The sequence below is a fragment of the Macrotis lagotis genome, chromosome 1 (genome assembly GCF_037893015.1).
Source record: "Macrotis lagotis isolate mMagLag1 chromosome 1, bilby.v1.9.chrom.fasta, whole genome shotgun sequence".
Lineage (NCBI taxonomy): Eukaryota > Metazoa > Chordata > Mammalia > Peramelemorphia > Peramelidae > Macrotis > Macrotis lagotis.
The window spans coordinates 246,899,048-246,953,251 of record NC_133658.1 but is presented as its reverse complement, the minus strand read 5'-3'; the positions used below and the strand labels follow the sequence as shown (position 1 = coordinate 246,953,251).

At 41.8% G+C, this 54,204-nt stretch overlaps 4 protein-coding genes across 6 annotated transcripts; 2 read left to right on the top strand and 2 right to left on the bottom strand.

The window, feature by feature from the left end:
* The first annotated feature begins 13,627 nt into the window (after positions 1 to 13,627).
* On the top strand, positions 13,628 to 43,075 carry SYS1 (SYS1 golgi trafficking protein). 2 transcript variants are annotated; one of them, XM_074210110.1, is made up of 4 exons: positions 13,628 to 13,825; positions 14,140 to 14,409; positions 16,007 to 16,074; positions 42,993 to 43,075. In XM_074210110.1, coding segments are annotated over exons 2-4 (231 nt in total). In that variant the 5' UTR covers positions 13,628 to 13,825; positions 14,140 to 14,247; the 3' UTR covers positions 42,994 to 43,075. The 2 variants fall into 2 exon arrangements, with proteins under 2 accessions (XP_074066211.1, XP_074066210.1); XM_074210109.1 differs by lacking the exon at positions 42,993 to 43,075 and adding an exon at positions 16,872 to 30,145 and having other exon boundaries at positions 13,638 to 13,825.
* On the bottom strand, positions 18,932 to 27,979 carry LOC141504808 (neuritin-like). 2 transcript variants are annotated; one of them, XM_074210112.1, is made up of 4 exons: positions 26,338 to 27,979; positions 25,421 to 25,725; positions 24,585 to 24,708; positions 18,932 to 20,156 (listed from the first exon to the last, which is right to left on the bottom strand). In XM_074210112.1, exons 2-4 carry the CDS (start codon positions 25,464 to 25,466, stop codon positions 19,937 to 19,939), a joined length of 390 nt encoding a protein of 129 aa, XP_074066213.1. In that variant the 5' UTR covers positions 25,467 to 25,725; positions 26,338 to 27,979; the 3' UTR covers positions 18,932 to 19,936. The 2 variants fall into 2 exon arrangements, with proteins under 2 accessions (XP_074066213.1, XP_074066212.1); XM_074210111.1 differs by having other exon boundaries at positions 26,342 to 27,979.
* TP53TG5 (TP53 target 5) lies at positions 28,045 to 31,288 on the bottom strand. Its single transcript, XM_074210107.1, has 4 exons — positions 31,138 to 31,288; positions 30,598 to 30,669; positions 29,828 to 29,958; positions 28,045 to 28,467 (listed from the first exon to the last, which is right to left on the bottom strand). Exons 1-4 carry the CDS (start codon positions 31,159 to 31,161, stop codon positions 28,077 to 28,079), a joined length of 618 nt encoding a protein of 205 aa, XP_074066208.1. The 5' UTR covers positions 31,162 to 31,288; the 3' UTR covers positions 28,045 to 28,076.
* On the top strand, positions 43,003 to 52,809 carry DBNDD2 (dysbindin domain containing 2). The gene is made up of 3 exons (XM_074210108.1): positions 43,003 to 43,141; positions 46,021 to 46,167; positions 48,834 to 52,809. Exons 1-3 carry the CDS (start codon positions 43,003 to 43,005, stop codon positions 49,019 to 49,021), a joined length of 474 nt encoding a protein of 157 aa, XP_074066209.1. The 3' UTR covers positions 49,022 to 52,809.
* Positions 52,810 to 54,204: the final 1,395 nt, after the last annotated feature.

Sequence of the window (54,204 nt, the reverse complement as noted above, 5' to 3'; positions counted from 1 at the left end):
GGGAATATGGGGGCGACTAGGTGGCGCAGTAGATAGAGCACCTACCCTGGAGTCAGAAGTACTTGAGTTCAAATGTGGCCTCAGACACTTAATAATGACCTAGCTGTGTGGCCTTGGGCAAGTCACTTAACCCCATTGCCTTGCAAAAAAAATTATAAAAAAATTATAAACTATAAAATGGGAATAAAATTCCTACTTCAAAGGGTGTGCTTAATACAGTGTCTGATATATAGTAAGTACTATATAATGTTTATTCCCTTCTTCTCTACCAATCTGAAGATATTTCTTGTCAAGTCTAGTTAAAATACTGGAGCTGCCCAAGCTCCCAGTATATTTTCCCACATGATAAAGACTTCAGGGCTAAGTTGGATAGGGTGACTTGGACACCTACAATTATATTAATAAACTTCATAACAGAGGGAAAAGGTGGGAAGGGGTGGTTCAAATCCTAATTTGCTATTATGTGAACTTGCCTGCTCTGCCTCAGTTGCTTCATTGTAAAATGAGGGCAGTTGAATTATATGATTTCTAAGAACCCTTAACAGCTCTAGAAGAATATTAATTCATGAAATTTATATATTTAGATTTCACAAAGTATTTTCCTCACAATATCCCTGTGAGATTATAGTGAAAGCATTTTGATTCTCATTTTTAAAGATGGGGAAATTGAGGTCCAAAAAATGGAAATTATTTGCTCAAGATCATAGTAAGTAGCGATCTCATTTCTTCTGACTCCTGGTTTTCTGTTCCATCTGCATCTCATTGACAGTCTATTCATCCAACTGCACAGACACAATAATACTTTAAACTTTTGGAGGGCATAGGGAGAGTGCTCACACGGTGTCATTTACTCCAACCCTCCAGCAGGATCCTGACTTAACTTGTGAGTTTTTCTGAAGAAGACATAAGTCTCACTAGAGACTAGATAGCAGAATCCCTAAGAAAAGGTCCAGTGCTTCCATTCATCTTATTATTGGGTATTGGCAGAACCCTGGATGGTTAAAAAATAAAAATAACATTTTTACATAGCATGTTAAGGTCTGTGCTTTCCTCAGGACATTGTTGTAGGGTAGGGGCTATAGTTATTATCCTCCCCTGATTGTTGAGGAAAAGTCTCAGAAAAGGTTAGGTGACTTGGCCATCATCAAAAAACTATTAAGTATTTAAGGCAAAATTCAAACCCAGTTGTCCTGAATACCAGCTCAGTAATTTCTCTGTCATGCCATCACAACAAAAGGAAATCAAACAGGTAGTTCTTACAGGATTCACTTTCTATTAGTGAAGTTTTTCTATTGGTCCACAATGAATGCCCAGCTATGGATGTTAATGTAACCTCCTTCTCCACTAAACTGTCTCCTTGATTTCTTCACAGAGTCCAGTCTGGGAAAGAAATGAAGATGAAGGTTCCCTAAATGCAAGCAGTTTGTGGTATTGGAGAGAGCTTTCTTGTTGTTCTTGTTCAGTAGTGTCCAATTCTTTTTGACTACATTTGGGGTTTTCTTGGCAAAGCTATTAGAATGGTTTGCCAGCTCCTACTCTAGCTCATTTTATAGAAAAGAAAACAGAGGAAAACAGAAGTAAGTGACTAGTCCGGGGCCACACAACTACTTAGTGTCTGAGACTGAATTTGAATGCAAGAAAATGAATCTTCCTGATTCCTACCTAGCCTGGCACTCTAACCATTTCATTACCCAGACTCCCCAAATGTAGAGAGAATGCTTTCTCCATGTGCAGGTCACTTCCCTTTGCTGGCCCTCTGTAAAGTACGGGACTGATGAGACTATCTGGAAGGTTCCTTCCAGCTTTAATTCCCTGACACATGTTCTATATCACTTATAATGGCACTTAGTCACTACATGCTTTCTGATTGCTCAGCTTGATTCTCAACTTTGCAAGGGCAGGCACAAAATCCTCGACCTTTGTGTCCCCTTTAGTATTTAAATACTTGCAAAACTGAATTTTCATTACTGTTCTCAGAATCCCTTACAATCTAATCCAACAGTTTACCCTTCACATTCTCCTTTTCCCCTTTCCTCTTACCCTCTTTACCCTTACCTCTATTTCATAACTCCCCTTTCTCTTTTACTGGACCTGGTTTAGGACCAGGCAGCAAGCTGTTGAAACACAGGTTAGACTCAAAAGAAATCTTTGAAGACATCTTAACCAATCCCTTCATAGAAATAAGCAGTCCATTAAGCACTAGAGCTGAAACTAGAACCCAGATGTCCCCATGCTCTCTTCAGAATTCCAAATACTATAAAAAGGAGGTCTCTGCAAAAAATCTGAAGATATCTAAAGAACTCTTGTGAATATCTCCCAGGATTCCAGAAACATCTATCCTACCTAAATTAAAGTTAAATAAGTTGTCTCTAGAGCAAGTTTGCTGTCACTGAAGGTGTTAGAGCAGAGACTAATTATTAGCCTATTGGGGATGCTTTAGATAAATTTCCTACTTCAGGAAGAAGACAAAAGAGATGGATTTAGTAGTCTCCTTAAGTTTTATATGACTTAGAGTACAAGTAGTTTATCCCCAGCTTTGGATAGCACTAGGGAAACTGATGCAGAAGCGACTCAGAGATGTTGATTTAGGTATGGGATTCCCCACTATTGAGAATCATGCTATTTCCTTCCTAGACCTACTTCAATGCAAATCTCCCTTCAGGTAATGAACCCAAACTTGACATGGGCCACAGCCACAGTGTCTAGCCACAGCCTTTTTCAATGTTATCCATTTGTCACTATGTTCTTGTTTCCCCTAGAGATACTATAAATTACTCACAGCATGGACTTTTAGGAGATCCATCCCCCCACCCCCACCCCAGTGGCATAAATTGGTCCCAAGCAGATTTCTCCATCAAAAATTACATAATTCTAGGGGTGGCTAGGTGGCATAGTGGATAAAGTACCAGCCTTGGAGTCAGGAGTACCTGGGTTTAAATCCCATCTCAGACACTTAATAATTACCTAGCTGTGTTAAGTGGGCAAGCCACTTAACCCCATTTGCCTTGCAAAAACCTAAAAATAAAAAAAATTACATAATTCTGAAGTTTCTTCAAGCACTAAGATTTTAAATTTACCATAGAATCTTCTTTGTCCTGCCCATCAAGACACTTTTGAGTCTCTCTTCCCCAAAGCAAACATGGAGGAAATGTCACAGAAAGTGGGAATAGGGCGATCAGACATCTTTAGGAAGTTGTTTTTACATCCTAATCAGACTATGCCCTCCTTGAGTGCAGGGACATTGTCTTTTTTCATCTTATCTCCCCTATAAAGCACTCTGAAGAGAGTAAACATTTAATAAGTATTTATTGAAATGAGTCAAATGAAATTGGTTCTCCACTAGAAAGAGTCAATAGCTAGTTAGTTATCTTAGCTGTTCCTTCTTATAGTGTCCAAGTCTGATAAGATGGAGTAAGTAGAAAAACCTTCTACCAAGTAGAGTATCAAAGGATTTAAAACTGAAAAAGGACCCTGGAAATCATATATCCTGTCCTTTTATAGAAAATGAGACCCAGAGAATTGAAATGGCTTGTCTGTAGCAGTTGAGAGTCAATGTCTGGTCCTAGATTCCAAATCTAGTATTCTGTCTACTACATAATAATTTCTATCCTCAGAAAAACAGACCACCAAGCAGGTATTTGTTTAAGTGTATTGGAAGTAGTGATGGGGTAAAGGAGAATAATAATGAGGCTCCCGCTGCTTTCTAAAAAGAATATCAGGGTAAATTCCAATCATCCCTACCAGTCACTGGGGTCTCACATTTCCCAAGGATCTGCCTAAGAAGGAAAAGATGTTTTTCAAGGGATAGCTACCTAAGTAACAGGAACTAGAGGAAAAGAGTCTGTCCCACCTCTGGGACAATGTGGTTTTGAGTTCCTCTTTCATACTGTGATGAAATCTCTGGCTGGTGCCCAATTCAGTCAGATACTTAACTCCCTAATGGGTTTTCCAAATTTGTGAGTACATAGTTGCATAACCTGCCCCAATAACATGCTTCCCTTGGGGAAGGTGTTTTTTGAAAATATTCCCTACAATAGGAGCATGTGTAGAGTGCTATGTGCTAGCTGGAATAAGGATAAAATAGTGGGGGTCCTTCTGAAAATGTCCATCTTTTTCCATCTACAAGGAGAAACTGCTCATTTTCTGGGACACTAGGACTCATGAAGGATCTCCTGGGAGTAGGGGTCCTACAGGGCATTTTAGTACCATCTTTGTATTTGAACTGAGAATGGCATCTTAGGACACTGTCTCCCATCTCTTCTGTGGGGTTGATTTGATCTGGGGCTTCTGTTCTCATTCAGTTCCTGATCAAAGGCAGATTAAAAATGACTTTTGCCATAATGACTGGGTCATCCTCTTTCTGTGGAGTTTATGGGTTCCATCCTTAGACTAGTTATGTACTTTGGGAATCCCACTAAGTTTTCAGATATTCTAGCTGGATTCTTACCATTAGTTCATAGATTGAGAGACTGGAAAAATATTCAAGCTGGAAGAGACCATTTAGTCAAACCTCTACGTTTTATAGAGAAGTTAACTGAGCCCCAGAGAGGGAAAATAAGTGATCTAAAGTCACACAAGGAATTAGTGGCTAAGTAGGAGCTGTATCCCAGGCCTCCTGATTCCTAGACTCTTTTCACTGCAGCATTGCCCAGGTTTTCTCCTAAACAACCCCACAACACAGGCTCTCGTCGTTTTTCTTTTGCTCTCTTTTGATCTACTTCTTGGATCCCAATTTTCTTTTGATCATCACTCAGAATCTTTGAAATTTCTCTCTCTCTAGGTCTGGGCCAAAAGGGGCCAACTATATGATGTCTATCTCTTTTCCTGGATCAACAGGCTAGTCTCAGTGAGTCCTGTGTCGTAGTGTGGTGCAATGGAGAGAACAATGAATTTGCTTGGTCAGCTGTGTGACCCCAGGCAAGTCACTTAATCTCTCTAGGTCACTTAATTTGTCTAACTTTCCACATTTTCTTTACTTGTAAAAGTGGTTTCTAAGACATTCTCAAAGTGTAATACAAGGACATTTTCTGAGACTCTAACAGGGTATCCATGAGGTCAAAACTATTTTTTTATAATAACACTAAGAGATTTTCATTTCTAATGTAAATATCAACAGTAATTCATTTAAACAAAAGCTCTTGGGTGGGGAGTGGGGACAAGGGTTTTTCATAATTTTTGAGAATAAAGGGGATTCGGGGCAGCTAGGTGGTGCAGTGGATAGAGCACTGGCCCTGAAGTCAGGAGTACCTGAGTTCAAATCCAGCCTCAGACACTTAATAATAATTACCTAGCTCCATTTGCCTAGCAAAAAAAAAAAAAAACCTAAAAAAAAAGAGTAAAGGGGACTCGAAAGCAAAAGGTTTAAGTACTTCACAGTCCTAAATCTATGACTCAAATATAAGTTAGGGGTTGAAGGGGCCTAGAGAGAGATCAAAGGACTCTAGGAAGACCAGGGGAGGTGGAAAGCCCTAATAACTAGAGGATAATATATATGGGTGTGTGTCTGTGGCGGGGGGGATCTCTAACTTTCCTTCCATCTCTAAATCTCTCTGAGAGTCTCTCTGAGAGTCTCTCCAAGGTGTCAAACTAGAGAGGCTGGTAAAAATCAATCCCCAAAAGGGGGAGTGGGAGAAGGGAACTGGTTTCCAGAGATGGGGAAAGCTGAGAAATGAAACTCTAAATGGGAAGGGAAAGAGCACCTTGCTCAGGTGGGGATGGGGGGGGGGGGGTAGCTGCCTACTGAAAGGGTGCTTTCCCAAGGGTTGCAGGAGCATACACAACTCAGGGAATTACATCAGAAACCAGCTATTCAGCCCAGGCAAGCAGCCAGCCCATCCCAGCTCAGCCCGCCCTAGCCACCTCAGAGTTCCATTTCGGGAAAAGGGGGCAGGGCCAGGACACTCCCAGCAAGGAAAATTGGGGGATGGGCCCCACACCACAAAGTTTGAATGAGAGTAGGTGTGTGTGGGTGGGTGGACAGTCTAGAAAACTGTACCTTGAATTCCAGCCTCATCCTGGGAAGATACTATAAAATTCTCCAAATGAGTAATAAAAATAACCATATTTCCACATTATGTAGTGGTTTGCAAATTGATTTCCTTACAATTCTTTCATGAGATACGGAAGGCATTATATTATTCTTCCCATTTTACAGATGAGGAAAAAGGAACAGTTCATTCAATAAAGGACCAGTGATTGTCCTTATGCTGGATATAACTTCACTGTTTTTCCAACAGCCCAGCTCACTTTCAAATGGGGAATGTGGAAATATTCCCCTTTTTTTCTTTCCTACAGGAAGTTGGCTCCTCAGCTGCATTCCTCCATAGCAACTGACACCCTCACCTCTAGGCTGATGGGGGTTTTTTTATTTCTTTTTCCTTTTTTTTTTTAATCAGAAATCTTGGGGGTGGAGGAAATAGCTGGTTGCTGGGTGAGAAGAATTATTCATAGACTCAATGAATATCTGGGTAGGAAAGTTGTTTGAAAGGTGGAATGCCAAAGCTGAAAACACATTTAGAACAAAGAAACTCCTTTGGGAAGGATTCTGGAAGGTCATCTAGTCTAAATCTTTCCTTTTTACTGGGGGGCAAACAGTTGCCAAAGCAAAGTAATGCCTGCCCCAAGTGATACAGGATGTGCCAAAAAACCTGGAATTGGTACATGTTTCCTAAATCCGAGAAGAAGGTTCTTTACCCTTCCTATCTCCCCTTCAATCCCATTCTATATAGGGAAAATTTAGGATGTTTAGTGAAGCAGAGTTGAACTTTAGTCTGCTTAGGCTAGGAGGGAAATAATCACTTCAATCTTCTTGTTTCCTTTCACCATTAAATCAATTCAATAGCTATCTCTTCTCTTACATGCTGCATGTCCAGATCCAAGTTAGGAGGAAACTAAACATAAGTTTCAAAAGTATTTTGCTTATGTCAGCTTATCTCATTTCATGCTTGTGAGGGAAAGGGAATCTTATCTCTCTTTATACTAGTCTCACCCCCATCAACTTAGATATTTTGATAAAGCTGTTCTTTTATCCAAGTGACTTCTCCGTCTGATGGAAATGGTGAGATTACATCCCATTTATGCCTTCTCATCCTTTGCCATTCTTGGTGTATAGACTGGGTCACATTCAGGGAACTGAGGGCTTTCTTCTGGACTGTGGTATATCACTGGCAATTAGGGGCTATGCATGAATTATCCCTATCTCTGGCTTCTTGGAAGGTCATTGTTTTTTCCCAGTTACCCATCTCTCATATGAGGTTCCCTTACAGAGTTCTGTATCATAATTCTTAACGGATGACATATGTTTCAATCTTCTCATGTTCATCTTGGGTGTCATCTGGCTTAATTAGGTGTTCTTTTGGTTAGGTTTCTGTGCTCTCTCTCTCTCTCTCTCTCTCTCTCTCTCTCTCTCTCTGGAAGACAGTGTGGTTAAATAGGAAAATGAGTTATCAAAGCCTGAATTTGTTACCAATTCACCCTTAGTGAATACTAGTACTTTGGGCTAGGCACTACTTCCCTTTGGCAACTGCCTCCCATCTAGGACTACTGACAGTTGTCCTGATTCATGTCTGGCCACTGAACTCAGATGGCTCTGAAGGAGAAAGTGAGTCTGGTGACTTAGCATACAATATCATCACTCAAATCTAATTCACCTGCATATCTTGGCATCACTTCCCTTATGTTATGGTCTTCTTCAAAAAGGAAGGACAAACATCCTTATCGTAAGTGACCTCTGAAGTACTTCTCATTCTGAGATTTCATGTGATTCTGGGACTTAGGAGAAGTTACTTCCCATCTCTGAGTCTTCCTATTCTTCATATGTGAAGAGTATATAAGAATCCTTACACATCAACTATAAAACATTTGTGTTCATTATTGTGGGTACTTCCTCCAGTGACTGAAACCTCTCTATGGTTTTCAGGACTTATGTGCTCCTCTGATATGGCATTAAGAACCCTCAGTCAAATGTAATGTTTGTTTTAGCTATACATGTTTGTGTCACCACCCAGTTAGACTATGAGTCCAATGAGGCCAGGGACCATGTTAACTCAAGTTGAAAGGTTAATTTTTATTTGAATAATTGGAGAGGGCTGTATGTAGACAAAGGGCTTACATTCTAAATGAAGGAAAGGAAATAATTGTCCTTGAGAATCTTTATTATCAGGGTATTAGAGAGAGTTAATTTCTAAAGTTATTAAGAAAACAAAAGGGAACATAAAAGAAGGAATATATTGTAGTGTAGAAAGAAGGAAGAGGTAGATAGGACTTATTATTTCTCATAGTTGGGGTGAGGAAAATACAAAAAAATGAAGAAAGTAAGAGGATATGTATCAGGTAAACTTTCCTGAATTAGACAAAGGCAGGTGGAACATATATAGTTTGATGTAGAAATATATTTTTAAAAACCCAATGCGAGGGGCAGACAGGTGGTGTAGTGGATAGAGCACCAGCTCTGGAGTCAGGAGAACCTGAATTCAAATCTAGCTTCAGACACTTAATAATTGTCTAGCTGTGTGACCTGCAAGTCACTCTTAATCCCATTGCCTTAAATTAAAAAAAAAAAATTCAACATGAGTAGAAAGCAGGGTGGAAATAAAGAGGGAGGCTAATACTAGGGAGATGTCTGTCCTGTCTGGCTCTTTGTAAATCCATTTGAGCATTTCTTAGCAGACACCAGAGTGATTTGCCATTTTCTTCTCTAGCTCATTTGACAAATGAGGAAACTGAGAAACTAGGTGAAGTGACCTGGCTGAACATTTAGTGTCACTTTTGAACTCAGGAATTTGAATCTTCTTGACCCCAGTCCCCACCCACTCACCCACCCCTCAAACATAATTCACTCTGCCATCTAGCTGCTCAGATGGAGTGATAGTGTTAAATGAAGTCAAGAAGAATGAAGCTTAGGAAAGCATTTGAAAATTTGTTGGTAGATAGAGAAATGCAGTTTTAGTTGAGTTGTAGGAATAAAAGTCAGATATTCAATAGTAAGTAGCCTGAAGGAAGGGCAGGGTTGACTATTTTACTGATTAGAGAGATTCGAGTTTATTTGTAGCCAGCTGGGGAAGATCTAGTTATGATAAGGGATTGAAGATGAGTAGAAGGAGATCTGATTGAAAAGATCACAAAAAAAAAAAATAGGAATAGGATCAGGAGCTGAAAAAGGGGAAAAATTGATCTGACTTCCTCTATTTTACTTCACTTGGTCATCTCATCTACAAGATGATAATTCTTAAATTACTTATCTAGCTTCAACCTCTCTGATGACCTCCAGACTTGTATCTCCCAACTGTCTTTCAGATATCTCAAACTAGATATCCAGTATAGCTTGATTAAGCATATACAAAATGGAACTCATTACCTTTCCCTCAAAGCCTCTCTCTTTCCAAGTTTCTCTATTACCAAGGCACCACCATTCTTTCAGTCCTCCAGGTTCCCAACCTGGTATCATCATCTACTTACTCACTCTCACTACCATCACCACCACCCCCACATACTCATATCTAATCTGTTATCCAAAGATTTCACTTTTTGCAATCTCTCCAATATACTCTTTCTCTCCTCTGCAGGAAGGTGGCACAAGTGGGTAAAGTGCCAGGTCTGAAGTAAAGAAGACTCATCTTCCTGAGTTCAAATCTGTCTTCAGACATTTACTTGCTGTATGTATGGGCAAGTCATTTAAGTCACTTTAGTTTGTTTATTTCAATTTCCTCATCAGAAATATGAGTTGTAGAAGGAAATGGTAAACCACTGCAGTATCTCTGCCAAAAAAACCCCAAAGTGGGGTCTCAGAGAGTCCCTCTCCTCTCCCCCCCTCCCCTCCTCTCTTTCTGTCTTGTCTTCCAATGCCCACCTACTAACTCTAGAATAAAAAACAAAATCCTTGGTTTCAGTTCCAAAGAACTTTCTGACTACTCCCTTCCACCTTCCTACTCTTCTTATACCCTAGACTTTTCCCCACCATGTACTCTTTGATCCAGTGATCCTAGCCTCTTTGCTCTTAACCAGCAAGATACTCTGTCTTTCAGCTCTAAACATTTTCTCTGCCTGTCTCTCATGCAAGGAATACTATCCTTCTTTGTGTCAGACCCCTGACTTCCCTGAGTCTTTCAAATCCCAGCTAAAATCCAACCTTTTAGAGGAAACCTTACTCAATCCCTCTTAATTCTGATGCCTTCCCCTAGGATTATTTCTGATGTATCCTAAACATTGTAATTCATGTTGAACTTCCCCCATTAGATTGTAAAAGAGACTAACTTGGGGATTGCTAGGTGGCATAGTGGATAAAACACTGGCCTTGGAGTCAGAAGTACCTGGGTTCAAATCCGGTCTCAGACATCTCAGACACTTAATAATTACCTAGCTGTGTGGCCTTGGGTAAGCCACTTAACCCCATGTGCCTTGCAAAAACCTAAAACAACAAAAAAAGAGACTAACTACCTCTTGCTTTTTTGTATCCATAGTGCCTATCACAGTGCCTTTCATAAGGTGGATCCTCCATAATTGTTTATTGACTGACTGACCTTGGTGAGGAAAAGGACTACCTCTTTTTCAAAGACCAGAAAAACACAATAGGGAATAGGCAGCATCGAAGAGTGGAATAAAGGAGAAAAGGGACCATAGAATGAATAATCTTGGTTTTCTTAGTAGAATAAAGGATGAGATCTTGTGCCAAGAAGGGGCAGAAGTTGGTATAAACATCTTGAGAAAGGACAGGAAAGGTTTATAACTCTCACCATAAGTGGTATGACAGAATCAGTTGAGGAAGAATACAAGGATTTTTGAGTAGCAATGAGTACTCATTTCATCAGGGTGTGCAAAAGGGCTTTTAATCAATAGTGCAGGTCTATTTGAGATTAGATAACATAAATATGTCACAAACTCAGTCTGCATGGTTGCATGACTTCTTTTAATGGCATTCAGAACCATCTAAATAGGAGCAAAGAGGGAGGCTAGTAGAGTTAATTAGGGGTTGAAGTTTGACAAGATATAGTACTAGGAGAAGGGGCAAGAGAATTGCCAACTGAACTGCACAACTATGTGGTTCAAATTATGATGGGAGGAAAGTGAAGTCACAGTAAGAATGCTATACTACATGTTACAAGAAAAATCAATTAGGAAGTATGAAGCAAAGGGAGGATGAAAGGATGAGGTCAGGATCATATGAGATAATGTAAAGTACTTTGTAATATTAAATCATAATATAACTACAAGCTGTTGTAAAGGATAGAGATGTAGCCTCAGAGTCATTCATTCAGGAAGACCTAGGTTTAAGTCTTATCTCTGACACATAACTGGGTATGTGATTTTTCATGAATAGCTTTTGATTCATACTGGTAGAGGGTATTACCTATAAAAAGATCATAAATCTAGTCTGTATTCCTTATTAAATTTTTTATTATTATTATTATTATTATTATTATTATTATTATTATTATTATTATCTTAAGGAAGCAGTTACTGATTTGGTGAGACCCTAGATATGATCCTCCCTGGGTGTGGCTGAGATGAAATGAAGATTCAGGTCATGGGAGTTTGTTATAAATTAAGAGATTGGAGTGTTTTAGGGGACATCAGTGACCCTAAATATAAAGGCATAGATCGGGATTGAGAAGATTGGAATTAGTTATAATTAATAGTGTATAGTATATAATATGAATATTATATATATACTAAATACAGTATATGTAACTTTAGGAATTTGAAAACACTTTTTAAATATCATCTCATTTTATCCATGGGGATAAAGGTGTCATTATTACCTTTATTTTACAGATGAGGAAACTGAATTAGAAGAGGTTAAGTCATTTGCCCAGAGTCACACAGCTAGTGTTTGAGTTCAAATTTGAACTCATCTTCCTGACTTTAAGCCTATCTCTCTTTCCATTCTGCCCTCTAGAAAATAAGGAGAATGACTTGGATGTCAGTAAGAACATCAATAAAGATTGGGATTGAGTGACAAAAACCAAGGAAGTGAACCTTAAAGATGCCTATTTTTCTTCCCATATGAGGGAATGAGCAACCAGTTACTAGAGATGGTGGCAATGTGATCAAAAGGGAGCCTGAACCAGATGTCTTTTTTGGGAAAGAAGGAAAGAATGTGGGATGTGAGATCTGAGTAGATGAGAGTGTCTAGGTTGAGAGGGAACATGTTAAGAATAGGGTATGAAAAGAAAAAAAGAATAAGGTTTGGTTTCTATAGGCCACTATGGAAAGGAAAGTTTGAAGGAAGATAGGGACTGTGGAAGAGTAGGATTTAGGCAGATGAGGATGATGTGCAGAGGGGCAGATAGCATGGAGAAAGTAATTTTTGCCAAATCAATCTTAGAGATAAAGTATGGTAAAAGTGAAGGTAGAAATTTAATAGCTATCTGAAATGGGGGGGGTTGTTAAAGAGAATGTAACTAGAATTAGGAGGACCTGAGTTCAAATTCAGCCTCTTAACACTTATTAGTTGTGCCACTCTGGGAAAGTCACTTAAAATGTTTGACTTTGTTTCCTATGGAACTGTAAAATTGGAATAGTAGCCACCTAGTAATAGGGTTGTTGTGAGAATTCCCTTTCTCACATACTTATATATGCATGTATACATATATGTGTGTGTGTATATATATATATATATATATATATATATATATATAAAATGAGATATTTGTAATGAGTGTACCTATGATAAATCATGGTAAATTGGATTCTTCTCCCCCCAAATTCTCACAGAGAGGCTGAATCACATCTCTCCCTGTCCAGTTTCTACTTGGTCCCTAGGGACAACACTGAGTTCGCATGACAAACAATTCTAAGAGACTCCACATAGATTATGTACTGGGGTCTTCTTTTGATTTTGTGTTTGAGGCCCTAGTCTTGGTACTATCCCTAGCAGTGAGAGGCATGGTAGCTAAACAACCATGGAGGACGACTTTGTCCCATGGTTTAACGGCTGGGGGCAGAATAGTCACAGCTGGAAAGGCAATGGATGGCTTTTGGCAGAAATGTTTCTGGGACAAAGTGGCTTGCAAAAATGTTCCTTTGAAAGGACTAGGAGTAGGACTCTTACCAGGCTGCAGATCTATTGGCTTCTGACTGGGCGCTCGCTTTGCACAGTGCTGCTATTCTCCATAGACAGAGTTGATGCTTAATGTATTTTTTAAACATTGTGTTGTATTTTGAGGAAAGCCTTTGTAAACCTTAAGTACAAGGGAGTTCCCATGCCACTTCCTGAGCACATGGACTGAGGGTTCTTGACTGCCTGGGATAGAGGGAACCCCATGGGGCCTCTTAAATACGGGAGGCGCTTAAAGCTCTAAAATTCTAGTTGTCCTGGCTACCCGGCCGTACCGTCAGCTCAGTGACCAGAGACAGACTAAAAAGAAAGGCGAACCTCTCTCTGCCAAGGCCATGCTGGCCGGGGAACTCCCAGTCTGGCTCGTCTCTCCAGTCTCCGAGACATCCAGCCACAGGCTCCCCGCCAGAGGGCACGCGGGTTCCACCGAGCTGACGCCCCACTTCCGTTTCTCTTCGCTTTCCCTAACGCGCATGTGCGCCGGCTCGCCTTCCTGGGCAGTACTCCCGCCCCTCTCGCGCCCCGCCCCGCCCCGGCCTTCGGGTCATTCCCAGCGCGCCTGTGCGAAGCCGGCTTCCTCGCTCGGCCCCCGCCCCGCCCCCCACCTCGTCCCCGGAAGCGTTAGCTCCTTTCCCCGGCTGGGGCTGTGACACCGAGGAGACGCGGCGCTCTAGCCGCCGCCACCACCACCATGGTTCCAGCTGTCCGCGCCGCCCGAAAGGCTACGCGTTGAAACCGCTCCGAGCAGCTGGGCTCCCAGTCCGAAGCCGGGTGAGTGGCCTTGGGGCTCGTGCGGAGGTTCCAGAGCCTGCGGGACCCCCCAGCCTGGGACAGTCCCACCTCGCAGGGTCCCCTCCCCCCCGTCCTCCTCCAGAAATGGGCTCGTCCGCTCCCCTCCCCCCCGCTCCGCCCCCGCGGAGGGCGGGTCTGGTTCCCTTGGAGACAGGCGGGTCCGAGCCCTCCCCTTCGCCCCGGCGTTCGGGCAGCGGGGAAAGTGACAAGTGGGTGGGAGCTCCGAGCGCCCGCCACGATTACCTGGGCTCTTCTCCCGCCTGCTGACCGCACCTTGAACCCCGCTCCCGCAGGCCCCGCCCCCGACCTCCGCACTTTCCCTTCCCATGGCTCGGACCCACGTGGAGACGCCTGGGGGAAGGAGGCGCCTTTGGAGCTGAAACTGCCCAGGGAGCCTGGCCATGGCCGGCCAGTTCCGAAGCTACGTGTGGGACCCCATCCTGATCGTCTCACAGATCATCCTCATGCAGAACGTCTACTATGGCTCGCTAGGTCTGTGGTTGGCGCTGGTGGACAGTCTGGTGCAGAGCAGCCCCTCTTTGGACCAGATGTTCAGCCCGGAGGTAGGGGCCCCGGGAGCCATGCCTTCAGGGGAGGGTCTGCATCTGGCGCCACCCGCGCATTCAGCTGCTCAGTGGCTCATAGTTTCACCCACTCGGTCCGGCCGGTCACCCTGGTCATTCATTCACTCAGCTCCTCGCACAGTGTCACTTGGTTGTCAGCCAGCCAGCACTGATTTGTTAACCATTAAGTACTTACGTGCACAGAGATTTATGCTCATAGAACTCCACAAAATTGAGATAAGACAAATTGCTGTTCTCTTGGGATTTGTATTATAGTAGAGCCAAGTGACACAGAGATGCAAATCGTTAAGTAACGTGTTCCATGATTATCGTTGGGGAGGGTGATACAAAATAACATCTGAGAGCTGAAGGGGAGGAATGTTACTTAATAAGGGACATCCGGGAAGCTGACATTTGACTTGAACTTTAGAGTGGGTAGCAATTTAACAGGTGGAGTGGGGTGGGGAGAAGGGGAAGAATTAGGTGGATGGGAAGCCCTTCCGGCAATGAAGCAAGGATTGAAGGCAGGAGAATTCTGGGCTTAGTCAGACAGTATGGTAGTAATGGAAAGAGTACTTGGACTTGGAGTCAAGTTGAAGCCTTAACTCTTTACCTTTTACTAGATATTTAATTTTGAAAAGGCAATTTTCCCTTTTTGGAGTTTTCATCTACAAAAGAAAGTTATTTTACTTAATATCACCTGATTTACTGGAGAGAGTGCTGAAAGCAAAGCACTTCATAAACTATTTGTCACTCTAGACCTGGGAATTGTGATTATCATTCACTCAGAAAAGTTCTGGGAGATTAGATAGTAAACAAAGGTCAATGAAACCTAGTCTCTCAGATGTAGAGCTTCCCATCAAGTTGGGAATAGGATGCTCTAAGACCCACTGATAAACCTATAAGAAAAAAGTACTGATTGTGCTGCATTCAAAGAAAGGAAAGATCAGGAAAGGTAGCACTTGATCTGAGCTTGCAAAAATTCAGGGGCACATTGTCAGACATGGGAAGATATAGACTATGACAGGAGATAGTGAGCAGTTCACTAGACTGAAGTACCTGAGGAGGCAGTATAGGGAAATGAGGCTGGAGAGATCATCAGAATCCCCTTCTGCCTCTCTCCTCTAGATGCTGCTGAGACTTCAGGGACATAATTAAAGCTACCTAGTAGGGAGAATTTTCCTAGAGTCATAGCCTGGGTCAGGATCAGATATCAGATTATTGATAACAGACTTATGTAACCAACTAAACCTCAGTAATATCAGGATTTAATTTTTCACACTCATCTGAATAAAAAGGTACATGGGTCTTGCCTTTATTTAGTGATAGGTTCTGATCTTTTTCCTTGTCAGTTGTGACTTATTTCTTTGACCCTTAGCTAACTCATTTGAAAAAGTGGGTACAAAACACTTCATCTTACTCTCAAATGTTTAAATAAATTTAAAAAAACTATGTAAATCGGTTATTATTAGCATGTGATATCATTATCATCATCCTGCTGGGGGGCACTATGATTTAGGCCTTTGCTGAAAAATCATTTTCCCATCCATTGTAACTCCATTCATTTGTGATTTCTTCCTTCTCTGTCCTTCCTCAGATCCTGGGCTTCTCTACTCCTCCTGGCCGTCTCTCCATGATGGCCTTCATTCTCAATGCCCTTACTTGGTGAGTATCCCTACAAGCCACCCCGAGTTCCTAAAACAAAGTTTTATTCTTACTTGATATGAGCCCCCATTTGGGGGCCTAGGTGGGGCTCAGTGAATAGAGCACTGTCTCTGGAGTCAGGAAGACCTGAGTTCAAATTTGGCCTGAAACAACTTAATAACTGTTGTTTCCTCATCTGTAAAATGAACTGAAGAAGGAAATGACAAACTATTCTGGTGTCAGTCAAAAAAACACAAACAGGGTCACAAAGACTTGAATATAACTGAACAACAACCTCTTTTTAGGGTGAAGTGAGAGGAAAAGGGTTTATTTATTGGGGCACCAATCCCATTTCTAGTTTTCATAAACAAGTAATTTTGACATAGGTTTGTATCGGTTGTCTTTCTGCCACATGTAATATGGTCTAGAGATAAAGACCATTGAGCTGAGATCCAAGAGACAATCCTGAGCAAGCACTTCTCTCTGGTCTTCAGGGACTTCATACATAAAATGAAGTTAGGCTACTTGATGTCTAAAGTTACCTTCTTGCACCGAGATTTGGTGTTCTAAGGAATTTTACAGATTCTTCATTATCCATGAAAATATGGCTTAATCTTTTGCTCTGAGTGGCATCCTTGATTTTACAATCATGAAAATTTTAACATGTATATAATTTGCCTGTTTCCAATCCTTATAACTGTTGTGCTTTATTCAGTCTAATTGGTGACCTGTCAGATGAGTTCCATTCAGATTACTAGATGATTCTCTCAAAATAAGACCAACCTAAGTGATCTCTCCCATTTTGTCCTCCATGACAGTGCCCTTGGTTTGTTATACTTCATCCGTCGAGGGAAACAATGTTTGGACTTCACTGTCACGGTTCATTTCTTCCACCTCCTGGGATGCTGGATCTACAGTTCCCATTTCCCCTCATCACTGACCTGGTGGCTGGTGCATGCTGTTTGTATTGCCCTGATGGCTGTGATTGGGGAATACCTCTGTATGAGGACGGAGCTCAAGGAGATCCCACTTAACTCTACTCCCAAATCCAATGTCTAAGAGATTGGCTTGTGGGGCCATGCATACCCTCTCCAGGTCTTTTTGCTGGCATTGAGAGAGACTTGGCCAATGTGAGTTTAACATTGGTGTGGGAGAAGCAGGCTCCACCAGTCAACTGGGGGCAGTTGACTGACATAAGCTGAGGCAATGGTGTCTGCAGGGAAGAAATGCATCTGGAAGAGAACTTTTTCCTATGAGCAAAGGCAGAGTGAAAGGAGCAAGCAAAAATTGGAGAAGTCTAACTCTACTTCTTGTCATCATCCTTTTTTTTTTTCCTTAAGAAAAAAAATCAAGAAACTGGAGCAAATCACCTGCTTGGCTATTCAACCTGCCTCCTTGGGACAGACATAATTCTCTAATTTTGCTGGACCAAAACAGTTCAGTTTAGAGTAATACATGTTTCCATGAATAGGGTGATTATAAATGGCTTGTAATCAAGGCTGATGGGGGCACTGAATGCTAATGAAACTCAAAAGTCTGCTACCCTGAGACACACATGCTGGCCAAAGACCTTCCTTTGGCTCTCCCCCTTGTCTATCCTATCCTTGAGCCCTGGTTCCTATGAGAGGTGGCTCCTAGCACCCTATGGAGCATTGTCTGGTAATTACTTCCTGTTTCCCTTTGGAAAGCCCAAAGTTGTACCCATCCAGGATTTTTCTCTTATCAGTTGGATGATGTGACTAGGAGGAGGAGGAGCTAGTGCTTCACTGACAAGATGCTCCTTTGGGGAGTGATTTCCTGTTGGAAGCCTGACAGCTCCTTAACTTCCTTTGTACATAAATACAGTATTTTCCAGTTCTGCCTGTGCTGACTGTGTTACTGTGATAAGCTATTAGACGAGTGTCTCACAAAGGTACTGGCCTCTTGTTTCTCTTCCTAGGTTGTAGGGGCAACCTTTCCATTGTACTAGCAGAGAGCAAGATGGTAGAGTGGAAAGAGCACAAGAACTGGAGTCAGGAGAAGGGTTCCAGTCCTGTTTTGAACACTCACTAGCCACATGACAAAGTACCATTCTCTTTCCCTCTTGTAAGCCTCAGTTTCCTTATTTGTAAAATAGGGATAATACTGGTCCAACCTGACTCAATGAAATGTTTTGATGACTGTATTTTGTAAAGCCTTAAAGTGCTATAGAAATATGAATTATTAATTTGTAAAGAACTTTGTGTGAAGAGAGTACTGAACCAGGCATTAGGAAACTGGTTCTAGTCTTGGCTTGGTCAGCAACTAATTTTGTGATCTTGAGCCATTTAACTTCCCCTTTCAGAGCTTCAGTTCCTTCATTTTTCAAATTAGAAGGTCAAACCAGATGTCTTGGAAGTTCCTGTCTTGCTCTTAGCATTTTAAGATTCAGATACCCCATCTCCTCTGCCTTTAACCATAGAAGTTTGGTCCAAACCCCTCCCTCCAGGCTCTAAGGAACTGAGTTGAGAGCTACCACCACCATCTCTGGATCATTGCCAAGTTCAGGTGACAGTGGTAGTAAGATCTCTATTCTGTTCCACATTTGTCTGGCACCTGCTTTTCTTGCTAATGAGTTATAGCAATTCTTGATTCTTTGTAGAGAAAAGACAGGAGCCAGAAAAATGTTCAAAAGACTTGTAAAGTGCCAGCTTTTTTCGCATTATTAATTCTTGAGCTGGGAAGGAAATGTAGATTTGACTTTAAGTCACTGGATTTCCCCATGTTTCTCTGGCTGGCTAGGTTCAATTTTAAGAATCCAAATGCTTGGGTGGAGAAATATTAGAAAAGGATAAAGATTGGACTAAGGATAAAGATTGGACTATGAGGGAAGTCTAAAAGATATTTTGCCATACAAAGAGATGGAAGAGGATGACTTTATTAAAGTTTGAATCTTTAAAGAGAAGAGGCATAGAACCTGATAAAAGTCTTCTATGTTTTGGAAGAGGCTCACTCCCCACTCAGTGCATGAATTGTCCCAGCAGACAAAACCCCCAAATTTCTTGTATCTTTGTTAAGTCCCTGTCATCTTATAATTGGACCTGGCGACCCCTTTGGTTGGTTTGAGAAGGGAGAACTACAGAGGGGCACCTCTTCCCTTTACTGCAGTTGATCTGAGATAGAATTTCTGATATAGGAAAATAATAATTACCTTAGAGAAAGGAAGACCCCTCTAAATTCCTCCTCAGCTTCTGTTTACAGACACGCAATAAGGTTTTAGAGCACAATTTATGTGACAGTTATATGTCATGGCATATGGTGTTCCTGCTTACTATATACTGTGTGACTTGGGCAAGTCAGCTGTCCTCTTTGGGCCTGTTTCATCTGAAAAATGTGGATACACTAACTTAGCTCAAAGGATTGTTTGTAAGGCAAGTGTTATTTAAAAGTGAGCTATTATTATTTGGACCTCATATGGTATTATATCTCATTGAATACTGGGAATGCACAAAGTGTTGAAGACTTCAACTTTTTTTTTTTTAGGTTTTTGCAAGGCAAACAGGGTTACGTGGCTTGCCCAAGGCCACAGAGCTAGGTAATTATTAAGTGTCTGAGACTGGATTTGAACTCAGGTCCTCCTGACTCCAGGGCCAGTGCTCTATCCACAGTGCCACCTAGCCACCCCTACAGGAAGATTTTTTAATTGCAAAGATATATTGAGATTCTTTTCTCAGCATATATACTTGGGGGCAGGGGTGAAGTGTAGCTACCTAAGCAGAAAACTGAGGGGTGAAAACACTCTCACCTGTTAGGATTAGTCATTGCATCAAGTGGCCTAACACATGGAATTAAAGGATCTCCTTTCCTTTGGATCCCAGAAAGTTTCTCTCAGGGACACAGGTTCCATACATTGGCCAAGGCTTACTTAAAACCAAACAAGGAGCAGAGCAGTGCCAAGAAGCTGCCAGGATAGAAGGAATAAAGGGCCTGACCCACCAGAACCCTTGAGACTACATAACTCAAACAAGTTCCCAGGAAAGTGAAGATTCCTAGATTCCTTTTTTAGAGTTTCCCAGATCAGAGTAGCTTCCTCTTCACAGTCCTGGAGGATAGTTAGGGCACAGGTGTGAAACTCTTCCCAGTACCTGCCAACAGAAAGACCAAAGAGGTAGCCTTTCAGGGCTCTGTATTTAATTCAACAAAACCCCTGGTGACCCCTTAGGATACTTTGAGAAGGGAGAACTGCAGAAGGGCAGTTTTTCCCTTTATTTCAGTTGTTTTGAGGATTTCTGGTATCTACGTGACCTTAGAGAAAGAAGACTCCCATAATTCTTACAGGCCTGGTGAGGCTTAGATGCAACATCTCTAAAGCCTTAGGGCACTAAGAGTACTATTTACATGATAGTAAGATGTCTTGGCAATGCTGTCTCTTAATAATTGTTATGGTAGATTTGAGAAGTAAAAGGGAGCATCTTCTATATATAAACACTCTGATAGGTGCTGAATATAAAGACAAAAACAAAATCTTTGTTCTCAGTGAACCTACCTTCTACCAGTGATAGTGCTGGCAATGGCATCCATCATGTACACAAATAAATTGAGGAGAGAGAGAGAACAGGGAATCACTCCAGAATTTCAGATTTGGAAGGGCTCAAAAGGCTAACTGGTTTAAAAGAATCTCTTTGACAACCTTGCCAGCAAATCTCTGATTAAAGGCTCCCAATGAAGGGGACCCACTCCCCTACCTGAGGCAGTCCATTCCTCTTTTAGAGAAGTCTAATTGTTAAGTTTTCCCTTACATCAAGCCCTAAGTTTGTCTCTTGGCAACTTCTGCCTTTTGCAACTTGATTCTGCCCTTTGGGCCAAAAAGAACAAATGTAATCTCTTCAACATGACATCCTTTCAAATACTTAAAGCCTTTCAAATACTGAAAATCATGTTCTAACTGAGTTTCTTCCTCAGGCTAAATATCCCCAATTCCTACCAACAGATCATCACATATCATGTTCTTGAGACTCTCTATTATGGTTCGTCACTGGTGAATATTTCCAATTTATCATTGAGGGAAGGCTTCTCTTAGGAGATGGAACCTGAATTAGTCTTATTGAAAGAGAAGGTTCTGGATGACAGAGATAATGGAGAAATGGATGCCTTAGGCATAAGGCACATGCCAGTTTTAGTCCCTAGCATAGGAGACAGAATGTTGAGTGCAGGGAACAGCTAGAAGTTCAGTTTGGCTAGAGCATGCAGTGTAAAAAGCAGAGTACTAAGGAGAAAATAAATGGAAACCTGGTAGGAGCCACATTTATGAGTACTATATATGCCAGGTTAAAACAAATGGAAAACCACTAAAGATTCTTTGAGCATAGAAGAGGCATGAATAAACTCAGGGAGACCAGAGTTTTTGGAAAATTATTTCAGCAATTGTTCAGGAAAGACTAGAAAGAGGGAAAGAATAAAAATAATCCAAATTAGGTGCCAATTAAATAATCTAGGAGAGAGATGATAAAAGATTTGAATTATGTTATTAGTCCACTAGTGGAGAGACAAGACTAGGTGAGTAATGGATAGATTGCTAGACTAGGAAGATGGAAGTTCAAATTCAGCATCAGACACTAGCTATGTGACCTTGAGCAAGTCACTTAAACTGTTTGCTTCAGTTTCTTCAACTGTAAAAAGGATAATAGCATGTATCTATGAGGATTGTTGTAATGATTAAATGAGATATTTGCAAACTTCTTAGCAAATAGAAAAGTGCTATATAAATTCTAGCTACTACTACTACTATTATTATTTTATTGTTTTAGATTTTTCAAGGCAATGGGGTTAAGTGGCTTGCCCAAGGCCACATGGCTAGGTAATTATCAAGTGTCTGAGGTCGGATTTGAACCCAGGTATTCCTGACTCCAAGGCTGGTGCTCTATTCACTGCGCCACCTAGCTGCCCCCTATTATTATTATTTTAACAGATGTTGTAAGGGTAGAATCTAATAGACTTGGTAGAGTTCCTTGTCTTGGGGTATGGTGAGGGTAGATAAATCTAGTTGACTGGGAATATAGAATTTTCAAGAGAAGTATGGAAGCTTGAAGAGGGGTACAATCAATTGGTGAGGAAGAATAATTATGTTTTGGGATATGTTGAGTTTGAGGTGTCTGTAAGTCACCTGGGAAGAGGGAAATGACAGCCAATTGGTGTTATGAAATGAATTCAGGAAAGGAACTAGATCTGAATATTTAAGATTTGGGAGTCATCTGGATAGAGATGATAACAGCCACTATAAACCAATGATAACAAGGAAAAGAAGCATACAGGAGACAAGGGCATGGGACAGAGCTCTGAGGAACACCTCTATTAGAGGGCCAGGAAATGGATGACCTGACAAAGGAGACTGAGCAGACTTGTAGAAGAACCAGGTGAGAGTAGTATGGTAGAATCTTGTTGGTTAGGAGGGCTGATTAACAGCAATATCTGCAGAAAGATCAAGAAAAATGCTTTCTGAGAAGCCATCCAATTCAACCATTAAGAAATTACTAGTAATCTTGAAGAAAGCAGTTTCATTCCAGTGGTGGAATTGGAATCCAGATTGCAAATGTCTGAGAAGTGAAATGGAAGAAACAAATGTAGATTATTCTTTTGAGGAAATTCGCAAAGAAAGAAGAGATGAAGGACCTTTAGCTTAAGATGAGGTAGATTAAAAACTTTCTGTGCTGGGGAGGGAGCCTTTAGAGAGAAGGTGCTGGTGAGAGCAAGATAAGAAATGATAGATGAAAGCAAGGGCACACAAGTAGAGACGTTTATTTTGATAAGGAGAAAGGTCACCTCACTAAAAGGCTAGAGCAAAGGAAGAGAGTGTCTAGCTGGGAACAATCTTAAGGGGTTCTGAAGTGTGTAAAGTAGGAACTAATAAAGGGAGTTCACAATCAGCAAAATAGATGAGAACATCTGTTGAAAGTGAGGAGACTTTGAAGAGAGGAGATTTGGGGGTGTTTTGTTGGGGTTTTTTTTAGGTTTTTTGCAAGGCAGATGGGGTTAAGTGGCTTGCCCAAGGCCACACAGCTAGGTAATTATTAAGTGTCTGAGACCAGATTTGAACCCAAGTACTCCTGACTCCAAGGCCTGTGCTTTATCCACTATGCCACCTAACCGCCCCTGAAGAGAGGAGATTTGGAATAGAATAATCAAAGAATAAAAGGTTTGCTATGTAGCAATGAGGTCCTGATTATTATTCCTAACTCCAAACCTGGCACTCAGCTGTCCCATTGCTTATTTAAATATATGGTGCTTGGAGGCTAGGTGGCATAGTGGATAAAGCACCAGCCCACCAGCCTTGGAGTCAGGAGTACCTGGGTTCAAATCGGACCTTAGACACTTATTAATTGCCTATCTGTGTGGCCTTGGGCAAGCCACTTAACCCCATTGTCTTGAAAAATCTAAAAAAAAAAAGTTTAACTACAGTTCACATGTACACAAATATGAATTTGTAGTGAACACAGAGCTATTGTGTTGTTTGTAGTATTAATCAGCTACAAAAGATTGGATAAAAAAACACAGCTGAGGAGATATAGGATTGATGGGTCAAATGACAAGACAAGGGGGTAAAGGAATTGGGGGGAAGATAATATATTTGGCAGAATTAGCTAATTGAAGGACTCTGGAAAGAGAAAAGTGAGGTCATAATTGAGGTTAATGGTTCAGATGTTGCAAAGAGAACATAATGACTTGGTATTCCAAGCCAGGTTTCCTGTTGATTTAAAGAGATAGTAAAGAATTCAAAGACTTGCTGACTTTTGACTTTATATTCACTATATGTTTGAGACTTTCCTTGGGCAAAGAACACCAGTTGGGCTTGGGAAGCAAGAGACCCCAACCTCTATCTCAACACTTATTTTTTTGGCCATGTGACTTTGTGTGTGTGTGTGTGTATATATATATATATGTATGTATGTATATATATGTATATGTATATACATATATATATATATCAGACCTTTCAATTAAGTTATAGCAGAAAGGGGCCTTAGAGATTAACTAGTTCTACAACATTTTTCAAAGTAAATTAAGGCTCCAACAGTAATTTAAAATTCACACATAAATTGGTGCAGAGGCAGGATTAGAACCCTCATCCAAAAGCATTAAAAGATGGAAATGCTAGAGAAGGTAATAGATTTTGGATCAGACCTAACCCTATCCAGTACTATTTGCTTTAAAGACTATGACTTTCAAAGAAATTTAAAACCACCAGTCTTCTGATAGGCTAAGAATTTCAGCTGATGATTTGGAAGGTTACAAAGGAACATAAACTTCCCTTTCAAATATCGTGGGTAATTAATTCCCGGAGGCTGGGTGGTTGAGCAGCTGCTCATTAGTGGGAAGAAATAGGTCATGAGTACCCCTTAGGGCATCCTATTGAAGCAGGTGAAAAGGAGAGAATGAGGGTGTCATCTTTCTTCTGATCTCAGTCCCCTTCATCCTTCCAACCCTTCCAGGCAGGACTTGTGGGGGCACAAGGCAGGTGAGGGGGACACAGTGGGCAAGCAATCTCCAGAGAGGGAGGATGGATGCATGCTACTCACCTACAGACTGCGGGCAGCCCCTTTGCCTCAGCCATACTGCTCCCCAGCTGCAGGACGCAGGCAGAAAATCCGCGGTACACTTGAGGACATTCTACCTGGGCATCTTTAGCCCCGACTGAAGTCCCTGGAGTGGAAGGCAGGGGAAAGAAGAGAGGGAATGGGATGAAATGAGTCAGTCCTAAGCCGTATAGTCTCAGTGTAGATCACTAGCTTACCCCGCTCCCCACCTTAGTCCTCAGCCTGGTACCCACCAGAACAACAACCTGTTCCACCCCCACATGCAAATTCTCATTCTCCTGTCGCTCGCTCTGTACCCCCGAAAGGGTCCATTCTTAAGCCACTGTGGTTCACTTTCAGGGTCCTACCGGGGTCTTTACCCCTCCCGCCTTGTCTATACCCTGTCCCAGTTTGCAGTTAAGTTCATTTTGCTCCTGGCAGAGAGAGAGGAAGTAGGGGGCAGAGCTAGGAAGAAGAGAGGCTCAAGGACCGTGGGAGAGATTCTTGGGATAGAGAGCGGGAAGCCTGCTTAAATAAAAGGAAACGCGGGTCGCGCGGGGGTTTGGGCGCAGATGCGTGCTGAGAAGCACACACGCTCTAGATGAGAGGTAGCTTGCTCTGGGCGGAGAAAACGCGCCACGCAGGGACTCAACCGGGAGGAAAGGCACCTCGGGAACAGCCCCAAAGGGAAGAACTGAGAGCGAGCGCGCTAGTGAGTTTGCCCTGGAAGGAAGGAGTGAGCATCTTGGGGCTGGCGGCGAGAGGATGGGAAGGAGCGGACCCGAGGGCGCCTGGTGCAAGGATGCGATGAATGTTTCAGCAGATCCTGAGTGCCTTACCAAAGAAGAGCAGCGGCAGCGCCGAGAGCAGAAGACTCAGTGCCATGGCCCCTCTCAGCGCAGTCTTCGGGGTCCCATGTGGAAGACGGAGCAGCGAAACCCGAAACCCAAACCGTTGACGCTTAGCTTCATCTGCGCTCCCACCTTCTGGCGCCCTCCCTCTCCCCTAGCTCGCTCCGTTGCCCAGTGTGCGGCTTCCTTACTGCCCCAGGTCCCGCACCTGGCCAGATTGGCTCTGCTGCCTCTGGGTCAGACACTTGAGATTAAGAGACAGGCATCAATGGAGGAACTGTTGGACCGGTGTCCTACGGAAAAAAGGCTCTGCCAGGATTCAGAGGATTTGGATTCAGAATCCTCCTCTTATGCTCATTACCTGTGTGATCCTGGGCAAATCACCAACTCCCCGGACCTATCTGTAAAATGATTATTTTTGAGATGTCTTTCAGCTCAAAATCTGTGGTCCTACGTCACTGTTAAGTCATTGACCTAATACTCTGAGGAAACCGAAACCCAGAGTCGAGTTAGGAATCTTTGCTAAACATAGAATTTAGATCTTCTGATCCTCTGGCATTTTATCCAATCCATCTTAACTCTAATCCTTTACAATAAATTATTTAAAATTTATCAGTTTAAGTCAATTAAGAACTCTGGTTTCCGAAACTATAGAATAAAATTTCTAGTTCTGACTCTGGCACTTGCCAGCTGTGTGATCCTGAGCAGTTAGTTCACGTCCCCTTTTGGAGTCATTTGTAAAATGAGGGATGAACATTAAGCATCTTATCTGACTCCAAATCTAGCCTTTTCAAATTGGTAGGAGCTGCTAGAAGCTTGGCAAAGACTAGGATCATGTTCATCCCGGCAATGAAGCATCGAATGATAGATATATTGTAAGATCAACGTTATCCGAATGTACCCACCTACCATACAGTCTGGGAGGGACTGGATTCCTCTTTTTTCCTGCTCCCCCTAAAGATAGTTTTTGAGGTAAGGAATGGAAACTGAAGGGTTCTGAAACCGATTATGACGTCCAGATCACGAGGAACCCTAGTCGCTGACCAGCTGGGTGAACCTAGGATTAATTCTACTAAGTCTCAGAATTCTTGGTTTCTCTCTCCGAGTATGTCCACTTCCTCCCCCTTCCAATCTTGAACCCTCAAGCGCAGACTGATTTTGGCCAGGTAGCTCTAGCCCCATGCTGTTACATTTGCACAGTCGTGACTTCTCTCCCAACTTCCCGCAGGCTCTGGCTGACCTCTGGCTTTCCCACTCGAGTCTGCCGCACCTGCCCTCTCAAAGACCCGTTAAGTAGAAGCACTGTCTCTAGGGGGAGTTGCTTAAGAGCAGGCACTTCCGTGGCTGGGGAGGTACAGGTCCCGGTGGAGTATACCCTTGTGCAGGTCGCACTGCTAGAACTGGGATGAATCGAGTCCTGGGCTGGAAGAACATTCACAGTCAAGGGAGAAAATCCTAATTCAGAGAACCCTTGGTGGGGAGTCACTTCTGTACCCCAAGATCTTCACATAAATTTAGGGGCTTTCTTGTGGTAAGAAAACCCTAAATTGCCTTTATAAAATAACTGATCTTCAAATCATAAGAACCAAGTTCAAGTCCCACATACACTATTGAAGTGACTCTAGGGCAAATCACTTAACTGTTGTCTTATCTGTAAAGTGGGGATAATCATATCTGCACTTCACCTGCAGCTTTGAGGAAAGTTGTATTAATGCACATTTCTTTAACTCACAAAGCCTTGTCCTCAGAAATCCTGCGATCTGGCTAATAATATGTGTTTTTTCCTCCCCATTTGAAAGATGAGAACTAAGGCTCAAAGAATTTGATTTATTTACCCATGACCAGATCACATCAGTAAGTTCTAGATTTAGGATTTGAATTCTGAGCCCTAAAAGTTCATATCCACAACGTCTTCCACTTTACCACAGAGAAATCTCAGTTCTAATTTTAAAATGTTTTTAGGCCCGACCTAAAAATTCACTGATATAGGAATCTCCCTTTACCAATACACTCTGGTTCTGCACCTCATCTGTGAAGTGCTATCTGGGATATGAAGAGTACCTAGGTTCAAATAGGAAGTAATTATCATTGGTAAAGCAGTGGTTACTGTCTTGAGCCTGAAATCAAGAATCCATAGACTTAGACATTTATTAGCTATGTGTCCCTAGGCTTTTACCCTGCTAGCCTCAGTTTCTTCATCTGTAAAATGAGCTGGAGAAGAAAATAGTAAACCACTATTGTATCTTAGCCAAGAAAACTCCAAATGAGATCACAAAAATTACTGATTACCAAATCAGAGCTAGAGTCCTAACTCTGACTCTAAGGCTTTTCCCCCCTCTGTGATGTCATTCTAACATCTCCTAGGTTATTGTTATCAGTTTAATATATCATTGTATTTATAGTTTAGGAAGCCTGGATTCTAGTCCCACCTCTGCTGTCTGTTAGCTGTGGTCAGGTTATTTCCCCTCTTCCCTGGGCCTTAAATGTCCCAACCTAGTTAGCTGAAATGATTTCTAATATACCTGGGGTGAGGGTACTGTCAAAATCTTTGATTTTAACCTTTTCCTCCCATCCCCCCCCCCACCAAGCAATAAACACACAGAGAGCCTGGGTCTAAGACATTTCACCTAGGCAAGAGCCTGAATCATGCTTTGTAGGGGCAAGCCCTTGGCAGCTCCAAGGATGCAGAACAAAACCGAGTACAGCAGCGCTTTACCCAGCGAAGTGCAGAAGGCCGACATAGTGTTCTCGGGGCTGGTATCTGGATGCGTTTGGGCAGGCCCTCAAACCATGTCCAAGGTCTTCTAAAGTTTTGGGGAGTTGCTTTGTGAAATTTGGGAAAGGTCTTCAAGACGAAGAAGTGAGAAGTCTTTGTGGTTTTGGTCTTTGAGCAGCAATTAATTTCCAAGGAGCTGGAGGAACTTTGACTCTTAGTCCTTGTGACCTTCTCAACCACTCTCTTGGCCTTTCCTACCTTTGCATTTATAGGGGTTCTGTTCATTTCCATTAGTTGAGAAGAAGTACCATTACTGGTCCTAAAATGGAAGTAGAAAGGTGGATTCAGTATAAGAAAATTCAAGCCCTGGATCAGATCCAGTTAGCCCTATAAACTGCACTCATCTCTTTTCCCCCCATCCCCCCACCTAAATCTTAATCAAGCTTGGCCACATCCCAAACACAAAATAGAGAATAATGTCAGCCGAATACTTCTGTCATCAGAAGTAATGACTTGTACCAACAGAACGAGATGGGAGAGGGGTGAAAAGGAGACCGATATAGGGGAGAAGAGCATTGTTAAGGAGATTCAGGAGACCTGAGTTAGAATTCTGCTTCTACCACTTAATGTTAAACCTTGGGTAAAGACTGAAGTTTTTTTCCTTTGTAAAAATGTAGGACTAGGACCAAGTGATTCTTAATTTCTCTTCTAGTCATAATATATCATGTTCTAAGGTTCTGAGATCCATGTTCATAGATCCATATTAGGATTTGAATCCTGAGCCCAAAAGTTCAAAATCTGTTTCATATCCAGTAACATTCTGGGTTGCAAGGCTCCCTCCTATCTCTGAATTTCAATTTCATGATCTCCAAGTGAAGAAGGGAGATAGGGAAGTGAATGGAAAGACAGAAAACCCTTGAAGCAAATCACTTAAGCTTTCAAATCTCAGGACGGTTTCTGTCAAAAAGGTGACTGCATTGGACTGTTTCTTTCAATGGAGTTAACTCAGGTGGGAGGCAGCAGTATTTTAGTTGTGTTTGTTCTGTGGGAACAGCATCAGCAGATGGGGAAACATTTGTTAAATAAATGAAAGAAGGTGAAACAGGTGCATGTGATAAGATGTTTCTAGGGGTGGTAGGGGAGAGTCCTAGGTTCTAAAGAAAGAGAATACTTTGGATATTCTCTATTGAATTTCTAGAGAGACAGAGCAGAGTGATTGAGGCTTGCCCAAGGCCGAAGAATCACAGTGTTAAAACTGGAAGGAACCTTGGAAATCAATTAGTCCAACTTCATCCCACTCTTCTCACTTTACAGATGGAGGAACTGAAGGAGAGTTCAGCCTAGAGAGGTTGAGTGATTTGCCCAAGATAAGTTGGAAGAACTAGGGTTCAAGCCCAGGTCTTCTGATTTTAGATTGTGTTCTTTAAACCCATACTGCCATGAGAACAGCTCAAGCTGGTTCCAGACCTAAAGGGCAAGCCTTTGGAGGAAAGACACCAATTTGAAAGCAGAAATAAAGCAGGCTATGTTCTACCTCTCTCTCTACACCACCCTTCCACCCTGGGACTGTCCAGGTTATTAGAGATGCCCAAAATTGGGATTATTGGCAGTATAGCTCTCAGCAGGCAAGCATGCATGTTCCATACTAAGTTTCTGGGGACTGTGAGGGCTTTGATCACCTAGAGGAAACACGCATTATCTGGGGTACTTGAAATAGCAGCTTCCAGCAGGATTTTGCCAGACTATGGAGACCTATTACACGGGCATTTGACTTCTTCAACAGCTTCAGGAGTGACAGGTTCTTCATCACCTGCATAGGAGGATAGAAAAGGTTAGGAAACATAACTGTGAATTTTCTTGGGTCTTCCCTTATACTCTGCTTCTCCCCTTTCCATCCTAGCCTCTATTATTTAGACTTCTGAGGGCCCTTTCAAGTCAGCTCAGCCTGTAGTTTAAAACAGTGAAAAGAGAACAGGAACATCATGGAGCCAAAACAAGCTTGGATTTGGAATCAAGAGATCCATATTATACAGGACTTTAAGGCATTTGCTGCCCTTTTTGGGAATCAGGCTTTTCCCCTTACAAAGTAGGTGTGGGGGTGGGGGGGAGGGGTGTGAATGATTAATGTGGATCTATGATTAGCATGGTTATACATGTATAGCTTATATTAAAATTGCTTTCTGTCAGATGAAGGGGGTAGAGATGGAATGGAGAGAGAGAAAAATGTAAAACTCAAAACCTTAGCAAAAAAAAACATAATTGTTGAAAACTGCCATTGCACGTAGTTGGAAAAATAAAATAATTAAAAAACAAAACAAAAATGAGAGAGTTGGGCTAGATTTCTCTAAGATTCCTTCCAACTTCAAGGTCCCACAATAGATGATCTGGGCTTAAACATCTCTGTTAGGAGAGCAGTTCCAAGATTAAGGAGTTGGTGAATCTCTCTTACCATCCTTAGCTGGTTTAGCTCAGCCTCCCGGCTGGGTTTGGGCCTCCTTTTCCACTGCTCCAAATTTTGGACCTAGGGAAAGAGAAGTTTGAGGAAAATGTTATAGGGAGAGGATTTTCTGTGTGTTATATAACCTGGGTTCTTACATTAGGTAGCCCTTGATGACTTTTGGGGACATAGGTGATGGTTCAGAGCCCAGTTTTAGTTCAATGATAGGTATATATGTTAGTTCCCTGAACTGTGTTTTCTTGGGTCATAGGATTTAGGGCTAAAAGGAAAATTAAGAGATCATCTAGAACCATTAGCTTATATTTCAGGTTAGCAAATAGCTGTCCTTAAGAGAGTTGAAATGACTTTCAGAAAGTTTCAAATCTTGGAACTTGCAGAGCCAGGATTCAAACTGAGGTCTTCTAACTTCTAATTCAATCTTTTTTTTCCTACTACTTTTTTGAGTACTCTCTTTGATGTCAGTTCTGGCCCCAAATGAGCCCTGATCCCAGAGAGACGGATATCCTCTTGGAGCTCTGCATGGTATCCAACCTTAGAAACAGGCCTGGTTTTCATTCTCTGTTTCACCGAGGGGCTAATTCTTGGTGGAGAGCAAGAAGTGTCTGATGGGGTAGGTTTGGTGCCAAGATAGTCCTGCTCCCCTCTCTGTAGAGGTTATTGACTTGCTGTAGCTGGTGGGTTGTGACATAGATAAGGGTGCTATGACCTCATGGAACTTTGTGATGCCAGAAATGTGCCTCAGCTAGTATCATACTTGACAGGTAGGAGGTCCTGCCTTTGGACCCTGATAGAGGAAGCAAAATCCAGTCTTTCTTCTAATGGAAAATGCTTATTTTGATACTTCAAAACATCTGGGTTTTCTATAGTGTGGGTGCTTCCTTATATAGTGACTAAGATTAAACCCATTCCAAGCCTTTACAGATGGTTTCATAAATTGCCATGACCAAAAAAAATCTCCCAAACAAGCAAAACCAACCAAAAATACTCCTTATTCCCTAAGGGTCCAATAATAATAGCTCCCATTTTATATAAAAATATCTTTTACAGTGATTATATTTTATTTTAATAATAATGGCTCAAATATCTATAGATAATTAATGTTTAGCAAAGTACTTCCTCACAACAATCCTATGAAGCAAGAAGTACAAGAAATACTACCTGAATTTTAAAGAGGAGGAAACTCAGACTCAAAGAGGGAGAATAACTTGCCCAGGATTACTTAGATCAGGGGATGAAAATTTACACTGGGACTCTGAGGTACCTTCATTTCCATTATCTGATTTGATCCTTTTTTTTTTTAAAGTTTTATCAAGGCAATGGGGTTAAGTGGCTTGCCCAAGGCTACACAGCTAGGTAATTTTTAAGTGTCTGAGGTTGGATTTGAACTCAGATACCCCTGACTCCAGGGCCCATACTCTATCCACTGCACCACCTAGTCACCCCTGATTTGATACTTATAAAGAAGCAAAGGATTTGAAGTCAGATTTCTGTTAATTATTTCTTCTGTGGCCTTAGACAAGTCTTGACCTATTCTGGGCCTCAGCTTCATTTGTAAAATGAAGGAATAATTATGATCTAAAAATTTCCTTCTAGCTCTAAATCCATTCATCCTTTATGATTTTTCTAAAGTGTAAAAATTTTTATCCCATCCTATAGATGGAGAAACAGACTTGGAAGATGAGATCATAAAGATAATTAAGAGGCATGAGTGCATCTAAGTTCATTGCAAGTTCATTGCTTTTCCCCTGACACTATAGTGTTGCTTGCTATAACCCACTTAATTCATAAAAAAAGAATTCAACATGTCAAAGCTAAACTATGGAACATAAAGTGTTAGTGTGAGTAGTGTGCTAGTTCTATTGTTTGGTCCATGTAGATTATGTATGTCTTCATGGTTCTGTCAAAAATGTGACTCAAAGGGAGGCAAGAATAGACATCTCTAGGGTTTTTGCCCCATTCCCACCCTTTCTAGAAGAGAGACTGATTCCTGCCAGGAAGTGAAACAGGAGGCTGGGGACAGAGGCTAGCCACTCTGCTCTTCTCAGAGAAAAAGTACCATACTAGAGTTAGATCTATCTGCTCCATTAAATGTCATTAGTCAAAGGAAAGTGGTTTTTAGATTGAAGTTAAACTCCTAGTTCCTTAATAGGGAAAGAGTGTTCCAATATATCCAAAGCTTAACCCCTTTCCCACAAGGTACAAGTACCATAGTGAACAAACAGAGCAAATAATAAAGAGCCAATTGATCCAAGATGATAGCAAAACAGATCAGACTAAATAGCAAACTGGAGATGGGGTAATGGTAGAGATTTGTCTATTTCTTTATAAGTTAGCTTTTCCCTAGAGTGATCCTGTAGAAAGGTCACAGAAGTGTCTGGTTATTTCCTTTCTCTCCATCTCACCAACTTAGTCCTCCTCTTAGGCATTGAGGTATCCATTTCCACAAATGAGAGAGTTCCATACAACTAACTACCTCTTTGAGCCAAGGATTACATTGCAATAACCTTTAGAAATCATTGTGTTCATCTCCTTTTAGTTGTATTTATTTAAGGCAATGTGGTTAAGAGTGGCTTGCCAAGGTCACACAGCTAGGCAATTATTAAGTGTCTAAGGTCGAATTTGAACTCAGGTCCCCATGACTCTAGGGTCAGTGATCTATCTACTGCGCTACCTAGCTGCCCCTGTTCATCTCCTTTTACAGAGGAAAAAACTGAAGCCCAGAAAGGAGAAATGACTTTCCAAGTTTTCATATCTGGTAAGTAGCAAAGCCAAGATTTGAACTAGGTGCTTTAATTTCATATTCATAGTGTTAGAGAAAGATACTTGATTTTGGAATCAGGAGGTTTGCCTGTATTTTAAGCCTCATTTGTGATACTTTCTCAGGGAGAATTGAAAATTATGAATTTCCTCTTTCTAAGGATCAGATAGTTTCCAATGTCTTTCTAGTCTACCCTTTTTTAAAAGGTCTTTTCAAGGAGTAATGTACAGACCTAACTCCCTACTTATGAGAATGATGCAAGCTCTCTAAATAGTACCTAGCACAGTGTTTTGTGCAAATAGTAGGTGCTTAATAAATATTGCTCTCTTGGTTTCAAAATGATTCTTCAAGACAGGTCAATTTATAAGGGGGAGGAAGTGGATCCACAGTTTTACAACTGTACAGATCACAAGGAAATAATTATAATCTCAGGAATATGAGATGGAAAAAAATTTTTTTAAGAGGAGAAATTAAAAAATAATTTTAATATTACTTTCTTTTTTAAAAAATATTACTTTCTTAAAACTTTGAGTTCTAAATTCTCTCTCTCCCTTCCTTTCCCTTTCATTGAGAAGGCGAGCAACTTGAAATAGATTATACATATTCAATCAAGCAAAACATATTTCCATGTGAGTCATGTTGTGAAAGAAAACACAGACAAAAAAAGAAAACGAAAAAAGAACATTTTTTAAAAAGTGTGCTTCTAGCTGCATTAACTCCATACATTCCTCCTCTGGATAGCATTTTTCATCCAAAGTCCTTAGGAATTGTCTTGGATCATTGTATTGCTGAGAATAGCTAAATCATTCACAGTTGATCATTGTACAATATTGCTGTTATTCTGTGCAATGATCTCCTCATTCTGCTCAGTTCACTTTGCATTGGTTCATGTGAGTCTTTCCAGGTTTTTCTGTTGTTTTTTTTTTTTGCTTTTTGTAAGGCAATGGGGTTAAGTGACTTGTCCAAGATCACACAAGCTAGATAATTAAGTGTCTGAGGCTGTATTTGAACTCAGGTCCTCCTGACTACAGGACTAGTGTTCTATCCACTTTGCCACTTAGCTGTCCCTCCTCATTTTTAATAGTACAATTGTGTTCCACAACAAATATAGCACAACTTATTCAGTCATTCCCAAGTTGATGAGCCTGCCCTTACTTTTCAATTCTTTGTTGCTGTACATATTTTTGTAATATAAGTCCTTTTTTTTAATCTCTTTGGGATTCAGACATGCTAGTGGTATTGCTCGATATGAATGGGTTTTATAGCCATTTGGGCATAGTTCCAAATTGTTTTAAAAGAATGGTTAATTCACACATCAATTTTCCAAAATCTCTAACATTTGACATTTCCTTTTCCATCCTATTAGCCAATTTGCATTTCTTCAACCAGTAGTGATTTAGAACTTTTTTTATGACTATAAATAGGTTTATTTACATTGTCTGAAAACTTCCTTTCATATATTCTTTGGGTATTTATCAATTGGTGACTGAATCTTAGTTGTATAAATTTGACTCTGTACTCCATACATTTGAGAAATAAGGTCTTTATCAGAGATACTTGCTGTAAGATTTTTCTCATAGTTATGATTACCATATTTTAGAAGGAAAAATCGTTAAGAGATTGAAGTTCTATCCACTAATGCAGAAATAACATATATGTGTGCATGTACATACATATTTTTATAAGCGTATTTTATATAAAATTTAGGTGTTAAATCCTAGGGAGTTGCTTGAGACACATAGAGATTGAGTGATTTGCTCATGATCACTTGCTCATGTTGTTATCTTGACTTGTGAGTCAATTTGATTTAAGAGTTACACTAAATGATCAGCCTCACTTTCACTTCAAGAGTCATCAAAGTTCAGTTACAAAAGTCAAGATGACTGGGGACAACCCAGTTAGCGGTGGGTGATCTTGGCATCTTCAGTGTCTGGTCAGCTCTAAATTCTCCACAGTTCAGCCACCTTTATGACTGTTAGAAAAAATTATTTGCCCATTCCACTGGTGAAAGTCTTCACATGCTTGAAGTAGACATCCCCTTAATTTATCAATGGTTTTGAGTCCTGTTGGTTACCCTCAATTTGGTTTATCCCCTCTAATACAAGAGGGATGTAACCACTGCCCAGGCTACAGCTTCTTGGAGCCACAAGAGTGACTTGTTTGTCCTTCATTCTCAAAGATGATTAATGATATGGTGATGTCTTGACTTGCAAGTGAATCGGATTTAAATGAGACCAAGTTTTTGCAGAATCATTAGCCTCACTCGAAAGTCTTTGGAGTCCAGTGGCAAGACATAGGTCATAACAACTGGAAATGCTGTAGAAGATACTTGTTCTTTTTTTAAAGCTAAGGCCTTTTCCAGGTCAGCCCATTCAGCATTTAAAGATGTTCTAGTTTGCCTTCATAAAAGAATCAGTATAGGTGGAGAAGATCCTAAGAGTTTCTGGTGGGAATTGAGGCAATTGGAATTTAGCCTGAGTCCAAAGAACCAAACAAAGAACAACTCAGTTTTGACCTGGGATTTAGCCATTCAGTGAATGTCAAAGTGATTTGGATTTAAAGGCATAGTAAAAGACTTAAACCCAAATCCCCTGGCTTTCACTGATTGGCCATTTGAATTCATTCACAGATTGAATTCATTCACACATTTGAATCATAATGGACTTTATCAAGGCAAACTACTAGAGACTAAGGAGTTAATTTTCCCTGTTTTTATTTTTTTTGGTGGGGGGAAGAATAGAATAAATATGTGAAAAAAATCTAGCGCTCAAACTCTCAACTCCCTTGTGAAAGTATGAGAGATCAAAATGTATATTCCTTTGAACAGAGCAGCCTTATGTAAGGGTATTAGAGTGACTCCTAATCTGGTATTTCAAGTACTATGCCAGGTTGCTTCATCATCTTTAGACTTTTTTGGTGATGTGTTTAGTCTGAACTTTTGATTTCTTGGGTGTGAGGAATTCTTCATGTAGCAACTCTCTTTTCCAATGCAAATCAGCAACACATTTCTAAGTTTTAGGTTAATTTACTTGTCTATTGTCCCATAGCTTGTCAGCATCAGAGGCAGCACTTGAACTTTGGGAAGACCTGGGTCTTTTGACAGGACAAGCCTGGTTCTTTATTCATTATGTCTATCGTCTTTAATGAATACACATATTTACATACATATATACATATATATGTACACACATGTTATTGGTTGGATGGTTGTTGTCCTTTGTTCTTGTAGAGAACCAAAATTACATCACTATGTTGAAGTCAATGCACAATGTGTCTGACTGGCTGATCAGACTAATATGAGCTCAGAAGGCTTTTCCTACAGCACAAATAGTTCATATGAACAATTGGAGTGGAGATGTCTCTAAATTTTTGCATCTCACATTTTTTTTGAGCTACTGAAATTCTACTTTGCTCATAGAATATAGTGACTTCTTTGATGTGGGCATGCCATGTTGAACCACCCTGTGTTAATCACTTCTGTGTTTCACAATTGACTTCAAAGTTCTTTAGAAAGAGAATATCTTTTGGGGGGGTATATATATATATATATATGACTATATGTATGTATAGCACCATTACTATCACAATCTCCATTCTTCAGAGTGTACTTGGTTAAGTAGCCAGAGTTCAGGGCTAACTAGAGTTCTGAGGAATTTTGAAGTACTATAACTCAAAAGTTCCTGCTTGTGTGCTCTCTATTGTATATCATCAGCTATCAGTCAGCTACTTTTAGTATTTATAAATAGAATGTTATTAAGGTAGTATAGTAAGAACACCAGCCTTTATTTGAGGGGATGCTTCCCCAAAAGAACATATAGACACAGAATCCAAGAAAAAGTGGGCTCTAACTTTGAGAGATTTTTTGTTTATTCTTGTCCATTATCTAAGACCAAAATGACATCACTGACACAAATTACAGTGTGTCCAACTGTGGCTGATCAGACCAGTACTAGCTTGGAATGCTCTACCACAGGTCGGACACAAACAGTTCATGTGAACACCTGGGGAGTTTACTCTAAACTTACATATCTTACGTTTCCTTTGAACTACTTCACTTCTGCCTTGCTCATAAATCACAGCATCCTCTTTGATGAGGGCACACCATGCTAAGAAGTGTTGTGCTAGTGTCTCCCATGCTGCACAATCAATGCTAAAGTTCTTAAGAGAGACCAGGTATCACTTCTTTTGATTCTCCCCTCTCCATGACCACTTGCCTTCTGTGACTTCTTCATAAAATAGTCTTTTCATGAATTGTGTGTTTGGCATTCAAAGAACATGGCCAGCCCATCATACCACCCTCTGCAATGCTGTTTGGATGCTTAACAGTTTAGCTCTAGAAAGCACTTCAGTGTCTGGTATCTTCTCCTGCCAACTTATTTTCAGTATCTTCCTGAGATAGGTTAAATGGAATCAATTCAATTTCCTGGCATGGCACTGGTAGGTTGACCAGGTTTGACAGGCATACAGCAATGAGGTCAGTACAATGACTGTAGATCTTCAGATTGGTAGTAGTCTAATACACATGTATTGAAGAGGTAACTCACAGCTCCTGGTTGCTGGCAGTCCTTTCTTCCATTTGTGGGATCCTCATAAATTTGAAGTTGCCCTTGGATATGAGATAGCATTCTACTGGGCTCTTTGAAATTACCTTTCTTCAAAGTATATCCTTTGTCCTCCTTTTCTAATGTAGTTACTGCCATCAATCACTGCTGTTCTGCTGATGATTGTCCTTTGTCTTCCAAGAAGATCATGATATCAGGGAGATGATTGCATGACAAGCACATGAATTGGATTTGAATGAGGAGGGTCTGTGCTAAGTCACCAGCCTCACCTCCTCAGGAGCCATCTGGATTCAGTAGCCAGATATGTCCTGGATGCGAGACAACCTAGGTTAAGTGACTTGCCCAAAGTCACACAGCTACTGTCAAGTCTCTGAGACCAGATTCAAACTCCAGTCTTCCTGACTCCAAAACCAGTACACTATCCATTGCACCATCTAGCTGCCCCAGGGATACTGCTAAGACACCATGAAAGTCCAAATCTTCTGACTTCTTACAATGTTTTAAGGTCATTCTCTGATCAAGAGGGAGGAGAGATACTCTCTTCTTCCCACTCCCTTGCTCAAGCAATTTCTTTAGGGGCTTCACTTCCACCATGAGGATGAGAATGCCAGGTTCTGAACTGACTTTATTTTATCCAAAGGTTATGATTGAGTCTTTTCAAACAACATCAATACATTTCATGTGTAGCATTCCATTTCACTCTTTCCAAACTGAATTAGGAATTTTTCTGCACCTATTTTAATTCCTGTGATTGATTGAAGAATCAGGGTATAGAGCATGTTTTAATTACTTTAATTAGTTTAGTGTGAGGGAATCATTGATTCAATTGAGGTCCGCAGTTACATATGAAAAACTGTGTGTGTGGTGTAGTGGCTAGGATACTGTCATAGGAGTCAGGATTCAGAAAGATCTGAATTCAAGTCCTGTCGCTGACATATTTAGACTTTGAGATCCTTGTCTATTAGAGATAACGTTAAGGAAAAAGTATTGAAGATGCATATTGTTAGAGGAAAATTCCTCACTTGGAAGTTCCCTATAGGAATGAAATCACTGATCTAATCCCTTTTTCCTATACAAGCACCACATATTAGACTTGGAGCTTGTAGAGAGCAGGGGTGGTCTTTTTGACTTTCTTTGTGCTCCCTGAAAAGTGTCTGATGCAAAATAGGCACTTGATAAAGAGTACATTGATTGACTGTATATATAAAATTATATATGTATATATTTCTCACAGAAATATACATGTAATATATTTACTAAGATGACATAATAAGATCAGTTGGTTCAGACATTCCCCTATTATATTATATACTTAAGTAATATAGTATATTGCTCTGGAAGTCTAAAAACCAAAGCTTCAGATTGGTTCTCTCTCTAACTCACTGTATGACTGGTCAGGTCACTGCCCTGCTCTGAGTTTCAGTTTCCTCATTTGTAAAAGGAGAGGGTTGGACCAGATGATTTAAAAGATCCTTTCCAGTTCTAATCTAGCTCTGAAAGGGAGTTTTTATGTCTACCTTATCTCTAAAGTCTCAGATCTGCTATTTTAGTGCAGGGTTTCTTAATCTTTGTGTGTGTGTGTGTGTGTGTGTGTGTGTGTGTGTGTGTGTGTGTTGTGGTCTCTATCAGCAATTTGGTGAAGTCTGTGGACCCAAACTTAGAATAATGTTTTTAAATAGAGGCAATATTTTCAGCTAGAGATGAGTGAAAATAAAGATTATTTTTTTTCCCCATCCAAGTTCATAGACCCCTTGAAATCTAGCCCCAGAACTCTCCACCCCGGTTAAGAATTCGCTCCTAGAAGAAGCAAAGTCCATTTAGTCAGAAGAACTTGGTTCTCCTGCTGATTCTGCCATTTATTTTCTCTGCCAGCTTTGGGTAAATGACTTTTCCCTAGCCTGGCCTAATTTCCTTCGCGTTAAAATGAGATGGGACTAGGTGAGCTCAAAGGTCTTTCATTACACGAGTAGATGCTCGCGGAGGTTCGGGCCGCGACCCTGATGCCGGGTTTCCCATCTGTGAGTTTCAGGCCTCGCCTCCTTCGCTCCGGCCACGGTGCCTGCCCTCTCTTGGTCCATGAGTTTCTGAGGGCCCCGAGGCCCGCTCTGGGGGCCGGTTTTGGACGCGCTAGACCCGCCTCTCTCCTCTCCCCAGTAGCTCCGCCTTGGCTCAGCGGTCCCAGAGCAAAGAGTGGGAAGCTGGCTGCTGAGTTTTGGTGGAGAGGGAATGTGACCCAGATTCAGTGCGACAATGCACCTGTAATCCGGGAATGGGGTCACGGCTCAGAGCTCTGTCTTACACGGTCCCATCAAGAGCTCCGGAATATTCAGCGAACTCCTTCAGGACCAGCCCTCGCCTTTCAGTGCCTCGTGTCTTCTCGGGAAACGTCAGTGTGTAGATGCGCGTGTCTGTGTGTACAAGGAAGACCCGTGTGTTCGTGTGTCCTCGGACAAAGGAAATTCTGGGTGAGTGCATCCGTGTGTCCGATGATCTGCGTGGGAAATCGTTTGTATTTTAATGCTGCCTGCCTGTGGACAGGGTTGCTATGGGTGTGTGCATTGTGTGTCTTTGCCTCACTGAATTGCCGCGAGAAAGTGCTTTGTAAACATTTTAAGCAATATAGGGAAATATAGGTTATTATCCCAAACGTGAGTGTGCAAGGACGAACAAGTGTGAATTCTGATCTGATCGAAGCAGGAGACCTGTGAAACCTGCCTGCCGGTTTATGCGCGGAAGGCTTCGGCGTGCCCGCTGTGCCCGGGATGCCAGTCTGTTTGAAGGCGAGGGAGATCACTGTGCGTCGAACTTCCCGTCTCGGCCTTGTCCCCGGCGTGCTCAAGCCGAGCTGGGCCCGTTCGGGGAGCCAGGCGCGCCGGGCCCGAGCCGGGAGCGGGGAGCCCGCACTGCCCTCCCCCGGCAGCGCACGCCCCGGCGGCCGCGGTGGCCGCCAGGGCCCCACCCCGCTGGCGGGGCCGGCCGGCTCCCACGCCCACGCGGCCGCCGCCCCGTCGGAGCTGCGCCCCGCCGGCGGAGCGCACAGGCGCAGTGTGCCCCTGGAGCCCGCGGCCCGGAGCGGCCCCGGCCCCGGACTGCGCGGAGCGGGCTGCGCGGAGCGGGAGCGCCGGCCGGCCAGGTAGGAGGCGGCCGCGCCCGGGCCAGGTGCGCCGGGCCGCGGAGGGGGGCGGCGGCCTCCGGGGCCCCAGCGGGCGCCCGTCGCCCCGGCTCGCGCTCCCCTCCCCTCCCCCACCGCGCCGTGCCTTTTCCTTTTTTAGGGAAATTGTTGAGCCGGGGCCCCGTCGGGATCCCTTTGGGAGCCGCTGATGAGTGGGGGGGCCTCGCGGTCTGGGGTCCGGAGCTCCGGCTCTCATCCCCGCCCTCGCCCCCCCCCCCCCGTCACGCGCGCCTCCCGCAAGACCAGTAAACAAGGCTTTCCACCAGCCCCCCCCCCCGGCCTGGGGGCCCCCGGGCTGGCGGCGGGAGCGGGAGAAAGCATTTCTGAGGGAGGGGACCCTGCGCCCGGACCAGCCGCCCCCACCCCAGCCAGCGCCCCCGCGGGACTCGCGGGTATTTTTAGCTCGGTGACCTGGGCGGCTGCTCCCGGAGCCCGGCCCCGGCGGCCTCCCTGCCCCCAGCCTTGCCTGGCCCACGCCGCGGGGTGCCACCCTCCCCAACTGGCCTCCACCCAGACCCCGGAGACCTGCAGCTCCCGTGGATCCCGAGCAGATGATAGATAACTTGGTAGGATCGATGAGGGCCGAGGGGGAGGGGAGGGTGTGTCCTCACCCTGGGACCAGGGAGAGAGAGCCAGAACTGTTGTTAGGGGGAAACCCACGTTTATTCTAGTGCCTCTCTTCTAAGAGGAAAGGTATCTTCCTGCTCCCACATTAAATAAGCTAAAGTCTCTTAGATAGAAGAAGATACCAACAGAAATCAGGGGAATTGAACTTAGCATTCATTCCCCTAGTTCATTTTCATGACCCTGCTCAAATAATCTTCAAGATAACCAGCAAGGGATGATAAGTTCCCTGTATCTCAGTCTCCCTTCTAGGGAAGCTCTTTGGGTCAGCTGATCTTTAAACTCCCTTTCATCTCTGAGAAGTTACGCTAAATCTCTTCTGACTCTGACATTATAGATTCAATCATGTTCTGTATGCTAAGTCTATGTTCTTAGGTTAATTTTTGTAGTTTTGATATTTTATTATAACAGTTCCCATTTCTGGAGACATTTATTATATATAAAGTGATATCCTCACAGATACTTAATATCTTCGTTGTATTCAGGAAGAAACCAAAGTTCAGCAAATGCTAAAATTAATATACTCTATAAACTTTAGCCACCCTGTTGGCATCCAGAGAGTTCTAAATGTGCAGTTTCAGAAACTTAGACTACATTATTTCTTTAGAGGAAACAAGTAGGGGGATCCCAATACATGTCCAGGTTCTTCATTTCCTTCTCCTGTCCTGATCTTGCTAACGTGAGCAAGGTCTTTCAAACCTTTTTGTCCTGGTACTGTTCATTCAGCCTGGTCCAACCCTTAGACTTCACTGTATTCTAGCATTTGGCAAGGTTCCCCTGATAAGGAGCAGCTTCTTCCACAGAGCCAGCTTTCCCCAGTGGTGCCTGGGACGGGCATCCCTTTTGTGGGAACACAATTCTGCTTCAGTAGGGAAAGAGAGATTATATGTGTATGAAGGGAGAAAGAGTGATAGAGGGAAATGAACTAAGGCAAAAGTCAAGTGAAGATAAGGAGATATAGATTAGAGCCAGAAATGAGGCTGGATGCTATAATGACATAAGCTTAGGATGAGTTAAATATCCAACCTCTCTGTCACAATGATTTAAAATCATAGAAATTAGAATGTCACAGTCTGAAGAAACCTTAGAGATCATCTAGAATGCCCTCATCTGACACATAAGGAAGATGAGACCCAGGAACTTATCTAAGGTCATGCAGAAAATGGCAATCCAGAACCCAAACCCCCTAGTTACTTGGTTCCAGTGCTCTTTTCAGTATGACATGCTGCTTCATTACTTTGAAGGGCTTTAACCTCCTTTCCATCCCCAGAGGAGACAGCATGGATCCCAATTCCCGTGGAGCTCTAGACCGGCAGCAGCTTCGCCTTCGAGATCGACAGAAATTCTTTGAGGAAGTTTTCCAGCAAGACACAGAATTCTTCTTCCCTCTATCACATCTTCATCTTGAGTCCCGGAGACGTGAGCATAGCAAAAGGGGGGTGGGAATGTGTCATTTTGGTATAAGGGGAAAGAAACAACCACAACATTCAGTAGATGGCAAGCCATACCTGCTGCCCATCAGCACAAACATTTCCCTAGTATTCATTGTGTGCCAGGAACTGGGTTGTATAATGGGGATCCATAGAAATTCCAAAATCCAATTCCCTGTCTTTGAGAAGCAAACATGGAAACAACGATGTACTTATGAGATATATACAATATAAACAGGTAGGAATCTCAGAGGGAAGGAATTATGGAAAGGGGGAGAGGACTAGGAAAGTCTGCAGAAGGTGGGATTTGAGTTCAGTCTTGGAGGAAGCCAAGGGAACCTGGAGATGAAGGTGAGGGGAGAGAGAGAGATCATTCCTACCATGTGGATAGTTTATGAAATGGCATGAGCTTGGGAAATGAGGCGTTGCATTTTAGTAACAACAAAAAGGTCAGTGTCTCTGGATCATAGTATATAGAGAAGGGAGTAAAATATTAGAAGAGTAGAAAAGTAGAAAAGAAGGAAGAGACTAGATTGTTAGGAGCTTTAAATATCCAGAGAAAGAACCATGGAGTCCATTTTAAAAATTTGTTTTATACTTTATGGTTTTTTAATTACCCTTTCATGATTTTTTTGTTCCCTTTTATTCTGATTAGTCTTTCACAACATGACTAATATAGAAAAATGCTTAACATAGTTATAAATGCATAACTTATGACATAGTTATAAATGCATAACTATCAGATTATTCCTTACAAGGGGAGGGGGGAAGTAAGGATAGGAGGGAGGAAAAATGTGGAACTCAAAATCTTATAAAAAATTAATTTTTTTAATTTTAATTTTTGGTTTTTGTAGGGAAATGGGGTTAAAGGACTTGCCCAAGGTCACATAGCTAGGTAATTCTTATGTCTGAGACTGGATTTGAACTCACTCAGGTTCTCCTGACTCCCAGACTGGTGTTCTATTCACTGTGCCACCTAGCTGCCTCCCAGAAAATGAATGTTGAAAAAGTATTTTCACAAACAGTTGGAATAATAAGTAATTTTTTTTTTAAAGCCAAATGGAAGATTTTTAAAGGTACTAGGGAGCCACTGGCATTTATGGAATGGGATGACATAGTCAGACTTGCACTTTAGTAAGGTTTTGGCTGTTGAGTGAAAAATGTATTGACTGGAGAGAGATTGGAGACAGGGCCTTAGTCAACACTGAAAGCCTACTGCTTGTGGATCTCAATTGGCTTCTGAAGGTTCTTCACTAGGACCTTTCTTAGCTTCTCAACCTTAATGACTAACCCTTCTTCCCAAATGCCTATGAAGAATGAGTCCATCTAGCTTTTGTGAAACCTCCAGAATCTGACATCAAGATCCTAGTCCAATATTACTTGCTAGTCTTTGACTTTATATCTAATCTGACCAAACTGGATGTCTTTCTTCTTGAATTACTCACTGATCCCCAAGTCTGGAGATCATACCTTTACCTCTTAGAATCTTCTTTTAAGGCCTAACTCTTCTCAAGCCTTCCCAGGTTCTTCCAACTGGAACTTATCCTTTCTTCTTCAAATGTTTCAGGTCACTGAACTCTCTCTCTCTCTCTCTCTCTCTCTCTCTCTCTCTCTCTCTCTCTCTCTCACACACACACACACACACACACACACACACACTGACACACACAAACATATCTATATGTTTAATTTTATGGAGGTAGTTACTATAATTACTTTTGTGTACTTATTCCCTCTCCCATAAGAGCATGAGCTCCATGAAGGCAAGAGATTTTGACTTTTCTTCATTGTTATAATCTCAGAACAGAACCAAAGACTCTGCATCAAGCAGTTATTTTATAAATCTTTGTTGCAATTGGATGGAATTGAATTGCTATTCCTGATTCCCCAGTGTCCTAAAGGGTGGATCAATTCCAGAACTCCTCTGAGGTGGTTCAGTTCAACAAACATTTGTTAACATGGATATATTGAATGAATAGAACTATCCTTGGAATTTTTCCTAGATTCTCCTTGTCTTTCTGATTTCACTCCTTGCCTGCTTTTTGTCCCCTTCTGGAGCAATTCCAAAGTCCCCTTGGAATCATAAAGACAAAGGAAAGCTCCTTAAAGCAATCTTTAAACAATTGTCAAGGACTTGCTGTGAATGTTGCTCTGTCTGAAATGCTGGAAGAGAGCCAGAGTTTACATAAAACTCTCTCTCTACCCTCACAAAGCTTATAGTTGTTGTGGGGGCTAGACAAAACAATAGCAAAAAATAGATTGTATAGTACAGAATCTAACACATGTTAGCTCCTAAAGCTTGGACAAATCACTTCCCTTCAGTTTCCTCATTCCCATTTAAAATGGGGACAGGAATAATTTGCATTGTCTTCAGGAAATTGTTGTGAGGCAACAGTTGTGAACACAGAAATACTAAAAAAATGTGCATTATTGTTATTGTTATTAATATAACTACTTAAATTACATGATAAATGCATTAAAGCTCCTTTGTCTTCTAACTTTAGTGTATGAGGCTGCAATCTTTAATAAAAAAAGTCTAAGAATTGCTGACATTTATATAGCACTTGTTTATAGAATAATTTAAATTATCAGGAATTATCTAAATTTATCTTGCTTATCTTACTCTGTGAGGCAGTTTATGTAATACCCCCATTTTAGAGATAGAGACAGAAGTCCAGAGAGATGAAGACACAAAGCAAGTCAGTGGAAGAACCCAAAATACAACCCATGTCTTTTGTCTCCAGATATGGTACTGCTGAGTCTTGTTGGCAAAGGGTGACTTGAACTGGTATGGTGAGAAGAATCTGGGGTATAGAGTTGACTCTTCTGGGCACAGTGGAATGTTAACTCATATGCCTCTCTTTCCAGCTCCGATAGGCAGCATCTCTTCTATGGAAGTGAATGTGGATACACTGGAGCAGGCTGAATTGATTGACTTTGGGGACCCGGATGCTTCAGATGTCTTCTTGCCCTGTGAAGAGCTCCCACCAACTCCACAGCCACCCACCATTTCTGGTATGTCTTTTGCCTTTCGGGCCTGTGGCTTCTAGTCCTCCTCTTATCTGAGGAATCTGCATGGCAGAACATGAGGATGTTGACTTTGGAGAAGATAATACTTAGATAGGTGGGGCAGGATGATATCTATCTTCATAGGGAAGATACAACATATTTGTTCTTTATGGTCCCAGGGAGAGAACTAGAACCAGAGGAAGTGGGGATGTGGTTTATAGAAAGAGACTGAATTTGAATCTTTGCTGTACTATTTACAGTCTATGTGAGCTTGGGCAAATCACATCACCTCTCCACGCTTCAGTTTCCTCCATTTAAAAGGAGGGAGTTGGGGCAGCTAGGTGGCACAGTGGATAAAGCACCGGCCCTGGAGTCAGGAGTACCTGGGTTCAAATCCGGTCTCAGACACTTAATAATTACATGGCTGTGTGGCCTTGGGCAAGCCACTTAACCCCATTTGCCTTGCAAAAAACCTAAAAAAGAAAAAAAAAAGAGAAGGAGGGAGTTGGATGACTTGATTTCTAAATAACTTTGCAACTCTGAATCCCATGATCCTAAAAGAGCTTCCTAGTTAGGCTAGTAAATTCCCTAAAAGCAGCTAGATGGATAGATCCCTGGATCTAGAGTCAAGAAGACCTAAGTTCAATTGGAACTCATAACACTCCCTAATTGTGTTGACCATGGGTAATTATGTCTCTTAATCTCTATCTGATCTCCCCTTCTATATCCTGGGAATTATAATAGAACCTGCCTCCCACAGTTGTTATGAAAACAAAATGAATAATATTTACAAAAACTTTGCAAATATTAAATCATTCTAAGTATTATTATTATTACCATCATCATCAACACCACAATTATATCTATTATTCCCTATTCCTGGGAACATTCAGTCAAGCAGGAAATTCCTTCTCCCTGGAGAACTTCTGGTGGACTGCATACCCATTTGTCAGATAGTGCAGCATTCTCAGGGTTCTTACTCAAGGACAAGTTGACTTCGTAGCTTCCCAGCTCTGAGTATGTGTTACTGCCCAAGCATAATTACCCTAGTACCCAGGTAGTGACCAATAGCAAGTAACTCACTCCATTCCCTGGTCCCTGGAAATAGTAGGACTGGAGGCAACTAGGATGAAGGAGGTAGTGGCAGCATCGCTAACAATTTTGACTTTGACTTTGCCAAATTTTCAGGAAAAGGCCCCTTTGCCCTTTGTCAATTGTAAAATAAACAGATGGCCGGCCCTCTTTCCACTCTTCCTTTAGCCCTGCTAATTACAGAGCCAGCTTGGGCAGTGCAGAGAATAGGAGGCAGCTGACAGTCACCGTGGTGGGTCTCCTTGGCTTCAGCTCTGGTTTGCTATCTATTGCCCTTTATACCTTTTTCATGCAGAATAAGATTATATTGTGAACACCCAACAACTTAAATAATGATTCTCTTCCTCAGTTTCAAAGGATACCTTCTGTTACAGTTGAAAAAGATCTTAGAGCTCAACCCCTCATTTTATTTAGAGGGAAGTAAATTACTTGTCTAAGGTCATACAGAGATTAAGTGGCAGTCTGGCCTAGGACCCAGAGGTGCTGGCTCCATCTCAGCATACTCAAGATGACCTCAGGGAAAGGAATCCCAGGATGAAGTTCTAATGAGAATTTTAGGAGACTGGCACCTGGGTGGGGGAGGTTTTGTTGGCAATCTTCCTTTCCTGGCAGTGGCAGGATGGTGCTGGAACCACCCCCACCCCCTATGAGGCCCCCACCTGCTGCAGAAAGTAGGCAGCTGGCTCTGTGACTCAGGCCTGCTGGAGAAGGAGGAGGAGGAGGAGGAAGCAGGATACAATTAGCAAGTGAAATTACTGACATAGCTGGGACCCCAGTCTTCTTCTTCTACTGTCGCTCAGGCAACAATCTCCTCTTCCCCCTTGCTCCTGGGATTCAGTTTAACCTGGTTTCCTAGAATTCCACAATATCAGAACTGGAAGGAGAAGACTTACTAAAGAACAGAATGTCAGACAAAAGAATTGTCTCTTGTTCAACCCCTTTATTTTGGAGTGGGGTAATGAGGGGACTTGATTCCTCAAAGGTTACAGAGGTAGGTAGCAAATAGCAGAGCTGGTTACCTACTCCACAGCTTTTTCCATTAAATCAAAAATAAATTTAAAGGAGAAAAATGTTTGAATAACTGGTAAAATCATGTTCTAGGGCAGGAGTTCTTAACTCAAGATCCTTGATATTCTGATAACTGATAGTTAATTTCTTTGTGCTTTTATGCATTTTCAAAACATTATTCCATGAAGAGATTCATAAACTTTGCCAAACTGCTCAAGGGGTCGATGATGAAAAAAGGGTTAGGAACCCCTGATAAGGGGTGATAGTTGTACATTGTATCAATTGATTGATTTAATTTTTTTTTTAAAGAAGCAATTGAGGTTAAGTGACTTGCTCAGGGGCTCACAGTTAGTATCTGAGGCCGGATTTGAATTCAGGTCCTCTGACTCCAGGATCAGTGTTCTGTCCGTTGTGCCACCTAGCTATCCTACAGTATATAATTTATGCTGGTCCCCATTAAACTCCTAGTGGAAAAGAAATACTGCCCTTTATACCACACCATTAGGAAAACAAATGCTCCTTAGGTTTGTTTTGTCCTACCTGACTACTGATCAGGGCTTCTCTTTGGTTAGGTGTAGGTGACCATCCAGAGGAACTGAGCCTGCAAAGACCCCCATCAGACAGGACCATGTCCAGGACCTCGTCTTCCTCTTCTTCCACTGAACTTAACAGCCCAGATATGGTTGGAGATGGTGTGGACACACCTTTGGCACAGTCTGATGAAGAGGATGGTGGTGCAGAGCCTGCAGCCTGCAGCTAGCAGTGGGTGCTTCCCTTTGGACTGAACCACATGGAGCCTGGTCCCCTCCTAATTTGGAACTTCAGCCCTTTTTTGGAGCCATTGGGGAAAAGGCCAGAGCCTTCCTGAGCATTTGATGCTAGAGAAAGAAGACTACTTTCAGAAATTAACTCTCTCCTGCTTTTCTGCTAATGCTTGCTGGCCTCCATTGCACATAGCTACTTATGACCTCCATAGGCAATGATTGAATTAGAGGGATATGGTGAGAGGTTTCAGGTAAGGTGGGACAACATCAACATCAGAAAAACCATCCCATTCTATTTTTAGTGGACTTGACCAAGAGGACTTGTGGATATAAATATACCACCCCACTTCCTTCCTTCTCTCAGTGAAATGCTACACACCATCCTCCTTTCTTCTCTTTCTTGAAATGATGTTATCAGCTATTCTTTCTCATTTCTCCCTGTTCTGCTTCACTGATATTCTCACTTTATCTCATATATTGAAAAGTCATCCCAAACCATCCCACTTGGCTTTTTGTCTATTTTTCAAGCACAGTCAGTGGGATCCAGGATGATCATGTCCTTGTCTTATCTACAGACCTTCCCTTGCTCTGAAGAGCTTGAATCTTTGCAGCTCAGTGTGAGGCCCCAAAACTGCCACATTGCCAACAGCAGTTCACTTGTCTATAGTGAGGATGATGTGTCTGGGCAAAACTTGGCAACCCCTCCTGGTCCTAGAAAAGTGGGGACCCAGATTACTTGTTCCCCACCAGCAAACCTTGGTGCTGAGACCATCTACTGTGCAGCCAAAGGGGCAGTGGCTGCCTCTACTATTGAAAGGGTGAATTGTGTTTCTCTTGGCCCCAGATCTCCCTGCAGGAGGAACAGAGTTTCAGGGGACACTTTAGCAGTCTTTCCTCTCAAACCGATCACTCATTGCTTCATCACGAACTTCACAGCAGAGTCAGTGACTGTGGTCTGACTAGGATCATATAATTATAGGATTTAGAACTAAAAGTACCCTTTGGTCATCTAGTCCATTTCTTCATTTTATAGATGGAGAAATTGAAACTTAGAGCCATTTAAATGATTTGTTCGAGGCTAGTCATGTAGGAAGTAGTAGAGGTGTATCTTGACACAGGCAAGTAGTAGTAACCCTTGTAGCCAATGCCACATTGCTTCTGCTCCACAGCTTTGATGCCTCCCTCTCCCACCATTTTCCATGGGGTTCTCACTGGATGGTTAGAGACTAGCATGTCTGGACTGCTGCCACAGCAGACTGTGGGTTAATAAATCTCTTGATTCCAGTAGGTATGTGCTATCATTAGCCATCTGAGAGAGAGAGAGAAAGAGAGAGAGAGAGAGAGAGAGAGAGTGTCTGTGTGTGTGTTTGTGTGTGTGTGTGTGTGTGTGTAGCTGTATCTCAGTCACTCTCTGGTAGTATGGGAGAATTGATGGGGTTATGAAGTTTTCAAGCATGAATCGGAGTCTAGAGTCTAGAACAAAGGGGAGGTAAATTTTCTGCTGTCCTCCCAGAATACACTTGGAGTGTGTGTTTCTAGTTTAGGAGGTCACACTTTAGGAAGGTCAAGGAAGCATGGCAAAGGGATAGAGGACTACCTTGAAGTTCAGAGACTTGGGTTTTAATCCTACTTCCGAGACCTATTGCCCGGTATGACCATAGGTAAGTCTATTAACTTTCTAGAGTTAAAGATAAATCTCTAAGACTAAAATAGTCTACATCACTGGAAGGAATGTCTTCACCAAAAGAGGCAGGTAGGAAAATGATATTAATGCATAGAGTACTGGCCTAGAGTCAAGAAGACCTGAGTTTGAATGTGACCTCAGACACTTCCTAGCTTTGTGACCCTGGACAAGTCACTTTTAATCACTTTCTGCTTAACTGTAAAATGGAGATAAGAATAGCACCTATCTCCTGAGGTAATTGTGGAGATCAAATGAGACATTTGTAAAAAAGCACTTAGTGAAGAGCACATAGTAGGTATTATATAATTAGCTGCTATGATGATGAAAGAATTCACAGGTCAGGTAAAAATGCCCAGAATTTTAAAACCAGGTAAAAAAATGGATGTGGGAAGATTGGTAGCTGATTCCTGGTTTGTAATCAGCAAATGTCCCCAAAAGGCAAAAACCAGACCAATTGGAAGTTAGGCAGATTTTCCTTTCTAAATTAGTAAAGAAACTTAACAATTAGAACTGTCCAGAAGTTCAAGAGACTGTCTTGAGAATGAGTTTTCCAGTGTTAGAAATATTCCAATACTGTGATGTTTTGGAAAGGGTTGGTTAGATCACCGAGTCATAGTATTAGAATTATTAAAAAAAAACTTAGAAAGTATCCAGTAAACTATCCTCCCCCCCCCATTGGAAACTATAAACTTAGAGGAAGCTGACTTGTCCAAGCCATGTTTTCTGACTTGAAGTTCATTGTTATTTTTTTTTCTTCTTCCCTATGCTGTCTTTCTAGATTCATACCTCCAGGTTTCTCTCTAGTCCCAAGTTCCTATGAGAAACTAAATTCCTATGAGAAGCCCTTCTGTTTGGTGGTGCCAAAGGGCATCTCTAGCCCTGAGCTGATTGGATAGTCCTTGGTAACCAGAGAGAGGATTCTGGTCTTAGCTGAGACCAGACCACAGGGAGGCTAAAACTGTCACCCACTTCCTGGCCAGGGACAATGGGCTGATGTTTTGCTAAACCACAGGGGCTTGGCTTGTCATCAAGAACTTTCTTGTGCCAGTCCAGCCTGGGTTTCTAACCACATAATGCTCTCCCAGGGACAGGATGGTTTGGAATGATTTCATGGAGCACTGAGCCCAGGCCCTAAACTCCTCTCTTGTCACCTCAATGGCAGCTTTCTTGAATTGGATGACAGTTTTTCCCAAATGCCTGGCACCCAGGGAGGGACAGGGGATTGCTGATCATCACAGCACTCATTGGGTTTAGAGGAAAGAAGATGAGCCACCACTTGGAAGAAAATCTCTTTTGAGAGGGAGGGCTGGTAACTATTATCTGAAAATGCAAGAAATTAATGTAATAGGAAGAAAGCAGCTCCCCATGATTTTTTTTTTTTTTTTTTTACTCTCATACTCATATGGATCTCAGAGTCAGGGCAAGGGAGATAGTATGTGGTCTTTTTGATTAGGACTCTGTCTTTTATAAAACAACCCATGTTTCCATGAGAGAGGGGATTATACTGAGTTTCCAGTATGTCCTTTTCATCAATTAGCAATTCATGAGATCATAGCTTTAGGACTGGAAGGGAATCTATCTCTCTGAGGTACTTAATCTTGAGTCTACTTACCCATCTCCAAGGAATTCATGGATAGTTTTAGGAAAGCTATGAACTTGGATAGGTTAAAAATTACAACCTTATTTTTCCTTAACTATTATCTGAATTTTAGCATTTCCTCCAATTGTTTTAAGACTTATTATGAGGAGTTTGTAGGGTCACTCTACTGCCCAAGGAGGCCTATGACACAAAAAAGGTTAGAACTGCTGCATATTTTTTCTCTCTTAAAAACTGATATATTTTGTTTTGATGCAACAAAATTTACTCCAAACATTCAAATCACCTTACAAAGTACATTCCCTGAAATATTTTATCTATGTTAATTGAAAGGAGGAATGTATCCTTTAACTTTGATAGTAAGATACTAATGTTGGCCATTGTAAATGTATTTGACCAAACTTCTGTGACTTGATTTGCTTTAGTCATTATGTCTGTAGCCCTCTTGGCCCTTCTTTCTTCACTTTATAATACTTATAAAAGATTCCTTATGTTTCTCTGAATTCTTCAGATTTGTCCTTTCTTATGGCACAGTAATATTACATTCATATATCATAATTTATTCAGTCATTTACTAATTGTTGAATATATATTTGTTTTACAGGCTTTTTATCACAATATTGTTTCAGATATTTTTGTAAATATGAGTATATTCTAGGCTGTCTATAACAATATGAATTGTCCCAGGCATGGAGTCTCTGGGTCAAAAGATATGAATGATTTTCTTTTTCCTGTACAGATTCGATTTGTTTTTCAGCCTAGTTGAACCAATTTAGAAGTCTTCCAGTATTGAGTTGGTGTGGTCATCTTCCTCCCTTCTAACAGTGAATTTCCCATCTTTTAGCATTTTTGCCAGCTTTATGGGTATGAAGTGATACTTCAGAGTAATTTTTAATTTTCTACTTGTTTCTGACTATTCATTATTTTGTATATCTCTCAGTAAGTAGGTTGATTATTGATAATTTATATTTCTCTTTGAAAATAATTCCTAGGGGGAGGTGGTGCAGTAGATAAAGCACAGGCCCTGGAGTCAGGAGTACCTGGGTTCAAATCCAGTCTCAGACACTTAATAATTATCTAGCTGTGTGGCCTTGGGCAAGCCACTTAACCCCATTTGCCTTGCAAAAACCTTAAAAAAAATGATTCCCATTTTTTTGACTACTTTTCCATTGAGGAATGACTCCAACCCTCTCAACTTTGAACTCCTGATCTTATCTCCATCTAATAGATTGTAAACTCCTTTTGAACCTTCTCTTCTTTGATTCTTCTTTGCCTTCCTTGAAAATCTCCATAACAGCTCTGTCTCCTTTATTATGCTGTGAATCCCAGTGCAGAATGAGGGCTGGCCATCTCTTCACCCTCTGCTTTGCAACAGTTGACTGACCTCCTTTTCCAGTTAATCACATACGTCATGTCTTTGATGTGTTCCATTTGCATATAGTGATTTAAGGTTATAGAGAGTCGGTCCTTCAGTTATTATGCTATTATCCCTACAGATGACAGAACTAAGGAGAGATTGGCCCAGGCTGACCCAGCTAGGATTCCAATCCAGGTCTTTAGACTTCAAATTCGTTGATTCTTTTCATTCCATCCACTAGATGGCAGGTAGGTGGCACAGTGGAGAGTGCTAAATTGGCATCATTTTGACTAGAAGCAGCTAGATGATGCAATGATAAACCTCTGAGTCTGACATCAGGAGGACCTGAGTTTAAATCTAGCCCCAGACACTTAGTAGTGGGTGACCCTGAATGAGCCACTTATAGGAGTAATAATATCTATTTCACAGGTTTTCAGATGGAATGATAATGGTAAAATATTTACCACAAGCCTAGTATATAGTAGTCACCTAAGTGCTTGTTTTCTTCTTCTCTATATGGGGTTGCATCTCAAGGACATAG

Bases quoted from the DNA above. Each gene is read 5' to 3' on its own strand.
- SYS1 (XM_074210109.1), top strand. From the start codon at position 14,248: ATGGCCGGCCAGTTCCGAAGCTACGTGTGGGACCCCATCCTGATCGTC. The intron at 14,410-16,006 runs GTAGGGGCCCCG...GTCCTTCCTCAG, and splicing joins ACCAGATGTTCAGCCCGGAG to ATCCTGGGCTTCTCTACTCC. The intron at 16,075-16,871 runs GTGAGTATCCCT...CCTCCATGACAG, and splicing joins ATTCTCAATGCCCTTACTTG to TGCCCTTGGTTTGTTATACT.
- LOC141504808 (XM_074210112.1), bottom strand. From the start codon at position 25,466: ATGGCACTGAGTCTTCTGCTCTCGGCGCTGCCGCTGCTCTTCTTTG. The intron at 24,709-25,420 runs GTAAGGCACTCA...CTTCCACTCCAG, and splicing joins GCTGCCGCTGCTCTTCTTTG to GGACTTCAGTCGGGGCTAAA. The intron at 20,157-24,584 runs GTGAGTAGCATG...TTCTGTTGGCAG, and splicing joins GGGCTGCCCGCAGTCTGTAG to GTACTGGGAAGAGTTTCACA.
- TP53TG5 (XM_074210107.1), bottom strand. From the start codon at position 31,161: ATGAAAACCAGGCCTGTTTCTAAG. The intron at 30,670-31,137 runs GTTGGATACCAT...CTCTTTCCCTAG, and splicing joins AAACCAGGCCTGTTTCTAAG to GTCCAAAATTTGGAGCAGTG. The intron at 28,468-29,827 runs GTGATCAAAGCC...CTTCCATTTTAG, and splicing joins ATAATGCGTGTTTCCTCTAG to GACCAGTAATGGTACTTCTT.
- DBNDD2 (XM_074210108.1), top strand. From the start codon at position 43,003: ATGGATCCCAATTCCCGTGGAGCTCTAGACCGGCAGCAGCTTCGCCTT. The intron at 43,142-46,020 runs GTGAGCATAGCA...CTCTCTTTCCAG, and splicing joins TCATCTTGAGTCCCGGAGAC to CTCCGATAGGCAGCATCTCT. The intron at 46,168-48,833 runs GTATGTCTTTTG...CTCTTTGGTTAG, and splicing joins ACAGCCACCCACCATTTCTG to GTGTAGGTGACCATCCAGAG.